This window comes from Poecilia reticulata, chromosome 5, assembly GCF_904066995.2.
Source record: "Poecilia reticulata chromosome 5, P_reticulata-male-v2, whole genome shotgun sequence".
Lineage (NCBI taxonomy): Eukaryota > Metazoa > Chordata > Actinopteri > Cyprinodontiformes > Poeciliidae > Poecilia > Poecilia reticulata.
Window position 1 is genome coordinate 17,809,572 of NC_088834.1, and position 67,820 is coordinate 17,877,391.

General features: G+C 39.5%; 2 protein-coding genes across 2 annotated transcripts; both read left to right on the forward strand.

Moving 5' to 3' along the window:
- Window positions 1–387: 387 nt before the first annotated feature.
- On the forward strand, window positions 388–49,022 carry LOC103465228 (guanine nucleotide-binding protein G(i) subunit alpha-2-like). The gene is made up of 9 exons (XM_008409865.3): window positions 388–1,146; window positions 38,587–38,629; window positions 40,678–40,819; window positions 42,493–42,653; window positions 44,667–44,795; window positions 46,679–46,808; window positions 46,972–47,125; window positions 47,744–47,959; window positions 48,060–49,022. The coding sequence occupies exons 1-8, from the start codon at window positions 1,029–1,031 to the stop codon at window positions 47,932–47,934; spliced, it is 1,068 nt and encodes a 355-aa protein (XP_008408087.1). The 5' UTR covers window positions 388–1,028; the 3' UTR covers window positions 47,935–47,959; window positions 48,060–49,022.
- Window positions 49,023–55,661: 6,639 nt separating this feature from the next.
- On the forward strand, window positions 55,662–59,072 carry LOC103465229 (PAK4-inhibitor inka1-like). The gene is made up of 3 exons (XM_008409866.3): window positions 55,662–56,236; window positions 56,348–56,384; window positions 57,750–59,072. The coding sequence occupies exons 2-3, from the start codon at window positions 56,382–56,384 to the stop codon at window positions 58,752–58,754; spliced, it is 1,008 nt and encodes a 335-aa protein (XP_008408088.1). The 5' UTR covers window positions 55,662–56,236; window positions 56,348–56,381; the 3' UTR covers window positions 58,755–59,072.
- The last annotated feature ends 8,748 nt before the right edge of the window (window positions 59,073–67,820 follow it).

The window sequence follows — 67,820 nt, forward strand, 5'->3', positions numbered from 1 at the left end:
TTCATGTATTTGAACTGCCTTATTGCTGAAACTGTGCTATATAAATAAAATTACCTTATCTAACCTAGTGTTTGATTGTCCCTGAATGACAATAACTATAATATGTCTTAGTTACTGTATGATTTTCATTTGCTACAATTTTTGTGTTTGTGTTGATGTCCGTCTTTCTATTGTTTATAACAAAGACATTAAATGAGGGTGGGGCAGCATAATCCTGAAGTAACCAAGATAAATAAAGACTAGACATTAATTTCAAAGAACAGAGCATGTCATTTCGCTTTCTAAATGCTCGACAGACTCCGCCTTGTCCTCACCCCGCCGCAGACTGCGCCGGCGTCGAATTGGTGCGTACCCGTTAGTTCTGTGTAGCTGCTGGGCTGGGGAGGTGACGCTGCTCGCGCTGACTCGCTCTTCTGTCGGTTTGAGGGGAACTTAACGGCGGCGACGGGTGTGGCTTCAAATGTGATAAATCTCTACGCGGGGAAAGAATGCGCACAGGCTTTACGGATTAGGACGAATATTTACATTAGTCAGGAAAAAAAAAAATCCACAGGAAAAGTGGCGGGGGTGTTTTCGGTAGCTTAACTGGCAGCGGCGGTTTCTGCGTGTGCTAGGTTTTGAACAGCTGGAGTACTTTTTTTTTTTTCAATGCTGAACTTCGTGGGCCGTTTTCGTGTCTTTGACCTGCTCCGATGATCCGCTGTGAGGACTAGCAGAAAGTTCACCCAGAAAAGTTACTCAAGCCGTATTTTTGGACTAATAGGGAGCAAATGTTGACTTACTGAGACATTAACTAACGTGTGTTTTGAGATTTTTGCCCAGAAATCCCACATTCGCGTCGTTTCGCAGTCGCAGATGAACAGAATCCGTCACGTTTTGTCGCTGAACACCTAAAAAGGGAAGTCGTCTCTTACTCAACTTCGGCGCTTGTTTTTGCTTTAAACCCAGGGAGAGGGAGGATTTCGGACTGTTTCACTTGTTAAAACGTCCCCTACCAAGCAGCAGACCTGAAGCGCGCACTAGGAACCATGGGTTGTACTGTGAGTCAGGAAGATAAAGCCGCGGCCGAGAGGTCCAAAATGATTGACAAAAACCTGCGAGAAGATGGAGAGAAGGCGGCGAGAGAAGTGAAACTGCTGCTGCTGGGTGAGTACAGTCTGTCACAACACTGACACGGGCTTGCAAAATTGATTTGCAAGTTGTGTAACTGACTGAAAAGTTCCCCAACAATAGAAAAGTGACAGGTAAAAAGCCTTTGAATGTTTGGAAAAAAAAAGACATTTCTGGCCCGACCTCTGTAAAACTAGAGTTTATTAAGCAGTGCTGCCCAAGAAAGACTTTTGTTGTTTTATGTTTTTTTTTTTTTTTTTTTTCTTTCTCTTTCCCAGTGTCGCACATGCCTTAACACAGACATGAAAGCTCCTGCGTCAGTGCTTGGGGGGGAAAGTTTAGAGCAGCAACATTACGGTGCTTTTTACGGCTCTGTCCTTGAAAGCCAGTTTTACGGCATGTTCTATGTGGGCAATGTTGTGAGATTGCTGGAAAGTCTTGTTGTTATTAGGTTTTTAATTGTATTATTGTAAGGTCAGTTTTCAGAGTGACCTCCTCTCAGCTGTGCTTGACTATAGAGGGAGGTCAGACTTGGCAGGGTCTGGTTGACAATGAGTGGGCTGGCGTTTGGATAGAGGATGAACAGCCCTGTCTGTTCCCAGGACAGACCACAGCACACACACACACACACAAACACACACACATTACACACATGCAAATGATTTAGAAAGACTATTTTTTATTTTTGCAAGCCTTTGTAATATCTCCAAAGTTATTTATTGTCTTTTTTTATTTTAATGGATTTTATTGCAGCAAACATGTTGCTTTTCTCCTTTAGTAACGAGGACTTCCTGAGCTTTTTCCCCCCTTGTGCTTTCTTAGTGATGACAGAGGTACTTGCTTATGTCATCACCCTGTTCCTTCTTCTTTTTTTCTTTTTCTTTGAATATTTAAACTCACTCATTGGATCATTTAGCATGCTGCTTTTTCCTCCTCTCATTTTTTGTCTATTTCATGAGGAAAAGGGCAAGCTGCGTTAAAACCCGATAAAGATCTTGTGCGCATAAAAATGTTAAGGCAAGGTTTCTTCAGATGTTGGGCTGAGACGTACATGAGGGCATATCAAATGTACAGATTCGAAACAAGTACACATTTTCCGTCTTACTGTTTTTCTGGTTTAAAGTCATTTTGTTGAGATACCAAAAAAAAAAAAACTTCCGTGTGTCGAGAAGGACAAGTGTTGACAGACAGAATGGTAGGAAAGATGTCCTCCAGAGTACCATAATGGAAAGTACTATCACTTATAAAAATGTAATTCTCAAAATGTTATTTCAGCAGTAAGAATAATTGTTTTGTTTTCAATAAAAGAGGGCAGGTCATAAATAACGTGACATGGGGAAGCTGTTGCAAGGTTATCATGCTGTGGGGATCTCGTGCTGTGCCCATGCCTGCTCTCCACACGAGGCTCGTTTGCTAGAAACTTTACGTCACATTTCCAGGAAGTTGATCTGGCTAAATGTTTTTTTTTTTTTTTTTTGCACTGAAACTGACGGGAGCAATTAACAGGAAGCAGATATGGCACGTTTATCGTCCATTAACCCCTTTTTAAAGTCCCCCGTTTAGTTCCAAAAGTCAAACTTGTGAAAAACAAATAGCCTCATTATTGCATTTGGCATCCTCTAACCATAACCACAATTCATCAGCCTCGATGTTGTTGCCCCAAAGCTGCTGTTTGAAGGGAAATCCCTTCAATGAGAGAGATGGATAGACGCAACCACTGTCCCTCGCTTTGTCAGCTGAAAGGCTGCATCTCAAGCTTACCCTCAAAGATTGAAGTCGATGTAGAAATCGGTGGGAATCATTGATCTGAATGCAATGATCATTCGGATCATTCAGCTGCAGTGTAGGATCTATGGTATAGTGCAAACAGTAAGTGTTGATACCTCTTCAGCTTTGTCACATTTTAGCAGAACCACAGATTTAAATGGAAGGTAGACTGACTTCATTTTTCATTCTCTATAACAATTTTTTTTAAGTTTTGCCACCCAAAATCTGTTGGATTTTTTTCTGGACTTTGATTGGGCCATTTTAAGACATGATTTCACTGCCCCTCCAGCAGTTCAGGATTCGTGGATTTATGAATTTGCAGATTTCATTTGGAACGTAAAAGGCACATTTTCCGAAAATGATTTATTTGCAGGTTTGCTATATTCAAAACCAAATGCAGCGTGGAAAGCCGAACACCTTATGCACAACTTTACGCACCATTGGCTGGCATACAAAGCAGCTGGTCTAGGAGCATATTAAGATATATTTGGTGTTTTGAATTACTAAAATCTAGAAATACTATCAGCATTACTAGAGGAAGGCTCAGTTATTTGCTCTTCTAGCTGTATGTTTAAGTTTTTTTATCCTGATGTAAGGTGAACCTTCAGCCAGTCTCAACTCTGTAGACCCCAAATAGTTTCCCTTCTGTTATTGTTCTGCTATTAGCTAAATCCATCTAACTAGCTTCCCTTCCACTGCTGAAGAAGAACAGCCCCCTCACCATTATTCTACCACCATCCATGTTCTTGCTGGGGTTGGTCTACTCAAATGTGAATTGAATTGACATAATTGGGCAGCCTCTGATGGCCATTGCTTGCACTGGATTTTGCTTGGGGGTGTCAAAGTAAAGGAGGTGAAATCTAAATGCATACCAAACCATGTTCTTAAACATTTTTTTTTGCATCTTTTCCTTCCTCTTCACAAATGTACTCTGATTTATGTTGGTCTGTCATCTTGGTGTTGGTGTGGTTGTCATGTAACGGGTTTCCTTACGACATTGTGCGCATGAACTGGTTGGGGTTAAATTTGTGCACCATTTAATGTAGGAATCAGTCAGTGCAGCTCATTTTGAAACGTCGACTCTCGCAAGTATGTTTTTCCTTTCTTTTTTTTGTTTTTGTTTTCTGACAGAACACGGATCATCGATCTCGGATCGATGGTGAACGCACACTGCCTCTTCCTCTCTTGGCTCTCTGAAGAGGAGGCTGGGTTAAGTTGTGCCCTCGGATAGAGGGCTAATTACACACTCAGCTCTGTGGAGCAGGTCTTACATCAGTAATTACTGCCTACTTCACCAAGCGAGGGTTGGGGCAATTACAGGAGAGTTTGTGTTCCCTCCCAGCCCCCCCCCCCCTCTTTTCTTGTGCAATTACAAAATCCTATCTTTGTTCGTGAAGCTTGAACTAGGAAATAAACCTGGACTGTCCAGGTTTATTTCACTGTAAACGGTAAACCTAGAGTGCACTTAAGGACAGGTGTATCAAAGGCGCACAAAATAGTTCAGATAACTTGTGTTAAGTGTTTAGTTTAATTATAGTCCTCTGTATTAAATTCAAGTTTGAAAAAATATTTTTATTATCCTCTCATAACTCTCAGGCTACAGAATGCCATAGCTTACAGCTGCCGCTGAAACAACACTCCCGCCCTGGGTGAAGGATGTAGGATAGAGGTGTTACATCCTTTAGGAGATGTCACATCACTTGTTTTTCTAAGCTCTCTGGTACAATAGCATCCCCATAACCCCATACAGTCATTAAAGACTCAGAGTTGCACTGCGGGGTTTCGGTTTAAGTGCAAGCCTCATTTCTTGCGTTTGCAGGTGGAAGCGGCGATGCTCGTTTTCAATCGGCTCTCTCGACTCACCGAAATCCGACTGCAGAAAGCCTAATTGAAATGAAATGTTGCCCCCCTCAATATACAAGTAAATTTAATTTGGGGTTTCCAAGGAAACGGCTCTTGCCTAATCTTTCTCACCCAAAAAGAAAGAGAAGGTGATGTGAGATTGTTTTGCCTTGTTTGTTGTCCCTCAGGAAAAAAAAAAAGCCATTAGTTAATGTGACCAGTGAGGATTTCTTGCCGTTGGAGGTTGGAGTCTTCATTAGCAGGAAGACATCCAACGTCTCGTTTGTCCTTACAAGAACACTTAGGTTAATTTTGCTCTGTTTTGGGAACAACAGGTGCACAATTCAGCATAAGCTGTGCAAATTCAAAGTATACCACTCCCCCTGCGCTCCTCACAGCCTCCGTAGTAAACAGACATATTTGCTGTGAGGTGTGACAGAGTGTGCTGTTATGTAAATACGTCTCTATACCGACTGCATGCAAACGAGCCTCCTGCGGGCGCCCAGTCCAGAAGCTTTTCACCACGAATCTGTTAGCGCTGCACTGAACATGCCCTCAATATGTTTACATATTACTGTGCACGTGCAGGAAAACTCACTGGAATATGGGAAGAATTCTGGTTAGGTTGTTAAAATAGAAAGCTCTTGTTTCAAGTTTGTAAAACAAGTGAAAGGACGGCACTATTTTTAATGACACTCCGTGTGTAATGTGCTACATATCAGTATCAGTTTATGGGCGATCCGGTGCCGCAGCCGTGGCCTCGATTCTATAAAAACCAGTTCTTGGAAGCTGCAGCTGGCGACATGCGATGTTGTAAATGCTAAAATCACGACGGTTTTTAAAAAAAATGGCGTAATTTTGATTTTGTCACTGTGATTGTTGTTGCGCTTTACAAATGGAAGTAAAACATTTTGAGTTGCGACTACGGAATCGATGATCCTGAAAACCACCAAAGTGAATTCAGTGCAATATAATTTTTTTTTAAGTCAGTTCATATCTTTTCAGGTGGGCAGTAACTGAGGTGGGATTCCTCCTTCCTTTATCTATAGAAGTCGTGGATGTTCTCTACAAACAGGAGAAATTGTTAATAAAAATGCCATGTTATCGGCCTGTCTTTCGTCCTGAATTAAATTTGGTATTAAACTTCAGCAGCGCATACAGTCCAACCTGCAGGCTTTCATGCGGTCATTTATTTACTGCAGACTGACCTGCTGAATGACTTCACAGGGTGACATGTTCTCCTGCGGTCAGCACTGTGCAGACACTGAGCATCTCCCTCTTATTAAAGTCACAGGCAGAGCTTAAGTGGGTGTCAGGTGTAATTACAGTAGGCTCATTATAGAGGTCCCCGTTTCTGCAGTGGAAACCATCCTCCCTGACGCGTTCCTCAAGAACAAATATGTCTGCTCTTCAGGGAGGACGCTCCTCGAGTGATGGAATCTTTCTGCTGCTTTGTTTCGACAGAAACCCCGGCAATTCTGAAATTTCTCAAATGAGCTGTTGCGCTATATTTTATTTTTTTGATGACTTGACCGTGTTTACTCAACAGTCTACACCACAGCACTGCCCAATTAGCTGCATGACGCACTGGTAGGCTGGGCCGTGAATGTGTCTGCGAAGAGGCTGAATATCCTGCAATTACAGCGAGAGCTCTGAAGATAAGACCAGCTCCTGCAGACTGCACGTCTCAGTGCAGGTCCACAGAGACTGAGCGCTACGCTGTCCTTTCTGCTCTGAATATGGTGATATCTTAAAAAAAAAAAATAAAAAATAAAAAATCACCACTGCCTTAATTCCCACCTCCACTCTTCAGTCCACGTCCCTTCCTCCCCTCCTTCCTCCTGCTGTGTTAGAGACGCTCCACAGCAGCACACGGGGTTCATTCAGGGACTGCATTTTAAGACTGAGGATGTGGGGTTCTTGCAAAGTTCTGACAGATTTCAAATGTTTAATAAGGTGCAGGAAACTCAGGATGAATGCACAACCTCTCCACCAAACATGATCTGACTTCCAGGATGAAAACTCTACTCTTGGAGTAACGCATACAGTAAAGATTGTTCCCATATATTCCTTACTGTATGGTTGTGTCAATCATACAGTAAATAAACTATTATATTATTATTATATCTAATCAAACTGTATATAAATGGTCCTTTGAGTAAGTTTTATATAAAAAAAAACACCTCTAAATATAGTTGTTCTGAAATGTTGTGTTTTGGTCCAATTTAAACTTAATGATTTAACAAAAGTGTAAATTTAGTTAAAAATCTGGTAAATATTTCCACTCTATGTGAATGTAGGAGAGAGGTTTTTTCTGGTGCATCAATGGGAAAATGTGGATGTAGTTTTATCACAATGTTTTGTGAAATTTCTGACAATGTTGATACAAGTGATCATAAAAGTAATGCAACGTCATCACAGTCTCATTGGCTGTAAACCTCTCGCTGCAAACCGTATGGGCAGTTTGGGGAAAATGGTTATACTGATAATTGACATATTGCAAACGTCCTTGATTAGCTCATCAGCATTGTCTTTAGATTAATAAGTGGTAAATGGACTCAAGTTATTTAGTGCTTTTTGAAACAATTACAAATACAAACCGAGTGAGGGCTCACAGCAAATATTCTTTAGCAGGGCAATGATTAAAAGTTCCCCACATTCCTCCTGCTGACTGAAGACTTTCCCACATGGCTGCTGGTCTTTGAACTTCTTCTCTAAATCCCACAGAGGCTTGACATGCCAGACAATGTATTGGGTGCTAAAGTGTAGCTTCATGAAACCATTAGCTGAAACAAGCCTAATCCAACCAATAACTTTTTTTTTTTTTTTTGTAATAAATGAAGCTATCTGGTATTATCGCATTTGGTCTTTGCAAGTGTTCTTTCAAACAAGCCTTCTTACAGCATCACCATATCAGGTTTCCTTCTTTCTTATGTGTTTATAAGCGCCTTTTGGTCCAGTGGGACATCTGGAGGTTGGTTGTCACCAAGCATCCATGCAGTGAACCATTATCCCCGTTTCTGCCATCATGCAATCCCTTTTCTTTTCTTTTCCGTCATGGGAAATGAGTTTGCTTCAATCTCCTCCATCCTCACTGGGTTATCTTGTCAGCATTCTGCTCTAGAGGGCCCGTTGCTCCGGGGTTCCCTCAGGGCCGAGCCTGCACGCTCTGCGTTGAGATTACACGTGTCAGGACAGTTAAAGTACACTTTGAGACAGGAAACGCTCGGCAGACGATTGGAACCCAGCTTCCTGCTGTCATGAAGGGGATCAAAGTTTAACAGGTCTTTATGGGCCATTTAGGTAGGAGGTATGAGGACATACTTCCTGTTGGTCGATGGAGGCTTGGGGTAGACCACAAAAGCCGACGTTGTGCATGTTGTTAGCGCAGCACTGGTTTGATGCTGTATTCCTTAAATTTAGACACGACATTCAATTTGGGTATCAGGACTGATCAGTGCGCTCACTGTGATCATGTTGTTACAGATGCAATACAACAACTGCAACTGGAATGTTTAAATTATTTTTGCGTCAGTACGCACCCTACCAGAGTTGCCTCTTTCTCTTCAGGTTTCTCCGTAAACATATTTAGGCTTGGGCTGTGTGGAACATCAGAAATGCTCACCTACTGGGTTCTCATGCCTTTTCTGATAACCTCAGCATCTCTCTGGATGCGTTTCTCAGTTGGAGCAAAGCATCCTCAGCAATATTGTGTTGCCGTCCAAAGACTCCTGCCACGCATTCTGTTAGTAAACTTAAAACTTTTCTACTTAAAATCTTCTGTTGATGCGAGTTATCTAGTAAAGGAACGCCAGCACAAACAGCTGCTTCCCATATCAGAGTTTGCTTGTAATGAGTTAACTCTCCATTGCCTCTTTCTTTTGGCTCCTTAAACTCTTCTTGGTTGCTCCGAGACAGTGCCACTGCTGTTCTCTCTGCTTTTCTAGTTTCACCATTTGTGATCAAGGCTGCAGACTCTGCCGGATGTGGTTGATATCATTTCCTGTTGCAGTCCTTCACCCACCAACCCCCATCCTCCTCCACTGTCACTTCCTCTTTTAGCTGGTTGCATGTAAAAGAAGTAAATGCAAGTCTTTTGTTTGACTGGTAGAGGAAACCAGCACACCCATCCTGTGTCAGTTGTACGGTTCTGGCCCACAGGCCGCACGCAGCTGCCTAGAGAGAGGGCATCTTTTTTTTCGTTTCTAATTTTTCTTTCGCATGTGTCGAATATTAACACGGCATTTTTTTTTGGCAAAAACGCATCCGTTAGTGTTCTGTTCCTCAGAAATTCTCACATTTTTTGACAACAAATATGTTGGATTTTTTTTTTTTAAAGGATTTTACGTGCTACACCAAGACACATACACTACACGTAACTGTATAGTGGCTAAAAAAATGACAGTTTTCTCACATTTTTAAAAAATAAATGTTAAAAATAACGACCAAGAAACACAGCAGACGGGTCAGAGAGAAAACTGTGGAGCGTTTCAAAACGATGTTATTTTAGCAACATACCAAACTTTAAAAATCTCAGAGAAATGACACCTGTCTACACAGAGCAATAACCAGAAAAGCAGCTAAAAAAATCCCATGGTAACTCTAGAGCTTTTACTTTTAAGTTGCTAAATTATGCTAAGTCCTATAAAATTAAGTTGGTTTTAGTGAAAGAAAAGATTGAAAAGAGTTGAGGGAATACATTTTTTAGTAAGACTTTGTAGGTTACATCATCATGAAGTCGGTGTTATTGTTTAGTTGCAGATTTACTGGTCAGTCAAGGATTGTGCCACTTTAACATTTTAAAAAGTATTCACTGTGATACTAAAGGAGAAATCATCAAAACCTCACTGAACTTGTTTAAGACTAAAATAGATATTTGAAAGAGGCACAACATTTGATTTGCACTGTGGTGTGTTTTTGTTTCCATTCCAGTAGAGAAAAAAAAATACAAAGCAGGAAGGAGCAAACTGTTGAATGGAAAAATGTGGGAGCACATACTGGCTTGGGGCATGTGCAGCTTGTGTGCTTGTGTGTGAAGTTTTGTATGTAAGATATAAGACTTGTAGGCTTTAGGTCACACAAAAAACATCCAATTAAATAAATTGCAGTTTTTTTTTTTTTGTTTATTTCCCAGGAGATGAAGGACAGTCGTAGCCAAACAGTTTGAAATGGGAAAACGTGGACGGCAGCGGTGGAAGCATTTACATCTTATTAGCATCAGGCTCGCGTTGTTTGCAATTTCAACACTTGATGGTGATTTATTAGTTTTGCTTGTCAAAGCACGTCGCTGTGTCTCCTTCCCACAGGGTCTCCGCATGTGGAGACACTACCATAACTGAACGCTCCTCTGTGTGTCTTATTAAGAACCTCTGGTCTGAGCGGTTGCCTCGTATCGCAGAAGCAAAATGAGTTGCGAATGCGAAAACATCAGCAAGCCCATATTTAAACTGCGGGCATATCATCATCAGGAAATATGAAGCTGTGCTGCAAATATTGAACTAGAAGTTATTGTCTTCAAAGCCATATATTAATACCGCGTGTGTTCACTGAGATTTATAGGGGAGCTTGCATGGTGTTTGACGCCACCGCCGCATCGACATTTATTTGATTATGGTATCTCATTAACTCTCGAGAGACCGACCAACAGAAATTGTTGACACATCTGTCTGTTTATGACTAATTTTGTTTGAAGAATGACACGCCGGGAGGATTTATGGAGAAAGGTAAATGGGAGGGTAAAGGTCTTTATCAGCCAGGCCATCACCTGAGGTTTCATCTTGAAGGGAGCTGCCACAGAAAGACTGACTCAGCTGTTCACAGGCTCTCTTTACCGATCGGGATTATGTCCTCTTGGAGGTTTTAAATTAAACCTGCCGGCAGTTTAGAGACCATTTTCACTTTGCTGCTTGGTGTACTTTAGGTCATGCATGCAAAATGAGTCTCATGCTACCATAGCAAAGTCTTATAGTCAATTTATTTATTTATTTTTATTTTTTTTGTAGGGCTTACACTTAAAAACAACATCTCAGGCTTATTTATTTTAAAGCTAAGTAACGCCCTGTTTTTTTTCTCCTCTCCTCTTCTTTTTTTTTTTTTTTCCATTTGTTTCAACTAAAAACACACATCCCAGCATCAGCAGTGACTTGCAGATAGCTGTGGGAAATTCCCAGGAGCATTAGTATGTTGGTTCCTTTCATACATATTTACTTTCCTTGAAATGATTTCATCAGTTTAAGGCTAGATGCTATAATAAGGCTCTTGCTGACACACGTTTTCTTTTTTTTTTTTTTTTTTTCCCCCTTGAGTTCTGAGACAACAGGATCCTGCAGAACATTCAATTTACCAGTAGGAAGACGCTTACTAGATATGAGGAAATTTCTAGCTATTTGCTTTGGATTTGGATCTTTTCATTAAATGAGAGACTCCACTTCAGGTCTTACTTTTGCGTAGTGCAAACTAAATTATGTCCTGCTCTGCATGCCTGGATATTTTTGAACTTTTCACTTAAAGAATTAAGATTGCAACAACTCCACCTCAGGCCAACGGAGCTTTGTTTGTTTTTCACTTTATTTCCATTCCGTGTTCTCAGTGAGCCAGAGGTTAAGAAAACTAATAAATGGAAAATAGTAGTGTCTCTCTACAATATTAGGAATGTCATGCCACAATCAGCTGAATGTTAAATTGATGCTTTTTCTTACAGGTTTACAGTTGTGGTTATTTTACTCAAAAGGGGGGAGAAGGGATAGTGGCAGCACGCCTACTATGTGGTGAGCACCTTACTGGCCATTGACGATGAGAGATAAAAAGCAGTTTGAAGATGCTCATCAATATTTAAATATTGGAGAAAGGTAAGGGAGAGTAAATATATATATTTAAATGTCAATAAAAATGGAGATTTAACTTAACCACAGGTTTGAGCTGAAGCCAATAGCCATAAAAGTTATAATTATCTTGATTACAGTCCTATTCTCTGATTTTCAACCTTTGCACCTTTCAGGAAAAATGGGCAGGTTGTAAAAAGGGTACATAATGGCTGATTGATGACACAGAATGGTGACATTTTAACTCTGGCTTGAAATGCCAAATAAAAAGACAAATCAGTCAGTGGCTTGCTGCAGAGCGCTACCCTACACACACAGAGCACGAGAAAGGGAGGGAAAAAAAGGCTTCTTATTCTGTGGCAAATGTGGCTGCTGTGGTACTGTATAGACTCATTCTGTGGTCGTTGGAGATGTATAATAAAGAAAATCACATTAAAGGGATTAATTTTTAGAACATTTAAGCCCATTTATCAGTTAGACAGAGAAATTGGCTCCTATCTATCCCAGCCTTTATGCTTTGCTTTTATCAAACCACCAGGGTTGCAGTTTAACTGAGGGTTCATGCTTAAAGGTAGTTCTCAGATTTTTCACAAAAACCTATTGACTGTTTTAACTTTACCTTTCAGATCGAAAGAATCGGAACAATTGCTTGAAAAATGTCTGATCTTTAGCCGAATTGGATTTAATTAAAAAAGCAAGTCTAGTTAGAACAACTTTGATTATAATATAGCTTTCGGCAACCTTTTGGGATACCAGTTTTTATCAATAACTGAACCAGATTTACTGTTTAATTTGTTTGAGAGCCATAGATAAAGAATTCTTCAACAGAAAAGTAAAAATCTTTTCTGCAAATGGTGTTAAATTATTCACTCTATTCAGTTTATATTGGACCAAATAGCAAAAAATGACACTTCAAGGTTCTGTGCAAAATAATCATATCTAATTTACATTGGCTCCAATTTTACTTTTATTTTAAATCTGCCAAATTATATAGTGACATCAGAATTAACCTTCATAGAGTTAAATATGATTCTGTTACTTATATTCTTGGAATGGCTGCAGATAAAAGGTTGTTGTTCTAAGGATGCAAAGCGGTTTGCATTAAATCATTGACTTTGCAGCAATTCATTTTCCCGACCAAGCATTTAGAGACAGCAGAGAAGAACTACTGCCTTTTAACGGGAAGGAAGTTGCAGCAAAAGATGGAATTTTGAAAAAGAAACCTGTTATTTAGCTGCATGAGGAGTAAGGGTCAGTTTTAAGTAAGGTAAATGCTTTCGGAGCAAGTGGGAAATAATTGCTAAAGGTCGAGCCTTCAGGGTCAACATTTTCTGTCAATGATGAACATGGTTTGTGTAGCAGGAAAGTCTCTTCACCTGCCACTGCCGACTTATCAACACCGCAATAGTGGACTCTATCTCTACTCCAATCCCTGCAAGTTGATGTAGCAATAAACTAATCAAGGGGAGCGGCCTCGCCGGTCTTGCGTCTGGCTCAAAAATGCTCTTCTGTGTTTAGAAAAGGAGACGTATGCAATTAAAAATTAATCTTTTAGAATATGTAGACATATTCATGCACTACTTCTGTTAGGAATATTTTCTTTGTATTAGTGGTGGTTAGAACGATTGCAGCAATCGATTGTTTTACAGACTGACTGCTGTTATTAAAAGGCAACAATGAAAAAATACTTAAGTGTTTCCCAGAATTTCCAGTATAAACACTGAAAGACTTCTTACTCAGAAAATGTTGCATTGATTGATTTAATATACAGAATGAGTTTTCTTGAGCTTATTACTGTGTTTTATTCTACATAGAGCTGAATTACAAAAAAACCCAAAAACATTTAATCTGATTCTTTTAGCCTTTCCTTTTTAAGTGAAAACATGTTTAATACCTCTGTGGTGGCGAAGGAATGACTTGTTGGTTCTTTAATGAGATGTGGCTTTTTGAAAAGAGAAAGATAAGGATGACCGCACACACACACACAGACTCTTAAACCCTCAACTGCTTTAAAGCATATTAATTTCCTCTAATAGTGACTGATGGATAACAATTACAACCAGAATCCTTCCAGAGCTTTTTAAGCCAGTCAGGCTTCAGCATCATTTGCATATTTCTATATCGTGTTGTACCAAGCACTAGATAAACAGCTGGTGTTTGTAGTGGATAAACTGTGCACTTTAAAAAAAAGTTAACACACCTCCAGAGTCAGACACATGAGAAGCACAGGTCAGTTAAGTTTCTATGGCTGCTTTTGAGCCATTTTTTAGAAGATGCAAATGAGACGTGAACGGCAGGGAAAAAAAACAAAAAACTTCCTCTTAACAGCTAATGCTCAGGCAGGCTACGTTTTTCTCTGACATGGTCAGTTGAGGTCTCGATGGCTATTTAGGGTGATGGAAACAACTTTTGCGTCTGTCGCAGCACAATGTGACTCACTAGTACACAAAGTGGAGGTGGGGTAGGATTTGGGGGTGGCTGCTGCTTTGCATTGGAGCTTAGCAGTATGCAGCTGAGCTTTTGGCACGGACACAACACTGAGGGCTTTATTGTGATTTGTAATTATGTGGTTTTCTGTGGGGCCTCAGCCTGGTGTGCTCCCACACTGAGGCTCCTTTTTTTAGCCAGGGAATATTGAGTAGGATAACAGAGAGAGAGAGGGAGGGAGGAAGGGACCAGGTCTCAGTTAACTGTTACAGTTGGATCAGCAATGAAAAGACATGCAGGGAGCTGCTGCTCAATCCAGAGCGGCGCCGGTGCACAAGAACCGAAACCAAGAAACTGATATTGGCATTCAAATGCCGAGAGTATTTATTTATTTATTTATTTATTTATTTATTTATTTATTTCATTAATATTGGGAGTGTCTTGTCTAATTCAACTGGGCTCACGTGCCTTAAAAAAATAATTTGCAAAAGTGATATGAAGTATGTCACATATTGCATAAAATGTGACACACTTCTGGTATTGTAATCGCACAATACCAGAAGTTTATTCATTGGTGACAGGACCTCTGAATAATGTTTTGGCAGACTTGATGGTGAGTGAGTGTAAACTGAGATGCCACACCCATGGATTCCACAGCACCGTTAGAACTTCCAATACAGTTGAAGAACCAGAATTGAAATGGATCTGGGTTTTTGGCATCAGCTTCTCCCTGAAGCTTCACGTGTGTGGCATGTGTGAAATTCTATTTTTTTCTTGGGACTTGTGAGGGGGATGCTTGATCGATGGAATAGGCTGGTACCGAAATGCTGTTCTATTATAATAGGCTACCTCAACTACTTTCAATGAGGTGCCAGAGAAAATGCCCATGTCACCGGAGTATAACTCAGTTGTGTGAAGACTGTGATATTTTTACTCTGTCTGATTGTATCTAACTGGCATTTGTGTCTGACTGGTAGAGCTGGTTTAGTCTTTGTCGTGGACTTGCACCAGGTTTGTGGTCCCACTATTTTTAAGAGACTATCTGTCCCCACTGTAAGAATGAGCACTGATGGCTTAAATACTCAACTAGTAATGAAGGTGTGGATTTGAACCGTTATTGGGTTTTGTTTTGTTCCTTCTTTTTCCTCCCAAGAGCACCTGGTCATAATGCGCTACACAGACTTCCATAAGGTGGCAGTAATGCACCAAATTGTTCTCCAACTTTCTGACTGCTTTTCATGAAATTTCTTTAATAGATGTTTCAATAATATCAATCTTTAAAAGTATTTTTTTTTTCATTACATTTTCCCTCCCAATTTGAAGTGATTTATCACTATCCCAACAAAACGACTATATGTTCATATGGTACCAGCAGTTTGAAATACCGTAAACCATAAACAGCACATCGAATTATAATGGCAAAACATTGAACGTAGCCAGAGTGCAGCTGGTCGTTCTCCCATAGCAGTCGGAACTCACCTCTCTTTGACATTACTCTTCCATTTCTTTTACCTTAATAACCTTTTCAGTATGTTACCTGAGCTAGTTATTTTGGGGTAAAATTACTGTCAACATTCATGTATCACTTATCGCCTGTCGATGCAGCACAGTAGCTTCAGTTTATTAAGTCATTTAAAATAATTAGTTGTATTTTCATTCAATTTCAGTTTTTCGTAATTGTTTACTTGGATTACAAATTTCTTAGCTCTCAATCCAAAGATTTTATTTTTTTAAGAGGGAAAAATCTGAAAGGGTAAAAGAACAGTCTAGACTTGAAATGTAGGCATGGTCTTTCTTGGTCTTTCTCTTTTGTCTTAGTGATAGTAAATTAAATTGCTTATTTGATTATGCATAGTTGGAGAGTAGTATTTTTAAAATATCATGCGGTGGGAAAAATAGAAGTTTGGTGAACGAGGAAAAGGGTGTTGAAAGAATTGGCTCAGAGGTGATAACAAGTGTAGTCATGTTGAAAGGCTCTGCTGCTTGTTTTCCTGTCGGTTAGTGGTGGGAGGAACATGCCTGTACTGTAAGCCTTCCTCCCCGCTTTGCTAAGCCTTACTTTCGGAGGCAGACGTATAGACTGCTTTTCTAAAAAAAAAAAGGCTTTGATGTGTGCCATGATTTGTACGTTAATAGTGTCTTATGACGAAGGTTTTTGTCTGCACTGTCTCCAAAAAGTGAGCTTTTTTTGTCTAGAGTAAAGAGTCTCTGTTCCTGTTGCTTTCTGAAGCAGACAGAGCTGTGGGCCGGAGCCCATGCACCGTCTCAGTTCTGCCCACAAGGGCTGCCAGTTGCAGCAGGTTGGTTTCCTGTTTTTCTGCTTTTTTTTTTCTTTCTTCTTTTTGCTTCTTTGTGAAATACTACACACGTTAGGGTTCACAGCTCCCATACAAGGAAATCAGATCACATTTAAGAGATGCAGAAAAGTAAATCTTGCTTGACGTTGCCCGTTTAAGTTTCACTTCTGTGATTCCCATACCATTAAGTTCTCCCGTATTCTCTCTGTCATTCTTCTGCTATAGATCTTCTTAAGAGAGCAGAGGAGGTGATGGGGAAAAAAATGCCCTAACCTTTCCTCTCCAGTTTGATTAAAGACTGGGTGGAAATGAAAACTTGAGACAATGACAGCTTCTGGAGAGTGCGTCTCTCTGTTCTCTTAGGGACCTTAAACACAGCTTTCCCATATTTTTTTAATTTTATTTTTTTACAGCTGAACTATTTGCTTAACGCTGTAACTTCTGGATTACAGTGTGGCTCCGCCCTGGCACATGTGTAGTCCTGCTGTTTTTCAATCTGCACGTTGCTGCGTTTTCATTGGCTCGGTCTCCTGTTGTGGTTCAAGAGCAGAGACGCAGTAGATCTGCAGTCTAGGATGCTGTCTTGGTGTGGAAGCTTTTGTTCTCATTTTGATTTCTGAGTTTTACGCAGGAATCAAAATATCCTGAGCTGTGATTTTTTTTTTTTCTTGATACTGTTAATCAGATGGATTATTTTTGGATTGAGAAGCGTACATTAAGCAGAACAAAAGTGTGTGTGTGCGCAAGTAAAGACTTGGGGAACAGGAAGCGCAGGGCGGAGCCGCGCAGCATGTTTCCTGTGAGGCAGGAAGTGAACGAGGTCAGACTGCAGAAGCTGCTGCTCTGAGCTGCAGCTGTTGGAGAAAATGAGTTAATTGACGCCTCACTTCTTCCTCTTATTTGTTACAGCGTTGTCTGATTAGGTTTGCACATTCACTTTTTCTGATTATGAGCAACTTGGGAATTGAGCCCAACAGAACATCAAACAAACATTTTTTTTATAAAAAGGGGAATATGTCTCTATGCAATCTTAAATTGTTTTCCGCGGCCTGTTGCTCTGTAACCTGTTATAGGTGTCTTACATGTTGAAACCCAGGATTCATCTGACATGCACACAATGACATTTCACTTGACTGGTAAACTCAAATACCATAGAATAAACAAAGTGTCTGAACAATCCCTGAAACAGGTTAGTTTGTATTAACACAATGACATGCAGCAGTTGTGTGAAACCCCCATTTCACCAAAGGTGCTTTGTTGCATTGAGAGCTGTTGATTTTGTGGAGGCTCTATTAGTACTTTGAACTTGTCATGTTTTTAAAAAAAACTGTTGAAGATGATTTGATCAATACTGAGGCTATTTAGCACTGAATACCCAAAGTGTACCAAGAAAATGTCCCCCACCCCATAACTGCCTTTCCAAACTGTTGAAACATGGCTGCACTACCTTATGCATCAACAGTTGCACTAATTTTGACCCTACAATCTGGAGCTGAAACCCAAACTCCACAGAGCAGGCAATGCGTTTCCAATCTATTATTGTCCAAGTTTGACACATCTGTGCAGGTTGTAGGCTCGGTTTCCTGAACATAGTCAACTCATTTCTTCCTCTTCTGCCATGTGCTTCAAGGTTTGACATGATGCTCCTTCAGATATGTTTTTTTTTTGTATTCCTTGGTGGTAACCAGTTACAGATGCATTCTGTTGCCTCGTATCTGTCCCCTTGTTCTCTTTTTAAAACTGATTTTTTTTTAATGCCATCAGCAAAGCTAAGAGATGGTTGTGCACAAAAATGACAGTGAATCAGTGGTTTCTGAAATACTTGATGAGCCTGTCTGCCATCACTCACACCATGTTTAAGCTCACTTAAATTCTTTTTGGTACTCGATTTGGATTTTACAACGTTGTCCTCTCCAATTCTGGAAGGCTAGCAACATCGAGTTGCAGCCATGTGATTAGCTTACTTGCTGTTCATGTTAAACAATTGAACAGGTGTATTTAACAGTAGCTGGCAAGTGTGTGAAAAACAGTTCAAACCATGATATTATGCATCAAAGGAGAAGTGCATTAACAGAGGTCACTGAGTCAGCTGTTGGGGTCTGATCTTTGGGTATCGACATTAAGGTCTGGATTGGATTCATGCAGACATTTGCACACATAAAGGAACTTGCATTTGAAGTGTAGGAAAGACTTTATTCTGTTGTTGCACCAAGCTTCTATTTGTCGTTACATGTTTGTTTCATCTGTGTGATTTCTAGCACTGTGCAAGTCAAAATGGTCTCCTATTTGACTCAGCGTGTTACGCACCAAGTCCACAGAAAATGAAAGCACCCCTATTCAGTTTCTAAACACATAAACTATTAGCACCTTTCCTGATGGATTTTTATCTTAAAGTTTGGAACAAATCAGAACAAGTCTAAGGACATAATCTTAATAAATGGTATGATCCTGTAATCTTTTCTTTTCCTGTTTAATTAAAAACTCCAGAAAACCTGAAATCACTGCTGGCCAGAAAAAAAACCCCAAAACACCTGATCTGTGAATCTCTGATGTTTGAGTCATCATATAAAAGGCCGTCAGTAACAGACTTCACTGTGGTTCTTTGGGTTAAGCTTTCTTTCAGTTCCCCTTTTTGGACTGTTATGGACTGCTGAGCAAATGAGTTTCCAGTTCTTGAGATGCAGCATTTCAGATAATACCTTAGTGCAGCAAGAAAAAAAGAGGAAAAACTAAAAATATAAACATTATTTATTAATTAATTTATTTAATTATGTACTGGAGGACGGGGCAATACTGACTTAGAATTTTATTGTAATATATATATATATATATATATATATATATATATATATATATATTTCTTTCTTACATTAAAGTAATGCAAACATGGACGTGTTTGGCTAGTAGTAGTGTCTCAAAAAAAAAGCTCAATAAATGGAGTGTTATATTAATAACGCTCCATCAATTATATTTTGAATTATAAACTTAATATTTATGGATAACCTAATTCAACCGAAAGTGCATGTAAAAAAAAAAATTGATCTGTGAATGTAAAAAAATCCCGGTGATCAGATGTTTGGTGTTTGGGAGCACCAAGTGGAGTTTTTTTTATTTTTATTTTTATCGGAAATAACAAATGCTTATCACAACGTTTCTTGGTGTACAGTAAACGGTACAGTGTTTCCCGTCCCTATAGCAACAGCGCAGAGTAAACTTGCATCCGTCACCGAGTTCTTGTCTTATGACTACATCAGTATTGTATTTTATGCAAAAACCTGTTTTCAAAGTTTTCCTGCCCATTTTTTTCTTCTACTAAATCAGACTCGTGACCTTTATAGCTCTTAGACTGTGGTTCTTTAATTTGAAAATTAACTCAGAAACATGCAGTCCCTAAATTCTGTCGGCAGGCAGTAAACCAATGGATACCGGTCATAAATATTCAACTTACTGGTCCACAGTGACAATGATGGCTTCATATATAAATTTTTAAAAGACTGATTAATTTTAATTCAGTCAAAATTAAAGCTTTGCCAAGCCACCTTTTTATTGCAACGGCAATATTCACATAAAACAGAAATTCTTGTTAGTCTGTAGCATTACTGTAGGAATGTGTCAGTTTTGCATAAATACAGGAACATGTAAAACACACAGTGTTGCATGTTAGTGTGTGACAAAAAGAAAAACACATGTGATATTGGTACAGTTAATATAATAGAAAAAGTTTAGTGGTTATTTAACTGGCAGTAAACAATTATTTGTACATTAAGGGCAAAAGTTTGAAATCCATGTCAAATTTGTAGAAAATCAGATCATAGAATCATTGCTGTGCTACTTAATTTTTTTTTGTCTATTTGTAAATATGACTTATCAGAATATATTTTACTGTAATTCTCTGTAAATATCACCAGAATAACCTCCTCTGGCTTGGCTTGTGTATGATATTTCAAGGTGTTTTTTTTTTTTTTCACTTTTGCATAGAAGTGTGTCTTTTACAAATCTCCTCTACTAGGGCTGCTCAATGTTTCATGAATCTATCATCAACTTGTGCAATATTCATATCAGAAAGAACCGTTTGGAGTGCAGTAAGTGTTGGCTAAGATATTCCAAGTGTTATGAACTTCTATTGTACACATCGGTGTAACAGCCTGTTTTACAGTCTTTCAACAGCAAATGCTTACATTGGACACAAATGACTTGGTCCAAAATGCTGAAGGTCACAGAGTGTTGAAAGCATTTATCAGCGATAAAGACGGGATGGAAAAAATTGTCACAACAGGTATTGATTCATATTATCGCCATTGCAAGATTATGTAATATTTTGCATGCCTAGTCTAAACCCTAAAACTACACTCTTCTTCTCTTTTATCAAGTCATTCACCAACGGTTGAGATAAAAGTCTGATCCTAAAGTAACTACTTACCAAAATCGACTGAACTCACTTTGGTTTTTAAGAAATTCTCTGTGAACAGAAACTCTGTTGTTTCTAAATGTTTGGCCTCTCTTGACTTTGCTTCCAAACTTCAGCTTGTGGTTGCTATCGTTATAGGTTATAGTTTGTTTACAGTGCAGCTTATTTCAACACTTTGACAAATTTCATAGTTGCTATTAATAATAATATCGAACACGATCGCTGTTTAATCTGATCTTTTTATGTCAAATTGGAAATGGGAAAACAATGTGAAAACCTCAGTTGTGCTACAGTATTTCTCCTGTTGCATAAAGCATCCTGTAACTCTCTGCTGGTCAACTGGCTAAAAGAAGTCAAATAATGTACCTTTTCCTTTATGAGAGAGACAAATTCAGCATTTTGCAAATATTTTTGGTCACAAAAAACACTGACGGTCAGTGTGTGACACATAATCCTCATTAAGGTAATGCAGTTTTAAAACTGCAGTTGAAAGTATAACATTTTATGCAACATACATGTTTACTTGAAAACTATTATTCAATTTAGTGGTTATTGCATAGCTTGTTATTGTTTAAACAGCATAATAGCTGCAACAATCAATGTTTTGTATTACTGTGGCAGCTGTAGGAATAATTGTCTGTCCATTATTGCAGACCTCACACAGCGCCCACAAACAGGCTCATTCATTCATTCATTCATTCATTCATTCATTCATTCATTCATTCATTCATTCATTCATTCATTCATTCATTCATAGCCATTTTTGTGAGACCATAAAACACAGTGATTTGCTGCTGGTTCATGCATCTGTGACTGGAACCATGTGACATCATCACGATCGTATCATCAAATTGCAATACGGCATGACACAGTCTGGCAAAATTTCCAAAGGTGAATTAGTAAAGAGGAAGTAAGGACAGAATGAGAACATTGAAAGAAGTATAAAAAGCAGAGCAAAACAAAAAGAAAAGCGATTGTCCTCTTTGTCTGTGTTTTTTGGACAAACATGTATTAAGGTTTCTTAGAGCCAGTGCCAAATTTAGAACAGTTTTTTGTGTTTTGTCAACTGGTAAGAAAAACGGTAAATGAGCTTTGCTTCCTGTGACGTAATGACTTGGCTCTGCTGGCTGTCTGACCTGTGGAAAGGTAAACTGGTGTTGGACACGAGCGAGCCCTCTGTGAACTGACTCAAACTCAGCCACTTGCCTCAAAATTAGAGGGGAATAAATAGAAATTTGCAAGTAATTGTGTACAAATTGTGTTAAATGTCTGCTTTAATCCAAAACTACGTGGGGTTGGCTTTTTTATGGGGTGGGGGGAAATGCTTTTCTCTGAACTTTTGCAGACATTCCCAGAAAGCCTGTTTGCTGTAAAGTTTCCAGCCATTGAGCATTATTGCTTTTTCTTGAGGGCCAACTTTCCTTCGAATCTGCAAATCAGCAGTTCAGTTTTTAACAGAAAAGATTTTTAGGTGAAGTCGTTTTGAAAATAACCTTGAGTAAAAGTACCACAGTGTTCATTTTATCACACCATTTATATGAAAAATAAGAATAAAAATGCATAGTGTAATCTCTTTTATTTGTAACAGAAAAGAAAACGATTAGATAGACGATAGACTAATAGACTAATTAGATCTAGTTCAGCCCCGCCTGAACTATATCTTGGCTTGCAGTGATGAACATCAGATTGACCTCTTTGCTGTGAAGAAGCCCCTCAGCAGGATACACTCATTTTAAACCTTGAATTATATCTCATAAGTAAATTATATCTTTACTTTTTTCATGTGCTGCACTTTAAATGGACTCTCTCTGTCGCCATGGTGTGTTGTTGAGGAAAGCTTTTTATTTGCGTAGAGTTAACTCCAACAATGTCAATGAATGAATCTGCTTCATCCGGTCATCTCTGACCAACTGTTTGATGAGAGACCTTGCATGTTGAGATCAGTGAGCTGTAATTGTATGTGTGGAAGGACCCAGATAGCTTATGGTTTCAGATCGGCAGTCGCTATGGTAATTATCTATTGAGCAATGTGTGTTTTGAAAGCAAACAGGTCTGTTTTGGCACAATAATGGGACAGAAGGGCAGAAATGAAGGTGAACCTGCACCTGAAAGGATGTTTGTGTTTAGGCCATCTGTTCTGTAACTTGTTCCCTTTCTTGTCTCATCACCAAAATTTAATCAAAAAATGCAAGAAATGATATGCTTCAATAAACTAAATGATAAATTGCGGGGAATTTTCAACTTCTGCTGCTTTTAAGTTGCATGATCTCCTTTTTGTGACCGATGACATAAAATGAACCAAGGTAAGTTTTCCTTCCTTTTTTAAAATTCCTTATAAGACCTTTAGTTGTAAAGGATATGACTGACCAGTCTGCCTTGAATGACCTACAATAACGTGTATATTTGACCTGTGTAGGATAAAATGAATTTTAATTGTCATTCATAGTTTATTTAACATGTAAACATTGAAATTATACTGGCCTTTGTCAAGAACTCATACCTGGTCAGAATATTCAAATTAATATTTAAGCAAGGGTAAAATAAGATAAATATGGAGAACCTTAAATAGTTTAAGTTCTCTAAGGAAACCATAGAATAAGTATTTTAAAGTTTATCTTTGAATATTTGACACATCTTGTACATTAAATCTATTTGGAACCTCTCTTTCTCTCTCACTGACTGAGACACTTTATATTTTTTTCCATCTCTTGGAGTTCCTGACCACGCTTCGCTCTCTTTGGTCAGCTGCAGCGAGAAGAACCTGAAAGGAAGCGGGATAAACAAAAGACACGCTGGTTTGAGGGCAACGTGCTCACACAAAGAGCTCTCTGTGAGCGTGGTGGTGCTCCGTATTCCTGTGGAGTTCTCACTCGGTCACAAAAACAGAGACGCACTGAGGGGAACTGCAAGCACAGCAGAGCGTTGGGAATAATTTAACTCAATCCTAATTTCAGGTTTTGCTTTTATTCGTACAGATACGGTTATGTTTTTTTATGACTCATCCCTTGGGTAGATATGTTCTCCATCAAATATGCTTTTCAGAGTTACTACAATGAAATTTTGAGGAGAAACCCTGTCAAGCTTTCTTATATTTGCAGTCTAAAGTGATGTCTTTATTTCTGTAAAAAATAGTTCATTGCATGACTTTAAAATTAATTACTACACAGGTTCCTTGAAATAGTATAATATTTTTTTCTTTTTCGATAACTCTTCACTTCCTGAGTCAAAATCTGAGAGTAGGCCAGTTAAGGTATACTGATGTTTTAAAAGACATTTTTGGTCATATGGTTTGAAGTCCTGCAATGTGATGTGACAGAACATCTGTCGCATTACAAATCTGGCAAATCTTACACAACCCAACATTTGGCTATAAATTAAGATTTAAAGGTGCCAGTTTGCTGTTTCACATTTCAAGCGGAGTTGACAGCAACGAATCTGTCAGATTGGGTGGAAGAAAAGTGCAGCCGTCTGGTCTTTTGGTGTGAATGATGGAAAGGGCAGAACACCTTTGATCACGCTGCAGGAGCCATGTAGTATCTCGGGACCTGGTTAGGTAATGTCATAAGCTGTCCTTGTAATTTGTCTTATTAATGAGGCGTTGTGCACCATCCTCTGGCAGGTTTCAGCCTGGTAACGGGTGGGTACGAGTCAAGGTCGTTCACATAACCAGCGTTGCATGCTGAGAGAAATTGGGCTTTTGAATCCAGGTTCTGAGCCAGAAGTTTTATGGGGTCAGAGATCTGTCATTGCTGCATTGTGCTTGCATAAGGGTTTGGTTTCAGTGCTGTAGGTCAGAAGGGATGAACTCTCTCCTTTGCCAGAACACCTTGCACACTTCAAGGACCAAGCTAAATGAAGAAGATTGACTTCTTTGTTTTATTATTGTCCTCAAAAAAATTTGTGGAATTTTGTCTCTTATTATTATTATTATTATTATTATTATTATTATTATTATTTGTTATGATAAGACGGGACACACTAATAATTGCACTAAAAGCTGGATTTTATTCAATTCAAGTCAGTTAACTTGTATCAGAATCAAATGAATAATTTAGCGCTTTTAGAAATGTTAGATGTAATGGGACATAACTCAATCTAATTCTAATCCAATTGCTAAATTTAATTCATCTCAACTGGTGAAAAGTTCCTTATTTAAGGACTTTGGGTCAATTACATTAAATCATTTTCTTTTTCAGTTCGTAGCAACAGTAGGAAGGACAAACTCTCACCTCCTACAAGCCATTAAATTAAATTGACTGAGGTTTGGGAAGAGATACAGTTGATGCAGTTGGTATGAACGTTTGCTGCTTTATTCGTTCTGTCCAGAAAAGCAAAGAAAAGATGTCAAAGACACAATTATTGTGGCAAATATATTCATTAGAAAAAAATAACAATAATTGTTCCAGTGATGTGTTTTGAAAGGAGTGCGCTACGCTTCGCTTTTGAGTCTTGTTTCACCCATGTCAGCATTCCTACGTAGGCTAATTATGTACTTCTGACAGGAAGTGACATAAAATAGCTTCCTAGATTTATCATAAAATGAAGACGGTTTTAAACAGACACTGTTAATCGTTTCATTAAACCGGATGCATTTTAGTCATGAATTAACCAAGGCAACAGAGTTATTTTTGAAGTTGTTTTCTGCTCCTCACTCCAGTTTTCCAAAGCAACTAAACAGAATGGATTTTTAAAGTAAATAGTGGGGGGAAAAAAGGAAAAGATTATCCTTTTTTAGGGTCATTGGCTTTTTTTTTCTTCTGTCGCTTCCTGGTGAGTCTCCTCTTTGTGCAGCAAGTTTAATACATCTAGTGTTTATTATTTACGGCAGAGCCTCCTGATAAAAATCAGTCCCAATGTTTTAGTTCCACTTTTTTTTTTTTTTTTTTATAAATTCAAGCATTTGACGATGTAAATATATGTTCCACATTGATCTGCATAACGGGAAAGTCAACAGTAGCTACTTCATTTTGGGAAGGGTGTCAGCAAAGCAAGTCTCTTCTTGTTTACTCGGATAAAAATGTGCAAATTATTGAGAAACCTCCCACATCACCCCTCCTCTTTTCATTTCCTGTTAATTTTTTTCCCCCTCAAGTTGCAAGTAAAGGTTGCAGTGACACTAAAGGAATAAACTTCCTGTCTTTTTTGGGGGGACTTTTTCCCCCTCCCTTTTTCACTCTTTCATGTTTTGTATCTGATTTCATGTGCTAATTCAAGAGGCACAGTAGTTTGCTTGTTCATCATAAACTTTAGGAGCAATTGGGGTTTTGTACAATCACAATTGACCAAATTAGCTTTTCAAGATCTTTGACAAAATCGCAGGGCATGATATTTTTACGAGTTCGCCTTATGACTGGAATTAAGTGATTAGCGTCATACAACGCAGCACAAAATCCGGTTCCACACCCTTCCCAGCTGTAAAAATGACTTTATCAAGGGTTGCCATTCTCACCTCCTGTTATACTAAACTTAAATTAGACGTATTGATGAGCGCAAACTAGGCTTACTTTACCAAATTCACACCAGATGCAATGTGATTTTTTTAATCATTTTAATCACGCTGCAGCATTAATGTTTTGTTCTATTTTATGAATAAATAATTCATTCTATTAACTAATGCAGTTAAAAAATGTGACTTTAAAATGCTTTTAAAAACATTTTATTTCTACAGGAGTTAAAATATACATATGTTACAATTAGGTGTTCTAAAAATGTATACGACTTTTCATTTAAACAAATGTGCCCGATGTGGGATTTCATTTTAAAATTACATACACTCCTGATCAAAATCTTAAGACCAGTCAAAAAACTGCAAGAATTTGCATTTTGCACTATTGGATCTTAAGAAGGTTCCAAGTAGAGCATCACAATGTTAAAAGAAGAATTAAGCGTAAGAGACAAAAACTTTTGAGCAGTGAATTAATTGAAAACTGCATTTACACTCAAACATAATTTTTTTCAGCTGATCAAAAGTCTAAGACCATATCTCAAAAAAAACCCGAAAACCCCCCAAAACAGAACACAGACGAGGGCCCTCAGTCATGAGGGATGCCCGCTGCAACATCTCCACATAGCCAGCTGCTGTTTGATGCCCCTGCACAACCTGAAGCTCCGTTGTTCCATTGAAGGAAAACGCACCCCAAATCATGATGGCGCTTTGCTTATGCAGCTCAACAATCCTACCATGTTTGAAGTCAGTGATTTTTGCACAGCTTTTGGCTTTTAAAGACTATGGTCTTAAACGTTTGATCAACCGAAAAAATTATGTTTGAGTGTAAATGCAGTTTTCAGAAAATTCCCTGCTCAAAAGTTCTTGTCTCTTGCACTGATTTTTTCCTTTAACATTGTGAAGCTCTACTTGGAACCCTCTTAAGATCCAATAGTGCAAAATGCAAATTCTTGCTATTTTTTGACTGGTCTTAAGATTTTGATCAGGAGTGTATGATATTAAATCAGTCATTATCATCAGTTATGATCTAAAAAAAATAATAAAAAAATTTGTAAAGGAGAAAATCAGATTCATTTTGATTGCTTAGACATGGACCAGTTACTGATATCAATGTATAACAAGGCGTTTTAAACTTTTGTTCCCATGACTGTGCATAGGTTTTGTGATTTGGTTGTAATTTGTCTGTTACTTGGTCAAGTTGATGTTGCAAATGAGATCTAGTGCTCAACTGATTTGTCTAGTTAAATTAAATTAGTCTATTTTAAGTAATCTTATTGCAATTTCAGTGTTAGATTTTAACGGGACGTTTCATGTGGAAGTTACAGACTCGTTTTAGCTCGAGCTGAAATGCTGAGCGACGACGTTTGCTTTGGCCATGTCGGCCGCATTGGTCTGCTCGGGTCTTTCATGTGTTCAGGTTTCAAGGCCAGGGCAACGTCTGATTTTTAAGGCTGCGAGGAGGGGTCGGTTGTCACACGCAGCCTTGGCCGCCTCGTCTGCTTCTTTGATGGATGGCCTTTCGGCTCTGAGTAATTATCCCTGCACAGGCTGGAGGCTGGCAACAGTGTGAACAACTTTGGTCTGGCACGTTGGGGGTGCAAAACAAAAAGAAAAAATCAGCAATATTTGCTTCGTCGTTTGATCGTCGTCAGAAAAGGTGTTGGAAGATTATTTTAGTGAAACTCTAACGTGTTTTTCTTTTTGTCTGTTCTTATAAACTGTTTTTCCACATTTTCTGAGAGTTTTCTGTTTAGAATGATCTTTAGAACAATCCTTGTGTCTGTGAATTTAAGAGAACCTATGAAAAGCTGATTAACAATTAATTAATGATCCTCAACTCATTAATTAATTACTTTGTCAATTTAGGTCCAATAGTATATTTAGCATTTATTTACAATGTGACTGGAGAATATAAACCATCTTTGAACCAGTTCTTGGTTCAAAGATGGTTTTACCAAACGGTTAAAAGCCACAATCCATAAATTAGATAATAAATATAAATGATAATAAATTCCATTTAATAAAGCCTTATTTTATTTCAGTGTAATAAACAAAATGTGATCAAATATAATTTGACTTAATTTTGGAGACGGGGGGTTTCTTACTGTATAATTTCCTGATTCCTGATTGTCATTAGACCTCGAGGTCTTACTGATTAAGCTGCACAGGAAGTCAGTTTTACACCAATCACTTTCAAGTATAACTGTGTTTCCCCCGCTCTCTGACTTTAGGGGGTGAGGAGATAATATGAGGTAAAAACACCACGGTTTTCTAGGAGTCAAATGAAATGCTCGTTGCCTCTGCAGAGCTGAATGACAGCTGAGGAGGACATTCAGTCATTTGTGTTTTGAGAATTTATTAATCTACAAGTTACAGTATAGTAGCATCTGAAGTTGGAATCTGTTTTATAGTCTTGAGGATGATTCAGTGTTGGAGTAGGTAGGTCAGACATAAAAAATCCAAAAAAACCAATTGGAAATCAGGATTTGTCAGGAAAAGCCTCATTTGTTCATATCTATTTTATTTTGTTTTCAAAGTCTGCTGCTCAAGTTAGGGTCTGATTTGTAGCTTCGTGTTCACCACTAAAACTAATCTGCTAACTAATACACATACCTAATTTTGATCCTGTTCTAGGACCACTTAGGATCGACTCTTGCTGGCAGAGTGCAGTACTTATTAGATGAAACGTAGAAGAAGATGTTTACACTTACTACAGTACAGTAATTTGTCAAAAAAAAAAAAAACCAAAAACAAATTCAATTTTTTTTGTTTTAAAATCTGATCTCATTCTCATAATTTCAATCTTGTTCAGTTTGATTTATACGTTTTATTTTTGTAAGTGTACTTTTATTTCTGTTCTTCAGTCTGGCTTTACATCTTAGTCTTGTCTCTAATACTAAAATATAGAAGAAAAGTATCTTGGGATCCTCTGAGTTCAACCTTTCCTCACTTCTGTGGATTTTATTACGAAGCAAATTTCTTCAAATGCCAGCAGTACGGTTCTTCCACTTATATTGTGATGCATCAATTTATAATTCATGGAATCTTTCTTCTTCCCTCCTTTCTTTCAGTGCCTCCACATATGAATATGTGTACGTCTGGTAACAAAGATCAGTGCAGAAGGGCGGGGGATCGTAATGGATGTATCTATAATGCATCAGGAGCATATTCTCGTTTCTCATGATTGAGTAAAGGCCCCTGAGCTTAGGGCCACCTCAATGCCTGACTCTGCATCTTTAAATCTTACCTCAGCCTTCTGGATGTGGGAGAATATTAAACATGTGCTAAGATTCAGGTTTATCTTCTGGCTGCATTCCCTCGTGCTTCCTGACTCGTAAAAAGGCAATTTCAGGTTTCTAATTCCAGTTGAGAATCTCCACGATCTCTGGCTTATTTAAGCTGCTTTTAGTTTCTGAAGCTTAAACATTTGTATGAAGTGGCTTTTGCTGTGATGATGCTGGGATTAAAACCTCCAGTCATTGACATTTTCTAATAACTTATAACCTTGTTCAGAATGTTGTTCAGTTAAACAATTTAGAGCGTCATCTTGGTTGCACTTCAACCGCAACTAAGCTTTTTGTTTTGTGACCCTGATGTTTCCAGCTACACTTTTGCAGCATTTGATAACTTGCAGTTCAAAACTTAATCTGTCCAACAGAGAAAGATAAAGATCAAAATGCACTGGGGAGTCTGATTCGATAACAATCGGGAAAACTTTGTGCTACTGGCTTCCAGCTGAAAACAATCAATGTCTTTGTCTTATTTTTGTACGTCGATCTATGTTCACTTCCCAAGTGAGCAAACAGTGCGCGGTCCATTGGTACACAGTGGTTGTTGAAGAGGGACCAGTTTATGAATGAGAAGAATATTCTTCGTCTTGTAATGGCAGCGTTGGCAGCCCAGATTTTAGTCTGGAGCCAGGACAGTAACACTGTGTCGGATCATGAAACGGCTTTTATTCTCACCTTACCAGCATGTAAAATGTGTAATTAGTTCTGCAGGATATCAGAAAATTATTTAATTGCAATATTATTGCTGAAACACTTCCAGGCTAATCAGCTGCTCCAAGATGTAAAAACAACTTGAGGAAGCAGTAATGTCGCAAAATTTATTATTATTTTTAAAAATTATTGCTAAAATGTTTTCAGTTTTAGTAAATGGTGCATGCTTCTGGCATGGTAGCAGTCCTTTGTGCTGTGCTGCTCGATCAAGAGATTAAAAAAATCTGCAACTGATAACCAGTGAAACGAGTAAGCAAACATAATAGTTGTTTATAATAAGAAGTGTCTGACTTAGATTGGTGTCAGTTTGACCGGATTCCTTGTTCAACATGTTGGCTGTTCAGAGTTAGAAATATCAAGGGTGGGGCGACAATTAATTACTGAGGTCAGAATCTTTGCAGTGTGTTTTGGTATCCTTCTATCACACTTGAAACTGTTCAGCTATAATGTCCCAAAAGCTGTTTATTGCTCTAACGTTCAATCTGGTCAGTAGATTCTTGACATTACAGGTTAGGTTTCTCCACCCATATCTCTGTTCCACTGGTGTCCTTTGAACAAATTGTCCCTTGGCTTTGTCTTCACATAGTCATATGACTTGCTGCTGCTGTCTCTACATTGTTGCCTTTCACATGGATCGTTTTCCTTAACTCGCCTCTAAATTTAGGTTGAGCGCTGTAGGAAAGAGGACGTCTTTTATTTTTTCTTCTTAAGCTGGAGATGCGGCGCAACGCTTTGACGTCTGAGTGCATCTTGGGGGCATAATCACATAAAACAGTACATTTATTCTTTGAAACAACAAAGTAGCGTATTTCTAAATTGTAATGGGTTAATTTTTCACTCTTACAGCAACTGCCTAATTTCCTTTTCCCATTATTCCCTTAAATTAATTCTATTAAACTTCCAATTACTGACAAATTGTTGTAGCTGCTAATTAATAAAAAAAAAGTTGCATTCTTACAAAGAATTGTCTTCAAATCTACTGTCTGCATAATCTGCAGTTTATGGTGACTGTAGATTAAACTTACAAGCGATAATGATCTGACTTAATTTCATTGTGAATATATGAAAATATATTTACTAAAAATGATTAGGAGCCTATAAAAGACATCATATTAGCACAAAAAATGGTTACGAACCCAGGAATAGTTCATTTTGCTGAATTTTGTATGCATAGTATGAATTACTAAGTTCAATAACTGCTGTCAGATATTAATGCTAAATTTTGTTTTGCATACCCTGTAATAGTTGTGAGAAGCATTTGAGGCTTTCTGGTAGAGTAAGCATTGAAACCATAGAGAAGTTTGGAAAACCTGCATGTTATTAGCACCGAATAATAAGTTTGATAAATAATCCATCAATGTAATTAAAACTAGAATACATTTGAGAGAGCCAACAGATGGCAAAATACCAGGGATTTTTATTTTCTAATTCTTAAAGTGGAAAATAAATACTGAGAACCGCGTGGCTCGATCCCCTCAAGAGACAGGAATTGTCATAAAGCAACCATCCATAGTCTGGTGTCCCATCCACTCAGTACATGTAGTGGAAGTGAAATTGGTCTTATGATCCCTCTGCTTTTGCAGCAGCTGTCACCACGCTGTCCAGACTTGGTCTTTGCCTAAGGCGTTGCGGCCATCTGTCGGATGAGACCGACTCTTTCCGTCCCAGCCTTTCAGTCGGACCAATGCGGACGCGCAAGCTGCTGCCGTTTCCTCCCCACACGGGCTCCGAGAATAGGAAGTGGCACATGTGTCTCGATTCCAGGATGGCACATTTCTCAACATGTAGCCAAGAAGAACAGGAGGCACGGGGCCGCTCGGTGATGGTGTGTAGGTGGCAGATGATAGTGAGAGGAAGCGTCTGACAAATGACGGAAGATTAATTTGATTACCAAATAGACAGTGAAGTCACACGCAACAGGCACGGGGACGGCTGTGATCTCGCATAAAAGACATCAGTGTTCATTCAATAAGTAGTCACATGGATCAAGCTTGTCCTGATGCAGATTTCCAGCCAATTCGGACTTTGACGAATTCAGTTTCTTTTTTTAGGACAATAGTTCAGAAAGCGGAGAAGAAAGGATTGCAGGACATCAGTACATCGAAAGGGATCTCCCTAAACTTCACGTGACTTGTATTCAAATCAGAAAAGTGTTTTCTTCTTTGGGAAATGTTTATGGACGTAAATTGTAACTATTCACAGTTTTGATGCATGCAAGTTAAAAAAAAAAAAAAAGGTTAAATTATTCAGAAATTCACTTGCATGCAGAATATCAGAGCCGCTTCTTGTGGTGTTCAAAGTGCGTCACGTGAGATATTGTGCAAAATATACTTAGTTTCCTCAAAGATCTTAACCGTAGAAGAAATCTCATTGGGACCAAATAAACATTTAATATCCTCTCTGTTTGAAAGGAGTCGAGGATAAAATATTTTGACAATTCTGAGCTTATTGTCAGTGTTGAGCTCTTGAGAGTTTAATTGCTTCACTGTCTTTGTGACTGGAAAAATCCATTCTTCACCTGAGCACACCTGCACATCTCTCTAGAAGCCATACTTGCAAAAAACTCGTCCTAACTTCTATATCCTGATGCTGTGGTGCATAACTAAGTTAGAGCCCTAAGCAGTGATGGTAGTGCTGGTGAACACCTCCCACCCATCATCCATTACAACTTTTAGTTGCAATGGCAGCAATGAGTACAGACCGACCAAGGAGTCAAACTGGTAATTAAGCCAACACCCATTTCCATAACGTCTAATCAGCTGTTGGATTTAATTCATTTTGTCATTTTCACTAAAGCTTTTTCTGTTGCCTGTCCGTATAAAGATCTTGGCTGGGGCTTGTTAAGATTGTTGTCATGCTGGGTGAAAGCCGGTGGAGCAGTGTGAAATAACTACTGAGCTCGAGCGCTGATTGGAGTAGTCCAGACCCAAACATCAACAGCGGGTTTGTGTTCTCGGCTAGCAGAGACCCACACTGCTGCCTTTGTGCCTTGCTCTCAGTCTCACCAGAACAGGCTGTGCTTGCTCCTAACACAGGCACATCCCTCCACACACACGCACACACACACATAGTAAAAACCTTAACACCACTGGGGGGAAGGTCTTTCAAAAATTTACATTTCAGGCCTTAGGAAGTTCTGGCTTTATGATAAGGAACTGCATAAAGAGAAATAAGTGGATTGTTATAAGAAGTTCATTCTGGATATTGACACATGAGCAGTCCTCATTCTTTTTTCATTTATGTTCCAACTTGTCTGTTTCATCTCGTTTCACCAGCAGAGCTCGACATGCTGCAGGCATATTAGGAATTCCTATAGAAAAAGCTTGCCTGGCACACTTAAACCTTCCGCTGTTCTTTGCCGCTGGTCTGTAGAAAGCTGAGGGTGACGCATCTTCAGCATCTCTTCCAAGATCCCTTCTCTGCAGAAAACAAGAGATTGAAATATTCAAGAGGACTGGGTTGTTGTGTTCTGTTTTTCTATTATCATTGTGCCGGGACGAGCTGGTATATGATTCTCACACCATGATAACCTTGGGTAAAAAACAAAATTCACAGTATTATGGTAGTAGCACAAAGATTGGCTACAAAAATGTATATTATGTGTAACTGCTGTGTTGGCGGCATAAAAATAGGATATCAAACATCCCAAAGCCTTAATTTAATGCACACATTCCAATATGCTGCTTTTTTAAAAACTTTTTTAAAAGCTGTGTAAAAGTATTTATTGTCAGAAGTCAAATAACTATGATCAGTTTTTGGAAAGACTTGGACTTCTGAGGAATTGCAACTTAAATTAAAATTGTTTAAATGTGCAGTGACACACTAGAGTTTGCTCATTTTTGACAGTATAGGTCAAAAATAGGTCAAAGATTTTTATGCCGCTGGCAGATTTAACTTTAAGCACCTGGTCAGAAATTATGAGGGGTTTTGTTTCTTATAATGCCAATGAGCATTACATTAAAGTGTAAAATACATAATTTGACGTTACATACCCCCCTTTTTAAGAAACTGTTGGTTTTTGTTGTTGTTTTTTAATAACTGTTTCACATTTATTGTTTAATGATATCCTTTGAGAAACAAACTTCTTAGTTGAATAAAATTACATAAGCAGTCTTAAAACTGCAACATTTTAAAATCTTGTTGTACCTTGTTACCAGTAAGCAGCCCATGTTTATGCTGTATTTCTAGGCTGGTTAACAGTGCATTTCCAGATCATTAGCCAAAGGCACCGAAAGGTGAGTTTGTCCTCGACTCACTTGTGTGTTTCTGGGTTATGTTATGGTTTTTGTGACTTTTCGTTTTCCCCATGGCAATGCAAGTTCAACTGGCTCAATTGAAAACACTCGGTCTCGCTGTTTGCATGCGTTATTGGATAACTTCTGCATTGAAACACTAGCAAGCAGCAAGAAGCATGCAGCTGGACTGCAGGGAGGTTGTCGAAATAATGAAACTCTAATACATTTGTTTTTGTTTGACCTTTTAAAAAGTGGCTCGTTGCACTGATACAATCACTGATAGATCAACACGCTTCCTCAGCACTTTGTTTAGGGCGGACCAGTCCAAGATGCAGACTTACAGAGTATTTCATCCCTTTTCTTGGTTATACGTTACTGCTGGTTCAATGATGCTAATTACTTTACATCCTCCTACTCCACCGAGCCTTTATCACAGTAATCCTTTCTCCACTGACTGTTGGAGCAGAGGCCATGCACTTTTAAACAGATTTTTTTTCGTGCTGCAAGATGCTAGAAATACCTACATATGACATAACATTCGTATTAGGACGGTAGTACAAATTTAAAACGACACGATGCCCAGATTTTAATTTCATCATTCTGAATAAGACTGTATTCAGCATAAGATAATTAGAAAAAATGCTGCCAGCATGACAGTCTTCATCAGCAAAAGCTCTTAATGAGGGTAATTTTGCCTTTTGTCTCCCTGCAAATGCGCATGCAGGTAAAAGCTGAAGCGTCACAATAAAACAATGACTGTCTTTATGTTTGCTGTGCTGCCTGGCATTCATTCCTCTGCAGCGCTTTTTGTACAGCAGGAGGAAAAACAGATTTCCCCTGGGATAATGTTGATTAAATGTCATTACCCAGCAGCTCAAAGCGGCTGATTTCTCATCTGCTATCAAGAAAGGTGGATGTATTAATTTCAGTTCCTACAAAGCACATGAAACAAAATCAGAATCCCCATGACACCTGTACATTTAAATGAGTGATTATCCTCTTCAGGTCTGTAGTAGTTGCATTAAAAATCCCAGCAGAAACTCTGGAGCATCTTTAGCTGATGCCTGCCTGCAGCTGGACTCCTGACCCTGGTTTGTCTGAGTCGTCACAACGTCAACCCGCCAATAAATGAGCCTGAAATGCTCTTGGTAGATCTATGCCTCTGCAAGAGCAGCTGATCTGCATTTAGCTCTTCCATATCCGTCCCGAAATGTCAAGGACAAGCATGTGTTTCAGCTTGTACCACTGAAATTATCGGGGAGCTTTCACTGGCATTCCTCTACTGTGACTTATTTTTTTTATTTTTTTTGTTTGTTTTTTCACATGTTCCCCTATGAGTCAGAAAGAGCCACAACTGTCCTACATGTTGCCCTGTTGCTAAGCAGAGGCATCTGTTTTGCACCAAACTCCAGTTTTCCTTTATGTGCTTTTTGGACAAGTTGTGATTTTTTTTCTCTCCTTGTTTTTGTCAAAGACCTCTGTGTTAAAATCTTTAGTTTTACCTTTGACTTATTTTTTTTTTTAGCTAATTTGGGTGTTTGCTTAAAATTTATCGTGATCAGTGTTAGTTTATAATTGTCGAATGTTTTCTAAAATATGCTCAGTCTAATAATTGGGTGGCTATTTTGGTTGGTTATGGCTACGGTGTGATATCATATTTGACCAGAGTCCCTGGAAAGAGCGCAGCAGAGATGGCGAGTAAAGTCCCACGTGTGGAATTGAGTTTTACTTCAGATTCATGTTTAAAGCCTCGAGATGAGTCTCAGAGTTGAGGTTTGCGGGTTGAATCCTATGAACAATCTTTCACCAGTAAGCTAACTTGTACGTTGACCTTGTAACATTAACAGATGTTAATCTGTTTCTTCATAATTCTGACTGCATAAATAATGAGCTCTATTAAATTTCAAAGTAACAAAAGCTTTTAATGTTGGTGTGCATTAAGGCTGCAGGGTTGTAGAAAATCTTGTGATGAAAATAATACATTGGCAAAAACTTGCGATGACGATTCAGGTGCCATATTTGCTTATTTTCTTCTGTTCTCTGTATCTTATCAGTGACCTTTAGCATTTTGAGCAATGCCACTTATATCCAATGTGAGCATCTGGTGCGGTGAATGCAAGGTCACAACACTTGTAGTATAGAAACCAAAAATGATTGCACTCCAAACAGTAATTTCCAATATGAGTATTGCACAGACTGATGTTGGGATTACGATATATTGTGCGCATTGCAAAATTAAGGTTGTATTCTGCTGTAGTTTTTCCTCCGCTGACTGAATGAGATATCGACAATGTAGTTTCAGTCCCAGCAGTTTATGGAGGGATATTTGACGGCGTCATTGATGTCAGCAGTATGCAGCCAACAGTTCAGACTTGGGGCTGCTGTCGAGCCATCAAAAAATACATAGCTGAACCATAATGCAAAATCTGTATGTCCTCACAATTACATACCTGAAGGTTTGTTTTTTTGGAAGATCAATAAACAGGAGATACTTTTATTTATGTAAAACAAACAATTGATTGATGGTGTTGATTACCTCTAATTGTCAGCGGCTTTTGACTCTCTGGGCTCCAAAACCCAAACCTACTCTTGTCTTTATCACCGGGCTAAAAAGCCTCTCCTGGTCCAATCACTGTTGTTTTGTGACATGATACAGACATTTTTATAGTTCCTGTTTCACAACATATGTACTGTATAACAGGCAGCATGATGCAATGTCGATATTATTGTTAAATCATGTGATGGTGATGTAAGAGTGGAAAGAAATCCCCATTTTTCTTGGCCCTCTTTTTTTTTTATTTTTACATCTTGTCAGAAACTTTCTACCATCTTCAGCATCTATAGCGCCGTCATCTGTCTGCTGCAGCAAAGCTCCAATGAGCTACAAATAGCATTGGCAGGCAAAGTGTACATTTCTGACTCTTAGAATAAAATCCTCAACAAATACTGTGTTCTAAACAGTCCTTATTCTGCAGCATATTGTCCCCTAATACACATTTTCACTTATAGCTTTGTTGTTTTTTGAGTTTATACAAGGTTTTGCGATTTTCTTTTTTTTTCTTCATCATAATATGCCTTGTAGCCACGCAGAGTCTTATGATTTCTGTTTGTAAATTACATCTGTAAATCTTGATTGCTGCCCTTGAATGACATAAAAGTGAAAGTCCATCCAGCTGCTCAAAAACATTCTTAAAATAGTAACAGCTTACCAGGTTTAAGGTCTAAACATGTTCTGAGTTCATCATATTTTACAGGCAATGGCTGATTAATAGCAGGGATGCTCCATTATTCTCATTTGTAAATTTCTTAGACGTGTTTGAACGTTATAACTATGAGAGTAAATAAAAAATAAATAAATAAATGTGTGTGTATATATATATATATATATATATATAAGAGAGAGAGAGAGACGGACAGAATGTCACTTGGTTGGATAGAAATTCATTTTCTTCCCGTTTCATTTCTGATCCTATTTTGAACACGAAATGTTCTTCTCGGTTTTAATGTAGTCTGCTTTCTGATTTATTAGTCAATCTGAACTCCCGCTCCCTGAAAGAGTGGGAGCTGACAGCTGTCTGTGGAAAATTTCTTGGCTCATCTCTGCCCAGAGGCTTCATTTCGTGTGTGAGGCCTGCATGCAGCATAGTTGTGTTTTGAGGGTCATCCCAGAAAGGCTTCACCCCAGGCTAGTGCGAATGGAGAGTGCACAGACAGGCACCTCTGGGTGTGTGAGTGTGTGTGCGTGTGTGTGAGAAGTGTTAGGATTCCTTGTGGCAGATGAGCTCTCTCTCTCTCTCTTCCCCTCAGGCTGTTAGAATAAACACAGCAGAGGCAAAGAAAAACCATATACTGACAGTGCAAGACATTTCCATGAAAATGTTAACCAGAATCTAGTAACTTGTCTGGAAAGAAGAAAAAGGCCAACACTACGGCAGGTGGTCCCTACGCAGTTGTTCAGAATGGCAGGCGTGGGAAATTAAGTACTGTGATCTAAATTTGGGTTGTGGACGGTCGAGTGGCTTTTAGAGAAAGCAGAGTATCCCTGGGTACAGACTGAGGAAGAACAGACGGCTTGCCCAGGAGCAAAATGTGCTGAAGCCAAAGGAGGAAGGGGGGGCGGAGGGGTTAAGACGAGGGCCCAGATGTGCGACAGCCGTGCTTGGCTGCCTGTTTACATTTCTCAGCTAACAGGAGCATATTTTAACCTCTGCCTGTTTTTGTTCTTTGTGCAGGTGCTGGCGAGTCGGGGAAGAGCACCATTGTGAAGCAGATGAAGTGAGTAGCTGCTCATTGTTTCGCCTTTCCTCCCGTTCGTTATTGTTTTAATCGAATTAGCAGTTATTTACATAGATGTGCTGATTTAAACTTGAGACTATCTACATGGAAAATATCAGAAATTTAAGGAACGAGATCCATGTTCTCCAAGAGCTTTACTGTTTTGGAAGCAGCATATCATCATAGGTGTGTTGAATGAATGTGAAATTTTGAAAAGTAATTCTTTGTAGTTTGCTAAGTAAAAGCACCAGAAACAAGAGCTGTGCTGAAGGTAAAAAGCAACATCCCAGAATAAATTCACCTGAGACTCTTCCGTCTTGGAAAAGTCATCATACCCGTTGAACATTTTGCTTTTCACCACATTACAACCACAATCTATTTCATTGGGATTTTTTTTTTTTTGTAATAGGTCGACTGAAAGGTGCTCATAAATATTTAATGAAAGGGAAATTATACTTTATTGCAATTGTTTTGCGGAAAAAAAGTTTAGCACTGTGGTGAGTAACTGTATTCAGCCCCCATTGAACCTAAAACCCATAAATAAAATCTAGTACCCCGATATAAATGCACCTGCTAAGTGAAGGCCTCTGAGGTTTGTTAGAGAACACTATTAAGAAAAACACAACATAAAGACTAAGAGAAACGGCTCACGTCAGTCCTAAGCTTTTCTCTATCATCCGAAAATGGAAATGTTGTGACCCAATGCAAATCTACCAAGACCATCCTTCTAAATTGACAGGCTGGGCAGAGAGAGCATTAATCAGATAAGAGGCCGTTGGTAACTCTGGACAAGCTGCAGAGAGCCACAGCATAGGTGGGACAGCCTGTTAACTCAGCATGTTTTAGTTGGGCACTCTAAAGATCTGGCTTTTTTTTATTTATTTTTTATTTTTTTTGGAAGAGAACCCATTTGTTGAAAGAAACTCAAACTGAATTTACAGCTTGTCAAAAGCCAATGTCGCTGACACAGCAAGCATGTGGAACAGGGTGAAGGGAGCGTAATGATGTGGGGTTGCATAGGATCGGGGAAGCTGGGCGAAGTTGATGGGAAGATGGATGGAGGTAAAAACAGGACTTCATCCAGATGCTGCAAAACGCTCCAGATCACAACTCTAAACATGCACTTTAGCATATTGTTATTAGAAATTATAAACCATTACTAAAGGTCTCGTCAGATATTTTCTGATATGACATTTTGGAAATCGTGGACCATTCAGGTCCTCTACAAGTATGCCTAAGTTTGCATGTTACTATATTATTACCTCTGCTGAGTTTGAGTGCAGATTACAAACTGCTTTATTGTATAGAAATTATACACCAACATGTCTGCATATATTTGAATTGGCTTGGCATCAATTCTTAGGAAAAAAAGGTAAATAAAGATGAAATTTATTTGTGTGTTCAGGGACATTAGTAAAAAAATCATCTTCAAGACACTCAAGATTGGTGCTTAAACGCTTCACACATCATTTGTATTGTTTGTATGAGGATGAAAACACCATGGGCTTTCAGTAATTTTGGCTAGGGCTCACAGTGTTTCACTGTGAGCTCACTTGAATTTTAATTAGATCCCATTCAGCACAGCACACAGCTACTGAGCATCTTGGCCGTGACACACCGGGGGAGATGGTTCTGTTTGGTTCCGAGCCGAGCAGCTTCTCGTTTAGCCTCGTGCTTTTTCAGTCACACGCTGACGTCTTGCTTTTTATTTCTCAGGCCAAAATCTCAGAAAACTAGTAAATATTTGTTTGTGCCCCTTGGTGGATTTTTCAGTAATGAAATGTTTTAACAAGAAAAAAAACTAAAAAATACAGTAATTTTACAGTGATGTGGAAAGTGTTGCACCTTACCAGATGTCTTTATTTTTACCCTTTTGTCACACTTTCATATTTAAGATCATAGGCTAGCCAGATTTTTCAAACCATAATTTAATTTAATTTAAGGGGGGGATATGTGCTGCGTTCAGTACAGCTTATTAAGTTTGTTTTTTATTTCTTCTGTTAGACCCTGTTATTTTTTCCAGTTTCATGCTTTGCTTAATTTTCCAGGATTATTCACGAAGATGGGTATTCAGAAGAAGAGTGTAAGCAGTACCGAGCAGTGGTTTACAGCAACACAATCCAATCCATCATGGCCATCATCAAAGCCATGAGCAACCTGAAGATCGACTATGAGGACAGTTCTAGAACGGTAGGGGTTTGAAGTCACACACTTTTGCTTTCTAGGTCTAAGAATCACTTCTGAAATAACGCCACGACTATAAAAATGACTAGATTTTGGTCTTTGACTTCATAAAACCTTAGAGCTCGTAACATTAATATTAAACCTGCTGGATGTTTGCACAAGGATTGTGCAATGAAGATGCTTTAAAAGCAGAGATAAAATCTCAGGTTACATCTAAACCCTTAGTTTTCATCACATTTATCCCATGGGATTGACGCTGCAGAGTCCATCCACATCTCCTAAATGAGGTGGAATAGTTATTCCTTGGGGGGGGCAGACTTTGAAGATGGCCGTATGCAGAAATCTATTGGAGGAAAATGCAAACAGCCACTTCTCAATGGGGCAGCTCACAGGAAAATATTTAGACTTGGACAGTTACAGCAATGGAAAAACCCATTTCTTTTTGTCCCTTACATTCAGCAGAAAGCAGATGTTTACATACAGTATAAACGGGCGCAATATATTTATTCCTCATTGTCTTGAGTTAACTCAGCCTAAACATCTACAGTTTTATGTAAGCTGTGATTTCTAAAGTTATTTCTAATTTATAAAAACCAGAATAAGTAAGGATATTATTTCTTTATACACCTGTTCACCTGTATTATTACCTTCATCATGACTGCAGAATGGTGTGGTTAATTGCTGGAGTTGGACAGTTGAAGACGATGGCATTTGGTCTTCTTCTTAATTTCCTTCTGATTATCACAAAGAATAGTTGGTGCCATTCTAAAAATCTATTCACTGTTGCACTGTGCACATTGTGTGGTAAGTTAGCCAAGTGGCTGCAGCTGACATGGCTTCGAGGCCCAGATAATGGTTAACCAATACATGGAAGTCTGCCCTGCAGAGCAAACACTAAAGGTTTATGTGAGCCGTTGTCTTGAGGTGAAAACGCACAGGGTCAGTGGCGTCACGAAGGTGATGCAGCAGGTGCCCTTTCCGTACCGTTGATCAGAAAGCTCCTCCTTTGCTCTGCTCTGATTAATGTCGGCATTAATGTAAATGTCTCGCAAGTGGCTTCGTCGGTCGATGCCGCGGAAACGTTGACCTTAAAGTTGTTTGCGTGGGCATGAAAAGAACAAGGCAACGGAGTGATATTTATAGTTACAGGAACTTGCTGTAGAAGTAAAACTCATAACATTTTAGATTACTTCCATTTGTCAGTTTCAGGCTGATTGATGACTAATCTGTTCTTTCCTTTTTTTTCTAATTGGAAACTTCAGATATTGTAGTCTAAATATTTTTTTTCTCTGTCTTAACTCTTTCAAAAACAGTAAACGGCTCAGAATAATAATTTTTAAAACATTTAAGATCACACTTAATATCCAGCATAACATCAAGTTTATGTGTTGGCAAAGTAACATTGCTAATCCCTCCTGTTATCTGATTTGTTTTGGACAAACAAGAGACTCTGTGTTTTTGTTTCTTCTGCTTCCATTGTTGACTATTAATGAAAGCATAATGATTATTCACAATGAAGAGAACATGTTGTTAGCATAAGCTGTTATTCACTCATCTTTTTACTTTCTTCATTTTCCTGAAAAATCTTGCACTTGCAACAAAACTGTAAATATTGTCGCATTTTCTTGATGGCACCAGTAGTTTTCAAATGACACCTTTCTTGTGCGTGTTCTCCACAGGACGATGCCCGCCAGCTGTTTTCACTGTCTGCAGATGCAGAGGAGCAGGGCAGCCTGCCAGAAGACCTGTCCAAAGTCATCCAGCGGCTGTGGGAAGACGGCGGCGTCCAGAGCTGCTTCACACGGGCCCGGGAGTATCAGCTCAACGACTCCGCATCCTAGTGAGTTTGTGCGACGGTAACCTGAAACGAGAACTTGAATTTTAAGCGCTGTGTTTGCGTCTCGACTTGGCGTGGCGGCAGTAAAGGATTTTAACTGTGTGAATATGAGTAGGAACGCCGCAGCTTCATGCTGCTGCAACGTTTAATTGAAACAGGAAACCTATTAAATATGTAGATATTTATCTATGTAGATTTAGTTTTTCATAAAGTAAAGAAGAAATGTATAAAATGAAGACCTGCTAAAATTAGTTGCAGTTTTCAAGTTAAACATGCTTATTGACTGCTGATACCAGCCGGCTTGCAGTCGGCTGTTCAGTAAATATGGTGCCGTCAAAATAACCCGATTGTAAATTTGACGCTAGTTTGAAACTGTAACTTTTAAAATGTTGCCTTGCTTAGTCTGCAGCATTTTCACACATGGTTCAACTCTTCCAGATTTAGAATAATCTCAATGTTTACCAATAATACTAAATAAAAAGTCAGAGTCATAACATAAGGAAAATGTACAGAGTGATACCTTTAAGAATAATTCATACTTGGATGTTAACAAAAAGTTATTTAGAATTTGATGTTGTTTTGGAGACACCAGTTTTCTTATAGTTTTTATTTTCATATCCAAATTTTGATTGGTCTATCATAAAATAAGCAAAAATATACCAAGTAATGTAAAAAAAAATGTGATTTTAAGCCATTCCTGGATGCTGGTCTGAATGGCTTTCACGCCGTATTCATAAATCAACAAATTTTGAAACGCCTGTACTTAACACAATAGTAACCTGTTGCAACTGCTCATTCAGTCTCGACCTCCTCTGTGAAGCCTTATTACCTCACTAACCCTCCACCGTGGAGCGCTGCGTTGGCTGGCCTCGCTGCTCAGTGTAACGGCAGCAGTGAGACTCTGCGGTTAGGATGCAATAGATGTTTATCTCCGTGGCCCTCAGGGATGATCTGATACAGAAGTCTGGAGAATACAAACCTTTGTTCACCGTACTACGAGCATGAAGAAGCTGCTCTGATTCGTCTGGAACGGCTCGTTGATGGGGCTGCGACTTCTATAGGTTGTGTCTGTAGGACACTGTAACGCGTTTCAGAAATGATTGCGCGGCGGTAAAGGCAGGATCCGACTTACCGGGACATTGACATTGTCCTGTTTGTGTTGGCTAGCGTAATCTAAACTTTTCTGCGTCTGCTTCTCAGCCAAAACTGTAGGGGGTTGTGAACAACCAGATGGTGTTTGATCAAGGTTTTATAGTGTGCTAAGAGAGTAAGTTGATATAAGGGTGGACTAAATGAGTCTGGCATTGGGCCTTAATCCATGTCAGAGGACCTGAAGAGAGCCAGAGAGAGGAAGGGGGAAGATGAAGTGTGAGAAAGGGAAGTGGCACGGCTCCCGCCAGACCTCTGTGCTTGTAACAGATTCAAAGACGGAAAATACTAAATTGAATAGATTCGAAAGACCTCAACCTTGTCATTGATCTGTCTCTGTAAAAAAAAAAAAAACCTCTCTTCTCAAGTGTTCTTTGTGCCGTCGTATTTTTCAGCTTCACACTTTTTTGTCACACTGCAGCTGCTTGTCGAATTCAGCTTCTTCGCAGTTGTTCATCATAATGAACAAATCGAGCACAAGTCTGACATGTTTGCTAAAAGCGGTCACGATCACTCTCTGCGATGACGGCCGTGATGCCGCTCCTACACGCTCATGTAGGGAGTAGGAGCTGAAATATTTGCACGTAGTCTGCATCTCGTGCAAACGTTTATCTCAAGGGTTTTCTTGTCATTTTACTCCAAGAATAGATGAAATGACACAACTTTATTGCAGACATATTAGACCAAAACTACTTTTACTCGTCAATTACCACAAACAATCTTTCATTTATTCTATGCTTTTACTGAAGTGTTAGGACTTCCTCTTAGTCTTACAATTTACTCCAATACGTCATACGACGCCGAGACAAGACAACGGTCTTTCACATGTGGAACAGATGCGTGTTGACACCTGTGTTTTCTCCTCAGCTACCTTAACGATCTGGAGAGAATAGCCAAGTCAGACTACATCCCCACACAGCAGGACGTTCTGCGGACCCGAGTGAAGACCACAGGCATCGTGGAAACACATTTCACCTTCAAGGACCTGCATTTCAAGTAAGAATCCTTTTTTTTTTTTTTCCCCACAAAAAATTGGGTTCTTCATTTGAAACCTACTTTTATTTCAGCTTTCTGAACGGCAGGACATTAATAGGCTGTATATATTGGCCATGTTTCTTAGTCGTTACCCAATCCAGAAATAAGAAGGGGACACCATTAGTGTCGTTCAAGCTGATAAATATTTATCAGTCAGTTTTCTCTGCGTTATTCCTCTCTGATTCTATGTGGGTAATTTTATTGACTGTGTGGTTACAGTTGAAGGATTTCAAAAGTCTTTCACATTTGTTCAGTTGTCAGAAGTGCCTTTTAATTTGCTGAAGTGTTTCAAAGTTTTCTTAGAAGCTGTTTGAAAGTCCAGCAAAAAAGAAAATGCATTTTTTTAAATCTGATGTAGACAGACGGGTCACATGTGAAAGTGAATTAGTGTAGCTTAGCACATTTGTAGAAGGGAGTCAGTTTGTTTAGTGTCTTGTTTAATGAGGGTTTCTGTTGTGATAGACATTAAAAATAATTCAACATAACTTGTGAAGCATTAATCTTATGTGCTCAATTACTCAAAGATGTACCTTTTTTAAAAAAAATAATTACCAAAAAATACATCAACAAATATGCATTGCATACCTGAGGAAAAAGTTAGGATACCCTGAAACCTGATGTTACTCCCAAAACTCAGTGAAACATTTCCATCTACCTCTGACGTGGGTTTGCCCAGTTCATTAGTTTCAGCTGTAAGATATTTAGGTGGGTTTTTTTAAGTAGGTCCTCTGTGAGCTTCAGTTCTGACTGAACCCAGAGCTTTGTACTTCCAAATATATTTCTCACTGAAAAAGACGTATTTTATCAGCATTTTATGGAAAGTCCAAAAACATGACAGTCAGGTTAATTGGCCTCTCCAAATTGCCCTAGGTGCGAGTGTGTGTGTGCATGTGTTGCCCTGCGACAGACTGGCGACCTGTCCAGGGTGACCCCGCCTCTCGCCCGGAACGTTAGCTGGAGATGGGCACCAGCAACCCTCCCGACCCCACTGAGGGACAAGGGTGTAAAGAAAATGGATGGATTTTTTTTTTTTTTTAATGCTTTTTATTTTGTGTTTGGGTTCAGGGGGGGGCTATGATGCAAAATAAAATTTCTTATAAGAAATTTCTTTTCATAAGAACTGAATGTAGCATGGTTACTTGATTCTTCTATAAATTGGTCTATATGCCTGAAAAATACACAATACTGCCGCTTTAAGTTCTTCTCATTATTAATATTGAGTTTTCAGGTGTTGTGTTCATTTCTGTTATGCAAAGTACATGTTTGTAAAACACTCGGGCTGTTGCAGGGTGTCCTCATTTATTCAGATGACTGTTCTGGATAAAACCCATGTAACCAGTGATGAAGATAAGCCAAACTGCGTGAAGTGTGTCACGGTTAGTCAGCTCTTATTCAGCCTCTTAAAGGTCTGTGAAGCCGACACAATCGTCTAATTAGTAACATTTGGCAAAGTGAAACCTGAGGTGTCGACGTTGTATTCCTGAAGTTTCCTCAGAACGTCGCTCTCTTCACCCTCAATTACGCTCAAAACGAACCAGTCGGACGTCATGCCTGGCGATAATAAGCGCCCTCTTTCTTTTCCTTAACCTCACTCCGCCTACATGAATTATCTAGTCCTGGAGAAAAAAAACCCCCTGCTGCCATCAAGTCTCCACCTGTCTTTAAGTCCTCTTGTTACCACAGCAACCACACTTTATAAGAAAAATACAAGCAAAATTGGAGAACGATGCATGCAGATCAGACGTTGCTCTTACAAGGCGACGAGACAGAAACTTTGAAGACCATTTGCTTTGCCGTCTGCTGCCTCGTAAAAGCGTCTCATTTGCTCTTCGTCTCTCTCGCAGGATGTTCGACGTCGGCGGCCAGCGGTCGGAGAGGAAGAAGTGGATCCACTGCTTCGAGGGTGTCACAGCTATCATCTTCTGCGTTGCACTGAGCGCCTACGACCTTGTGCTGGCAGAAGACGAGGAGATGGTGAGTCTCGCAGACTTCAAAATGGTTTCAGATCTCTTGCACGGCCTCGTTCTCTTGGGAGCGGTTTTCAGAAAGAGGGCAGCCGGGGGCTTCGGTTAACTAATTTCCTTCTGCCCGGCTGGCGTTATTTAATCTCTGGATAATTTGCGCTTGTCGCCCCCAGAACCGGATGCACGAGAGCATGAAGCTGTTCGACTCCATCTGCAACAACAAGTGGTTCACGGAGACGTCCATCATCCTGTTCCTCAACAAGGTGGACCTGTTTGAGAAGAAGATTGAGCACAGCCCCCTGTCCATCTGCTTCCCTGAATACACTGGTACTGTATGAATGCCAGCTAGTCTCCGCAGCTCGTAATGATTGTACAAAGTCTGCTTCAGAAAGTAAACACACATTCTGACGGCATAGGAAGTGCTTCAGAGTCGATGTAATAACTGTACACTTAGCTCCTTAATTTATACAGCCATAAACCTTCAGCTTAGACCCTCAAAGAATAATCTGCTTCTTTTCATCTCATCATTCTCTGTAGATTTAAATAATTATGTGGATCTGTTCTGCATATTCTGACATTAACTTGTCTGATTTCATACAAATGTCAGTCTTTTTGTTCCACATGCACAGATTCGCAATCTGATGTCTGCATTTAGCCACGAAACGTCATGTTTTCAACTTAAGTCGTACGTTTGTTGTGCATCGCTTTATTTATTTCATTTCATTTGACCAGAGCCTGTGGCTTGTTTACACATTTTTGTCGTCCTCATTGACATTTTATACGATCGTCCAACAAAACGTAGTGCGTATTTGTGAAGAGGAGGAAAGTGATGTACAGTTAACATAAAAAAAAAATTTAAAAAAATTCATAAGTGTGGTGAGACCTAAGCTGCTTTTTTTTTTTCACATCGTCTTGTAAGATAATGTTGATCTTCATGTCCCACAGGCCTCAACAATTACAAAGAGGCTGCAGCTTACATCCAGAGCAAATTCGAGGACCTGAACAAGAAAAAGGACACCAAGGAGATCTACACCCACCTCACCTGCGCCACTGACACCGAGAACGTGCAGTTTGTGTTCGACGCGGTCACCGACGTCATCATCAAGAACAACCTGAAGGACTGCGGCCTCTTCTGAGAAGCCGAGCCAAGGAAGAATCAAGGTCAGGCCGGAGATATTCACTTAGAGATTTGATTGAGGTTTTATTTTATTTTTTTTCTGTGACTTACTTGTTTTATTTTTTATTTGTTTTGTCTTTTTAGATTACTTGAACAGTTCTGATGACCATGACGGGGGGGTTTATACACACACCACGAATAACTGCACTGTCCATAAACGATTTCTGCTTCAATCTGCTTTTTATTTTTGTTATTCTAAAGACACATAAGAGACAGAAAACCCAACGGGCCTTCCAGATGTTCCAACGATTGCCGATCCAGTCGCTCAACTGTTTGGGCTTTGACCGCAAAAATAAACAACAATTATTTTTATTTTGTTTTTCCGTCATTTTCAATTGCTAAAGGAGAGAAAGGATACTTTTTATATATATATATATAAACGCCTAAATTTTACTTTTAGATCCTGATGTGCAAATTACGAAATGTTTAATCATGTGAAACTTATTTTTTAAGATGCAGCAGAAGCATATGGACATGAATTGAGATTCATAAGAGAGAAAAAAAGTGCTTTTTTTTTTTTTTTTTAAATACTGTTTACATTGGTTCATCATTCATAGCTAAACCATATATTCTGCATGTCTCCACAGGACCAATAATAGCTCTGTAATCTGCACAAATTATTCTAACATTCCTACAAAATGATAAAAAAAAAATTTATTTTTTTTTTTTAGAAAAAAAAAAAGGGTTTTACCTGCAGGGGAAAATTTATGACAAAATGCTAACGTGTATTTAAAGTTTGTGTGCACCTAACATGCTATCACTTTTTATACTACTATTCATTTCTGTGTCTATTGCAGTATGTTTTGTGCCTTTACTTCTGTTTACAGCCAGTTCCCTAGATATACTTTCATTACTGTTTGTCCTACTTTGCTCCTAAACTTGTTTGTTTTCTTTTTTTTTCTTCCTCAGTCTTTGATCTATGAATACATAGTGATTATTAAAGAGATATCAAAATCTAATTCAGAAAAAAGGTTAGTGTTTTTGGTTTAAAAAATAAAAATATTGGTCTTATATGATTTAATTTAAATAAAGTAGAAATCACTCTTGCATATTGGTTTTTGTTCCGTTTTTTTAATGTAAGCACTCTCACAGCAGTATGCTTATTATTTTACAGGCGCATCTTAATGTTAGTGTGCAATGTAATTGAAAAGGTATTGGATGATGACTTTAGTATACACAGTGATGTATCTCAAGCATTTACAGGTCCTTCTCAAAAAAGTAGCATATTGTGATAAAGTTCATTATTTTCCATAATGTAATGGTAAAAATTAAACTGTCACATATTTTAGATTCATTGCACACCAACTGAAATATTTCAGGTCTTTTATTGTTTTAATACTTATGATTTTGGCATACAGCTCATGAAAACCCAAAATTCCTATCTCAGAAAATTAGCATATCATGAAAAGGTTCTCTGAATGAGCAATGAACCTCATCATCTGAATCAACAAAGATGCAAAAGATTCCTGAGGTTTTTTAAAACTCCCAGCCTGGTTCATTACTCGAACCCGCAATCATGGGTAAGACTGCTGACCTGACTGCTGTCCAGAAGGCCATCATTGACGCCCTCAAGCAAGAGGGTAAGAAACAGAAATTTCTGAATGAATAGGCTGTTCCCAGAGTGCTGTATCAAGGCACCTCAGTGGGAAGGAAAAAGTGCGGCAGAAAACGCTGCACAATGAGAAGAGGTGACCGGACTCTGAGGAAGATTGTGGAGAAGGGCCGATTCCAGACGTTGGGGGAAGCAGTGGACTGAGTCTGGAGTAGAAACATCCAGAACCACTGTGCACAGGTGTGTGCAGGAAATAGGCTACAGGTGCTGCATTCCCCAGGTCAAAGGTCAAGCCACTTTTGAACTAGAAACGGCGGCAGAAGCGCCTGACCTGGGCTACAGAGAAGCAGCACTGGACTGTTGCTCAGTGGTCCAAAGTACTTTTTTCGGATGAAAGCAAATTTTGCATGTAATTCTGAAATCAAGGTGCCAGAGTCTGGAGGAAGACTGGGGAGAAGAAAATGCCAAAAGGCCAGAAGTCCAGTGTCCAGTACCCACAGTCAGTGATGGTCTGGGGAGCCATGTCAGCTGCTGGTGTTGATCCACTGTGTTTTATCAAGGGCAGGGTCAATGGAGCAGCTATCAGGAGATTTTGAAGCACTTCATGCTTCCTTCTGCTGAAAAGCTTTATGGAGATGAAGATTTCATTTCTCAGCATGACCTGCCACCTGCTCAGAGTGCCAAAACCACTGGTATTACTGACCATGGTATTACTGTGCTCAATTGACCTGCCAACTCTCCTGACCTGAACCCCATAGAGAATCTGTGGGATATTGTGAAGAGAAAGTTGAGAGACGCAAGACCAAACACTCTGGATGAGCTTAAGGCTATCAAAGCATCCTGGGCTCCATAACACCTCAGCAGAGCCACAGGCTGATTGCCTCCATGCCGCATTGAAGGCTGCAAAAGGATTCCTGACCAAGTATTGAGTGCATAACTGAACATAATTATTTGAAGGTTGACTTTTTGGTATTAAAACACTTTTCTTTTATTGGTCGGATGAAATATGCTACTTTTTTGAGATGGAAATTTTGGGTTTTCATGAGCTGTATGCCAAAATCATCAGTATTAAAACAATAAAAGACCTGAAATATTTCAGTTGGTGTGCAATGAATCTAAAATATATGACTTTTATAATAATTTTTATCATTACATTATGGAAAATAATGAACTTTATCACAATATGCAAATTTTTTGAGAAGCACCTGTAGTTTTGATGTTGATGGCTAATGGCTTATTGAAGCCCTACATTCAGTTCATCAGAACATTAAATGTCTCTTGGGACAAATAAAATAATGAATGTAGCAATGCTCTGTTGGTGTTCAAAAAATGCGGTGTCCAAGGATGATGATGGAAAGTTTAGTGGAAGGAAAAAGTGTAATAGAAAAACGTGCACTAGCAACAGGTTGCACGCTTTGATTTCTTTTTGTCACTCCTGAAAAAGAGAAATCAGAAGCGTCTTACTGACACTAAGGAGAAAAACATTTTCAAATTTACTTTGGAACTCAAGTTCAAGGAGAAATCGAGCTCAATCGGAGAAATCGCAGACTGAGCACTGAACGGAGATGAGAATTGAGTGGAACTGCATAGGAAGGCGATGGCCAGGCTATCACCAGGGTGACATTTACACAATTGGTGGTGATTTATAGAGCAATATCTTCTGCTACTGTAGATCCACTGTGTTTTATCAAGTCCAAAGTCAGAGCCATGGTTTACCTGGACATTTTAAAGCACTTCATTCTGTTTCAGCGAGCCTTGTGGAGACGCTGATTTCATTTCTTTACGGTATTATCAAGAGGAAGATGGCTGACACCATGGCCAACCTTACAGATGACCTCAAACCCACTATTACAACAATGTAGCACTTCTTAAAAGCCAGGTGTTAAGTGCACGCCACATGGACACACATCCAGACTCTCGTGTGTTACAGAGCGGCCTACCGAGTTTGACCAGGATAAGGGCTCCCCGTCCATCCAGAAGAATCACTTGAAGACTCAGCTCTTCATAGAGCATCTTCTACTTTATACCCTTTACCTGTTTCTGCACTAATGATTCTTTTTGCTTTAGCTTATGTTGTTAATTGAATATTTAGTTTCTATTAGCTTTAAGCCATGATCATCAAATTATGCACATCATTGTCTTCTCTTGGGCTGTAGCAGACGCACGCAAGCTGCTTTGATGTCCGATGCAAATGTGTACAGTTGCGGCTAAAGCTACTGCGTCATTATTTTAAATTATGAAAATAAAATAAAAGGTTAGAGTCCTGACTGTGAGGAAAGTTGGGCAGAATGGTTACACTCAATAACTTCAGCAATTACAAAAACGGTAACATTAAGATAAAAGCAGCTAAAACATGTAATTATATTAAAAGTATAATCATAAGTTATGGGATTTAAGTCCATGTCAATGCTTGCATATATTTATAAATGTATGTGAGACTTAAGGTATGAATTCCTGAGGTGTGCTTTGTTTTATTGCTCAAGGTATATTTTTCAAATTGAATGTTGCTTCTCCTTTCGAAACTTGCGAATTGTTCAGGTTTTTTTGCAAGCAGCACATATAAATGTCAAGCTGATACTGCCATCTGGTGGCCAGTCAATACAAAAATCATTTTCATTAAAAATGAAATGTATCTGAATGTATCTGTCTGTGGTGTTCATGCCTCCAGCTGCTGAAACCTGATGAATCAATAAGGTGGAAGCAGAAGAACAGTTTATTAAAAAAAAAAAAAGAAGTTGCTCATTTTTCTCATGCTTTCCTTCATATCAAAGTTCATATCACAAAAGAATGTGAAAACTTAGATCATTGGATTAAAACAACCCAACAGCAACATGCCTAAACTTGTTTTTGAACTGGATGCGTATCCAGCAGCTGGGAGGCGTTATGTGCCGTAAGACATGCTGTCGAAGTAAAACTGCTGAAAAATGTCACCGGAGCATCAACCAGGCTGGTTTTACCTGTTGTCCACTCTCGGGTCTGATAAAATAAGGTGATTTTAAACCACATTAAGGACGGAATTTTTTTTTAAAAATGTATTCCACCAGTTTTGTGATTTAATTTGAGTTTAAGGGTTTTTAAGGTGAAAGTTCTAGACTGTAGTTTTTTTATTATTAATTTGTCGTGGACGAATGATAACTTGCTTACATTAGCTTTAAGAATATTGAAGATGCTCATTTATTTTACATTAGAATTTAAAATGTTATTCATTACGAGCACTCATTTCTACTCATATTAATGATTGTGCCTTGCAGCTAATGAAATCCTGCAGCTAATCAGGATTTAATACAGAATTAGACTTGCAAAGTCACGCTTTTGTGGCAGGTGTTGATACCTTCTAACAGTGTAAACAGGTTCAAACTCTTGATGGAAATTTGCATCGTCAGCTCAGGAAAACGTGAGTTGCTCTGAAGTTTACTGGTAGACCGACATCAACAAGACTCACTAAATTAAGCTAAACAAAAACGTCACACTGACCCTTAAACAACTTGATTTCTGGGTCTGTCCACTTTTCTTCCTGACTCTGCGACCTTCATATACGAATCTAATCAATGTCTTTTTCTCTCCTTTTTTCTCCTTTAGTTGAGGTAGGAGTTTGATAAATGTCTGGTGAACAACTGTGAAGTCAGCCGTCTTCTTTATGATTGTGTAGGGAAAGGACTGTAAATATCTAATAAAGAATTATGAATCTAAATTGTTTTAAAATCAGACATAAAGAACTGAGTTTCCGTTCTGCATCAGCCAGCTGGGCTGTTGGTCCTTTTATCACAAAACCACAGAATAACTTGATTTGGTTTGAACTGTGTTCTCTAGAGGGCGCTGCAGCTGCACGTCTGCAGTCGCACAGGGAAGCATAACCCTGAGTGCAATATTTCAGTGTCCAAAGGAAAAAGAGGAGATTCTTGAAGGCTTTAAAAACACAATCTCTTTCCTTAATTTTGCAAAACAAATGTTTGCATGCGACCCTAAAACAAAGCAATCTTTGAAGAAAGTTTTTAAAGAAATCTTACCCATTACAGTTCCTTTAAACAGTAGTTTTCTTCTTAAATCCCTTAAATCCACATGTAGGCAACAGTGCTTGACCTTTAAGAAAAGAAATCATCTGTGGGTGTAAAAACAACAGAACAAACCTGGGCAGGACAAAGCGAAGAGAAATGATGTGAAAGCTGCTTCTGAGTCAGTGACCCCTGAACTCCCAGCCTTGATGATCCCGCCACATTTGTGACAATAACGTCACCAGAACACAGAATGAGACGTATGACCCTAAACACGAGAACGACGAGTCCATCTCTAACCTTTACTGGCCTGGATTTGGTCAAGCATCACTTTTATACTTGCTTCATGCAGAGCTGCTGGAGTGTGGGGGAACCAAAATTGCTGGCTTCCCCCCTTTTTTTTGGTTTAATGTTGCAAATTGAAAAGCACACAACGAACTCTTTCAGGTGGTTATCTTGCTCTCTTCAGGTCGTTTTTTTTCTTTTTTTAAACAATGCACAAAGAAAAAACCATGTGTCGATAACGCAATTAAAGAAGTGCAAATAAGACATTCTAAAGAGAAAACAAAAAAGATGAATGATAAGAGTTTGCATTTTTAGAAGTCGTACTCCATATCAGGGCTGATGGTTTGTGTTGGATGAACTGGTCAGGACATGTTATCTCTGTTGATATGTTAACGCTGGACTTGGTGAGGACCAATCTGCACCTGAACAGTGGCTCGTCAACGGCGAGGAGTCAAAGCATTCATCCTCGCTCTGTCAGCTTAGCGCAGACATCAGGCCTCTGAATGCTGTGAATGGAGAGGTGGAGCGTCGAATGACTGCCAGGGTGAGGTCCAAAAGCTCATTGATGGTGCAGGTTTGCATGTGTGCATTTTGTATTCACTCAGATGAATGCAATATGCAACACAGAGAGGCAAGAGAGCTGAAAAGTAACACAGCTTCCAACAAGCTTAAAAGGCATTGAGTTTATGCAAAAGGTTGCTTCACAAATGCAATTCCAACATTTCAGATGTGAATACCGTCAAGCTTTTTGGTTTTTTTTTCTGAAACAAAATGTTAAATGACAGGGAAAGAAGTGCAATGAAAGTATGGATTTCTATATAGGATTCCTAAATATGCATTTGCAAAACTTGTTGAATCCCCCCCTCCCTCCTAATTGAGGTTTGTAAACACAGGAATCAAACTAAAACAGCTGGCATTGGTAAACATGGCAGAAAGATTTCTGCATCGACTCTGAAATGTTCAGAGCTGTTTTCGAATTCGGTTTTGGGTATTTGACTTCAAAGACCTCGTGAGTCATGATGAGTGATGCTACGGATGCAAAGATGGAAGCAAATGGCGACGACGGTCGTCTTCAAAGCTTTTGATTCATCTTGTGTACCTACAGCACTCGTTAATGTTGCCTCCTGCTTGTATCCCTTGAAAGAGTTTAATCAGTACAGTGTCACTGCATGGACAAGAGCGTCTCTCTTTCTGAGTGCCGAGTCCAAGATGTACTGAAACGATGGAGGCATTGTATGCCGTACCGCATGTGCATGTAAGGTGAGGATAACTGATTGGGCTAACTTTTACATCTGTTTGCATTGCAATCACTTTTGATAGAAGTAATGGATGTTGTGAAAGTTTTCACAACATCCCCCCCACACACACACACACACCCCCCCCCCAAAAAATAAATCACCTTACAGTAACACATCAACCAGAGTAAATGTTTTTTGCTTCTTTTTTTTTTTTTAGGAGCAGCCTGGTTTGACATGATGAATGAGGATTTTTGATTGCAAAAATCCACTTCTGCCCTGATCCTCTTCATAAACCATCCAGATTTGCTGTTGCTAAATGTAGCTACAGTCCATGCAACATTCTCAAGCATTTTTCTGCCCAGACAGAATCCAAGTAAACCAAACATGAAGGAGGAACTCGGATAAAAATGTGTAGAACAACAAATAGCACTCAGAGGAAGTCGCGATGTATCTTTTGTGATATCACAGAAGTTTAGCTTTTTGGAGGGGAGAATGTGACCTGCAGTAGTGATATCAAACATGAAAATAAACACTGAATATGAGAGGTTGCTGTTTATGTAGTAAACCTATCTATATTTAAGTTTGGAGTTTAAGAATCCTCTGCTAAATTTGTTGTAATTGTATTTTATGCAGCATTCTGGTTTGGTCACATTTTACAGAAAAACGATGTGAAAGAAATAGTTCGTAATTGCAAATTGGAATAATGGTTACATTTTTAGTGAAGATTCTTCCCACTGAACTCCTGTCATCGGCCAAATTAAACCGGGAACAGAGGAGTCATTTTGTTTTATAACTTCTACAAATAGACAAAGAGTGCAGCTGTTACATAGAAGACAAAGCAACAGTATAATTTGAGATGTGTGTTTTAACAGCTCCGTGTGGCTTCATTTGTAAAGGCAGTAAAAAGCAAGCAAGCCACGAAGCTCATGGGTTTGTAAATTTGTGCAACGAGATTCCTGCTTTCTGATTGGTTCATTCAGACGCCGGTCGCTGCTGATTGGCTGCTGAGCGCGCAGCTGTAGTGGGAGGAGAACAGCAGTGAAATATCCACTCCGCTGCTCTTCATCTTCAGCTCAGACGGCAGGACTCAAAACTAGGAATTGTGTTTTCTCTGCCGCACCACCGAACGACCCGGAACGCTTTTCTCTTTATGGGACGAATTAGACCCGCTGAACAAGCAAGGTCACATCAGAAGTATGTGTTTGTACTGTTACAATCCTGAAGTGATTTCCTTTTAAAGAGACAGTTCGATTCTTAATCGGGTCCATCATGTGTTTTATATATTTTTTTGTTTTTTTTTTGCAGGAGGTGACAATTTGAGACACGAGATCTAGACGAGATGGTAAGTGTGCGTTTTGCTTGTTTTTTATTTGATTAAATAACCACATGTGATAAAATATATTTTTCAGTTAGACCCGTTTGACATGGAGTGCAATATACAACTAATTAGACATGTTCAGACAAGACTGCTATCATCACAACTCTGCAGCAGCTGTTGGCTGAGTGATGCTCTGATTCCTTCATTTGGGAGTTTATATATATATATATATATATATATATATATATATATTTTCCTGCAACACAGAGGAAATGTACTTGTCACTGGTCATTCAGGTTTGTTCATAAATACAAACGCGATTATTTGCATGCAGAACATTTTGTGATTTAGTACCCATTCTATTTCCTGCTGGATTTTTCCTGGTGAGCTTCTGGTTAGAAGCAACAGAGGGAAAGTTTAAAAACTTGAAATGTTTGCAACAGGATTGCGCTGGAAATAATAGTACAGTTTTAAGAAAAAAAAATAAAAAAGCCAAACTGATAATGGTGAATCTTTCTAATATTCTAGAGAGAAGAAAACTGTTCTGTTGGTGGTCAGTGTTTTCAAATGTCTGTAAACTTAACCAGTTATTGGGGTCAGATCTGTTTCATCATTATATTATGGATCAGAAGCTGAAAAATTGACCTTCAACAGTCTTGAAATTGTTCCAACAATTTCTGTTCTGCTGGTTCTGTTTGCATATTCTTGTTGTTCTTCCAGTGTCAGATTTAACTAGAAGGCTTGGACACATGTTTTTGGCGTGGTTAAGCAGACTCAAAGTTGACTTAAAAGAATACAATGGATTTGACTTTACTTGTCCTCCTAAACTTTCTCACATCCAACATCACATGACTCCTTCAGCCTCTCTCCCTTGCTGACTCGGACCAATCGGCTCTGTGAGCTGCAGAGGAAGTTGGAGCGTTGTATCCCATGCTGCACACATAGAAAGAAACAGGAGCCCCTGGAGTTGAATCGGGAACCGCAGGCTTCTTTGTTCCTCCTTAAACGCTACTATTGATTGCGCCGATTAAGAAATTGAGGCGCAGTTGGATCGGTGGTTGATTTGAAGGCAGGGCGTTCACTCAAGGTGTTGGTGCGGTTGAGTAAATTAACGGACAAACAGACATGTCTGATCATGATGTCTACGTGTTTAAAGAGCTGTGTTCTTTATGCGGCAGGTCAGCTGGTCTGTAGGATTAGAAAAAGAGAAAAGGCGTTTAGTCATTGATTGGAGTTCATTCAGGACAGGCCCCAGCCTGCCCTCAAGTCCTTTTTGAAAGCCTTTGGTTATAAGTAAGGCGTAGGAGCTTCCTGATATGTGTCTTTGTGGGGTTCTATGTCACAATTGTTGTGGACTGAACAATGACCCTTTCTCTCTTCTCTCCTCAGCTTTGCTTGCGTGACTCAAGCGACTGCTTGCAGAAGCAGATGCACTACATGATGAGGTCACTGCAAGATCTGAAGCAGCTGCGGAAAGCGTGCCCCGAAGTCCGCCGTCCTCTCGCTCCCCTCAACCACCAGCTACCGGCCATGGTGCGTCACTCTGCGGTGGCGCGCGCTTGCCAGCAGCGGGCTCTGCAGCGGGAGCAGCGGGCTCGCATGCGGATGTCCGACGCCAGCACGGCCAGCACCTACGATTCGGCCTGTTGCCTAGCCAGCCCCCTGGAGGAGGAGGACGAGAACGAGGATGACGACGACGCAAGCAGCAGGCTGGGACTGAGCCTCACGCGGGACCTGCGCTCTCCCTGCAGCCAGAAGAGTTTGGAGTTTGACTCGGGCTACTCCGAGGCGTCCTGGCAGGACGACGGCGTCGTCCTCAGGAGGACGAGGAACGTGCGCGTTTCGTCCTCCGCCTGCGCGCGGATGAACAGGGCGCCGAGCGGCCGCATTCGGCCCAAGTCCACATCCGACGCCTGCCTGGAAACGTGGACGTCTTTTGAGGTCAGTGACCCAGAGGACTGGACCAACTCCTTACTGACCAGAGGGAGGAACCGCCAGCCTCTGGTTCTGGGCGACAATAGTTTCGCCGACCTGATACAGAACTGGATGGACTTGCCAGATTGTCCGGAACCGACGGAACTGAAACCGAATTCCAGGCGGAAACTGGGGAGAGGCTTCTTTGGCAACATGAGGAAGAAACTGTCAGGCTTCTCTAAGTCAGTGGAGGACAGAGTGAGGATGAGATCCACAGACTCTGATCGTCTTAACAGAGCTGCCAATGCTCCAAAGCGTCTGTCCTGTCCTGTCGTGCCGTCGCAGCCTAAAGTCCCGTTTTTCCACCAGTCCCACTCGGGCATCAATGAGCTGGGCTCAGACTTCTACCACTTTGCAGCTCTGATGAAGTCAGGCAGCCGACAGCCAATAATATGCAAGGACATCATTGGCTACATCTGACAGGTGTTCATGTCAATCCGTGTGCAGCCTGGACAATCCTCAAGAGTCACTTTATTTTTCTACAATCGCTTCTCACTTTACATATTCCGTTGTGAAAGTATTGGGAATAAAGACGTTCTCCTGACTTAAACGCTGACTGTACACTTATTTATGTTTTATATATCTGTATAATTTGCACTGGAAACATGATGGCTGTTTGTTTTGCATTCCCGTTCTCACAGTTTCTCTGAAGGTTTGATTGAAACGGGCTTTTGTTTGCCTGAATGTGGATCCATCTGTTTTTGTTTTTGTTTTTTATTAAAAATATATTGCATGGAATTATGTGTGAATGTTTTAATTTAATTGGAGTAACTACTTTGTTACGATAGCTTTATGGCTCTAGTATAATTTCACACAAAAAGTTTAATTACGACACAAAGACTCCAAGCCGCTTTTCAAATCGGGGAAAGACACAAAAGCACAGTGTTCAAGTGCGGCAGATTCAAATTTAACCTCACCTGCGCTTGCTATTATCTACAGGCAGAAGAGTAACTAGAGTTTTAAACAACCAGAAATGAGACAAATGTTGGACTGAACCATGAAGTTCATCCTGTTAGCACAAGCATTGAAGTCCAGAGTAAAGGAGGTACAAACTTAAATCACTCTGAGAAAAGGAACTGGGGTATTTACATAAAAATCATTACATCCGATGCATAACAATTGTTTGGGAGTCGCTTCAGGAAAACCTTTTTTTTGTCTGTCCGACCACCTTAAATATAAAAAATACATTTTCTCCAGGCAGGTTTGTCATGAAGCTGAGGGCAAACATTAAAAGCCTCTACTTTTAAGCATGGTGGAGGTCCTGTAATGCTGTGGGCTTGTTTTCCCCTTCAAATGTTCGACGTTGTTTGAGTGCATGCACTTCCTTTAAAGCTTTTTACCCAATTTTTTATGTTTTACGACGGATGCAAATAAATGCAGCCTGCACTGTATCACAGATCTGCTGACTTTGGGGATTTTAGTAATCTCTTTATAGGAGAACTCCCTCTCGAAGTTCTGCTTTTTCTCAAAGAAAAACTGAACCCTTTGGAGAGAAGTTAAGCGGGGTGCGAAAGCTATTTACGGGCCAGAACCAGAGACTGTGTCAACACAGAGCGCTGTGTGCCCAGTGAGGTAATTCCCCATGTGCCTGTGCAGCTGGAGGTGAATAAAGCTGAGCAGCTGGCTGCAGTTGGAGCAGAAGTTTGCTCTGCCGTTTTGCTTTGCGAAGCAGAACATCTCGCTAACAGCTCTCTGCCTCATTTAATCTGGCGTCCGCTCTTGTTGAGGGGATCGGGTCAGCCGCACACTCTGGTTAATGGTTCGATTAATTCTGGGCTCGCCGGGGGGAGGAGGGAGGGAGATGGAAAGGCGAGGTAAGTCGACACCAAGATAAGCCCGAGATCGTTTCACCTTTGCTTTTACAAATTCACTCTGTTCATTAATTCAGAGGGAGAAGCAGAATGGAGATAAAACAGGGATTTCCCATGCTCCCTTCTGGAGTTTTCCTCACTGATCATGTGTGCTATCAAGGATATGACAGTGATCAGTAAAAGAGGCTCAAGAAGAGGAGTCAGGGAGCAATAAACCGAACTATTACTCCATATGACCTCAGCAGGGTATTTGGAGAACCCTGTGAAATCTTTAATAACACTTAACTTCAGGCGTGTAATAAATGGATGTCCAGGGTAGTTCAGTTTGTAAACTTTGAACTATGTCAGATGCAGCTTCATCGGGTCAGGTCTGATGTAAAGTAAGCTGTTCTCTCTGACGTTTTCTGGTTAAAACTGTAACATCACGGCAGCCGGGAACCTGCTTTTGATGCAATCAATGCCTTTGCTCAATCAGCCCTGGGAACGTTGCCTTAGAAATGTCACTGATTCACGTCGACATCACGTGTCAAAATACACTGAAGGAGTTAGGAAATCTCCCAAGCTGCTTCCAGCACAGCCAGTTTTCCTTTTACCCCGTTTTCCTCGTGTTTGTGGGCTGTTGTCTTCATTTTTTCCCCTTGTTTTCTTCATCGTGTCTAATCCACTCTTTACTGCATTGTGTTTTAAATATCAAGATCTTTGAAAGAAAAAATAAAATACAGTATTTATTTATAAAGAAAATCTGTTGGAAACTGTCAACATTTGCACGTGAAATGGTATAAATGCCCTTCTAGAGCTTTCAAACTACATTGAAACAACTCTTACTTAAACTCATTGAGGAAATCTGTTGTTGGTGTGTAAATGACAAAATAGCTAACTTTTCAATAACAGATGCTGTTATTGAAACACAAATGTGTGTGAAGCTGCAAACCATTTCAAGTCTTCACAGCTTTTCACTTCATCGGATTTTATCTCCATTTAACTCTCTTCTGAACAAAAACCCTTATTCATCCCATCACATGAGAACGAGCGCTGCCTTCTGCCTAAGTGTCTGCTTTTAAAATGCAAATGTGCTCGTTCAAAGCTAAATGATTTCTGTGGAGGGACATTTGCATGCCAAATAAAATTGGGGGGGAAAAAAATGGAACGCCCAATGGGAAGGAAAGTAAAAACTGTAGAAAACACCTTTGAACATTTCCTGTATTCTGCAATCATTTCTGGTGAGGAAAAAAAAAAATCAGGACATACACACATTTCCACATAAGATTGCCAAAATGACTCAGATTTATCAGATTTTTATATTTAGAACATCATTACTCAGCATTTTGACAAAGGTATTCCATGTTCAAACCATGTTTGTGATCCTGAGTGTTGAAGTAAGAGCGAACATCATGATAAAAACCAAAGCAAAGTCTGAGACGTTCAGAAACAAAGGATTTTAGTAGCATATGGAGCTCATCAGGAATGAGAAGATGTTTAAAAGTAAGTAAATAGTCTAGTTGAAGGACAATTAAAACAACTATGAAGACACTGAGGAATGTCTGTCCAAGCACTGGAGGAGCAGAATGGACGATGATCTAAGATGTATCCATTATCCCTAAAGAGTTATTGCAGGATCTGCTGATGATATGAAAGTTCATGCATGAACAAGTTGAACCTGCATGGGAGGTGTGAAAGGAGGAAAGCTTTGCTCTCTAAAAGAAACATGAAGGCCAGACTGATGCTTGTCAGGGGGAGGACTTTGGCCAGAAGAGTCTAAAACTGAAATATTTACACATTAGACCGTGTTGCACTGCTTTAGTGTAAGGCGATACAACAGCATTCCATGAAAAGCACCTCAACAAACTGTAAAGCACAGAGGGGGAAGTATCATTATTTGGTTTGGGGTTGAGTTGCTGCAGCAGAATCTGTCCAACTGACCATCACATAATCCAACATGATTCCTATCAGTGCTGGAGACCAACATAAGGTTTATCTCTCTGAAGCTGTTTCGACCAAAGTGATCAAACTAGGCATTTCTCAGTCGAAAGAACATGTTTGTTGATGTTAACCAACAAGTCAGATGCCCTCACCTTTCCACCTGACTGAGTCCTTGAAATAAGCCTGAATCTGAACGTGTCAGCGTGAGTCATGGTGCAGGCCTGCTGCTTCTGTACACCAAATGAAGCTGAGGCACCAGGACACCAGTGCCGCCCGCTCAGGCCGACGATCCGGAGCATCACGCTCTCTCTTTGGGTGGCCCGGTGGAACGTGGCCAACAGGCAGCATACGTCCCGCTAATTAGAGAAGGTGAGCTGTGAGTTTATTCATGCTCACCGCTGCTGGCTCCGTAAGCATAAACTCAGCCTCCTGCTCTCCAACCAGCCGTAAAGTTACCATCCGCATAACGGACTAAAACAGTAGCTGGAGTTTGGCGTTAGAGTCTGGCAGGATTCTCAGCTCTGTTATTCCTCTTTGTTGACAGACACAAACTCTAATTAAAGCTCCGACCTGCGCTGCTAAAATAGAAAGAAGTACTTATTGAACTGAAAACATCATATGGTGTGTCTCTCCAAACAGATTCAAACATTATTTAGTGGACTTTACCAGGAGAGGTCATTCTGCAGGATGCGTTGAACGTGGGGCCGGAACATCCAGGTGAGTAGAACTACTATTGGACCTCAGCAGGACTCGACTTACAGCTTATGAATAAAAGTCCTAAAAAAAATGTATTTATTTAATAGAATAAAAAGGATTTCATAAATGTGAAAAATATAAAGATTTGATTATGAGATCATGTGATTGTCTTTGTGCTTGGTGAAGAGGCTCTGCTTTGTCTCTGCAGCGGCTGACTCTGATTACACATATTCACTGATCAGTTAGCGCTTTATAACACAGTTACTTGGAAATTGGAGCTGAACGGCATCATGTAGAAGGTTTTCTTTCTTTGCTCCAAGCAGCTTGGCAGCATGTGATGCTTCCACAAAAATGTCAGGTTTCCATTCAAAGGAAAGAAATATTACAAAGACGGTGTAAGAGGGAGTAGATGGGAGATTTTCCTGGTTTAAATGACGAAGAAATACGACGTCGTTAAATCAGAACATCCAGATTCTGGGGTAAGTTGATCAGAATTAAGGCTGAAGTTATATGTTGCCTTCTGAGGCAAGGCAATGGAAAAGTTGAGCAATACATACAAGTTGAGCAATATGTTGCTGAACTTTGGCTTTTGGCTTACTTGACTTAATATGAAGTCAAGATTTGGTGCTGCTAATTATATATTTGAATACATCAATTAAATCCTAATTACACTTGATCTGAATACCATAATCAAAGTAAATCCAGGCCTTTGAAAAATCTTATAAATGAGTATGGAGGGGAAGGAAAATGATGCATGGTTTCAAGGATTTTGAAAGAATGAACTTGCATTAAGCCAGAACCGCCTTCGCCACAAGTTTTTTGGATTATGGCCTTGAACACCTGTGCAAAAATAGCTCAAACTCAGTTCGATTGCATTCAGAGCATCTGTATGCATAGGTTTTCACGTCCCTCCACAGATTCTCATTTGGATTGAGGTCTGGCCTTTGACTGGGCCATTCTAAAACATTAATTTCTATCTTTTTTCCACGCTGGATGTACGTTTAGCGTTGTTGTTTTTGGTTGAAGGCGATTCTTGATACCACAATTGTCCTAGATTTAGATCCATCCACATTAACCCTGACTGGGTAGTCCTGTCTGTGATCAGAAAAGGCATTCCCACAGCCTGATGCTGCCTCCACCATGCTTCACAGTGCAAAGCATGTCTTCTGGATGACATAAAAAGTCAGTTTTCTGCCAAACAGAAAATACGTTTATCCACATGATTACTTTGTCACCTCTACAGTATGACTCAGTGACTGTAATTGGGCTATTGGATGGTCAGCTGTACAGTACAATATTATCTCCATAAAATGTTCACATCAGGTACAAACTGTACAGGCGGCTTATCGAGAAATGTCAAAAACTGAGTGTGTTTGATGTGCAAGACCACAACAAGGTCAAAGGCAATCTAGAGCCAGCAATAGTTTCTGTCAACGGGCCTAAACAGAAAGACAAGAATGTGTTACAATCCTCCAAAGGCGCCGAGAAAACTCAAACACACCAAAGGCTGCTATGGGGTTTAAAACTTAAAGGTTTACAACTCTTTGCCCTTGAAAATGCAGCACGCTGCGTAGATGTTCCTTCACAACAAGACCTGTGAAGTTGGTCGGGATTGAAATAACGGTGGACAGTGTTAAAACAAAACATACCAAACCAACTACGAATATTAAGGTGAAACATTCAATATGTTAAAATGTGAGACAATGCTTCAGTCGGACTGCGGTGTAATTTAATTACAATCACTTAACATTATCAGGAGTCATCCATCTTAAACAGCTGGACAAGATCTGCGGTCAGGAAATGGGCATCAGTCCCAGAAGCTGGATGGGCCAAAACTACATGAGATGCAGACAAAGTGTCTCAGAGCTGCAACAGCAACAGCATCGTCTTTGCAAAAGGATCAGTTTTTGGAGGGATAACTCCAAGAATGCCGACGTTTCTTTATTCAGCAGATATGTTGTCTTGATCATAACGCTTCCAACTCTGGACAGGAATGAATTTGCAACTGCGATGGAACGAAAGTAGAGGAAGAATAAGGAAGATTACATAATTTTCACGCTGTAAATTCCAATAAACTGACTAACTGAGGCGATTGTGCAACTCTTGAGTTTCGGAAACTGCCTAAACTGAAAGTGTGCGCTCTAATCAGGTGACAGACCGTTAAATTGTATAATGGTGTTCTGCGCAAGGCTTCGTTGAGAAAAATAAAAAAATAAAAAAATAAGTAAATCAAAGTTTATGAAGTTTTAAAAATACTTTCCACAGAGGTCTGCAGCGTTTCACTTCAATTTTCATCTCAGAGGCAGATGGTGATTAAAGGTCCGTCTGCAGCAGAGCGAGGAGAACGTTCTGTCACAGACGGAGTATCAGCTTACCGAGGAGGAATCCCTCTCATGACCGCCGAGACGTGTGCATGCAGACTCTTCTGATTAACCTATTAAAAGTTGGACAGGAAGTGGGAAAGGGGGATGGGGGGTTTTAGCCTAAAGTCTGACAAAGACTGGATGTGATTAGTGCTTTTTTTTCCCTTCTTTAAATATTAGAAATTAAAGGTTGTTATTTTTTGTCATAAGCATTCAATTAACAGCTTTTTGTTAAAATACATATATCTATTTCAGCAGGCTTCAAAGCTTTAAATTAGAAGCTAAAAATAAACTAAAAATACAAGGTAGATTTTCATGAAACAATCATTTCACGACATATAAAACATCTCTTCTTGAATCTCAGTCAAAATGGACTCAGTTACGTCCTATTAACACCCTAAAATGCATTTAGTGACCCATTTAGAGCCACATTTCTTTGCAAATTGAATTGCTGTTGTTTTTGCATCCACCGTTGGAGCCTGAAGACTCCAGGAAGTCATCAAGCAAGACTTATTTAGAAGCTACACATCTGTTTTCCCCCTCTGCTCGCTATAAACCTGACTGTTGGGTTCATGGGAATCATAACAGTTGAGATGACACAGACGATGTATCCCAGGAGACTCTGCCTGGGTTCTCATGGCCAAACGCTGCCCTTTGGGTCAGACCCCGTTTCCTCTGTTCAGTATGACTTTACAAGTGAACTCAGAAATCTGTTGCACAGACAAAAGTGTCTAAATTAGTGAGGTTTTTTTTTGTCATTGTTGTTGTTATAATATAGTAAATGTCATTGGAGGCTTTCAATAAATGTTTCTGTGGGAGAAAATTTGATTTTATTTGAATAAACAAACTGGATTCACTTCTTGACACAGCAGATTTGATTTCTAGCATTGACATGCTTTGGAATAACATGCCATTTTTTCCCCATGTTTTTAACTATGTGAAGTGTTTTTTTTTTTTAAAGCAGAGTGTGGACCTGCCTGAGCCTGTGTCACTCTGTGCTCCAGTTCTCACACACATTTTGGCACCTTGACATGATGACAGGCCTCAGCTAAGCGCCCGCGGCAACTCCGCTCGCCGAGCAGAGCGCAGACCGCAAACGTGACATCTCCACAATCTGCTGTGGAAAAAAAAAAAACACGGAAAAACAGCGCAGTAAAAGGGGACGGAAAAAACAAAAAAAACATTAGTTTCACTGGAGACTTTGGGTTTTTAGTGTCTTTTGAAGGCCCCCTGTTTAAGCAGGCCAGTAAAACAACTCTTTCCCCTTCATTAGAACCAGCCTGCAGGGTTCAGTGGAAAGTTTTATCACTTTAAACATTAACAGAGATGGTGTTGATTTCCATAAAGATGATTTAGGATTTTTTTTACATTTTTATTTTACATTCATGGTGTCTGTTTGCAGGACCATCTAAGAAACAATACCGAGAGGGTGCCAACGAATATTACAACGGAGACTTTTTCCAAAGTGCTGGGAAGACGCCAGGGCCACAAATTCTCCACATTCCTTTGTGCTTTTGCGGTTAAAAGCATCCAAGTGAGAAAGCGTCTTTCAGAGTACATTCACAGTCACATGACTGTCTGTGGTCACACAGAACCAGGGCCCATACACTGCAGCCCCAGTTCAGTCAAACACACACTTTTGCTACACGAAACAACCATCCACAGTCGCATACTGAGCACACGTGACGTCAGCCTGTTTGCCTTGACACGGCGGAAATGAAGCAAACAGGACGACACCAACGTCGTCAGTGAGACTTGACGAGATTTTAAAAATAAATAAATAAATTACTGCACCGTTAGAACTGACTTTGTATTTCTGCATGTTACTACAACATGTGAGTGGATGCAGCATGTGGAAAATAAGTATTCAGCCTATGAATGTTTTAGTAATTTTTGATGTACCTTTTGAAATTGGATGGGCGAAATGTTGGCAAGTACCCCCCAAAAAAAGAAGAAATCAACAAAATTTGGTCAATACATTTTGTATTATGTATTTAGTAATCAAAAAACAAATGTGTCTCTTTTTAGTATGAATAAATATTATTATTGAAAGCAATAACCTTTCTATGAGGGCCCTCGTAGATAGCCTATCATAGATAGATCAGGCTAGCTATCGTAGATAGAGAGCCATCATAGATCCTATCAAGGGCTTAATGGGGGGGGGGGGCTTGATAAGTAAAACATTTGCTAGGAAAAAATCCCCTCAAACTTAAGTTTCTAATATGCAAATATCTATTTGCACATTGCATAAATATCTATTTGCATATTAGAAATAATTTGTAAATGGTGCAAACATCAATGTGCACATTGGGGCTTTCAAACACACGTCTGGTATTTCTGACTCTGCATGAACTCATTTGTCTTCTACCAGGTTTGTCTGTAAAAACCAACAACTCCTGCTCAGTGGAAGCTCCTTGTGTTTTTTTTTTCCAGCCCTCCAGCACATGCAAATCTTTGGAAAAAATATCTTCATTTCTTTTATGCTGCTGATATTAAATTGTACACACCTTTCCATTTTTTTCCCTCCACTTTGATGACTCAGTTGATTTGCTGCCTAGCTAAGCTAAAATGGTGGCTGGTTGATGATGTTCTGATTATACATTTTAGTGAAACAATAGTGCTGATTACAGCACATGAACGTTTTGTACTTTTGCACATCAATTAAGCCCATGTGTCAGACACCTGAGAACAACGTT

Bases quoted from the DNA above. Each gene is read 5' to 3' on its own strand.
- LOC103465228 (XM_008409865.3), top strand. From the start codon at position 1,029: ATGGGTTGTACTGTGAGTCAGGAAGATAAAGCCGCGGCCGAGAGGTCC. The intron at 1,147-38,586 runs GTGAGTACAGTC...TTCTTTGTGCAG, and splicing joins AGTGAAACTGCTGCTGCTGG to GTGCTGGCGAGTCGGGGAAG. The intron at 42,654-44,666 runs GTGAGTTTGTGC...TTTTCTCCTCAG, and splicing joins CTCAACGACTCCGCATCCTA to CTACCTTAACGATCTGGAGA.